This window comes from Nicotiana tomentosiformis, chromosome 8 (assembly GCF_000390325.3).
Source record: "Nicotiana tomentosiformis chromosome 8, ASM39032v3, whole genome shotgun sequence".
NCBI classification, from domain to species: domain Eukaryota; kingdom Viridiplantae; phylum Streptophyta; class Magnoliopsida; order Solanales; family Solanaceae; genus Nicotiana; species Nicotiana tomentosiformis.
This window is the reverse complement of record NC_090819.1, coordinates 1,638,743-1,699,690: the sequence shown is the minus strand read 5'-3', so window position 1 is coordinate 1,699,690 and position 60,948 is coordinate 1,638,743. Positions and strand designations below refer to the sequence as shown.

Genomic DNA, 60,948 nt, shown 5'->3' with positions numbered 1-60,948 from the left:
TGTCAACCAGGTTAGTATCGCAATACCGATGAATATCCGTAAGTCAAAACACAATGCGCCTTCTGAAATGTGCACCATTCTCAGGGATTATCGAGCAGTTATAACATTCCTCTAAATATCTAAAACTAACCATTCTGTCCAAATTCGTGGCCTTCCCTTCAAGACTGAACTGCCACCTTGTACATGTAAATCTTAATCCCACACAACACAACACATCTATCATGCCATCATATGACAAGCACAGGAATCTCATTATGAACTCTAAGTCACCAGCAAATTACATACCCAGTTAGTTAGAAACCTTTCTCTTGCTTCCTTCCAGGAGAAAATCACAATACACAACACGTTCTCCACATCGGTAAAAAATATACGGTTATAACCATGGTAGAAACCATCAAGAACACTTTGAAATCCATTTCCACATAACCAAGCTATAAGAGCTGAATCTCCCTAACTCTACCAAGCCACACAGGTCACCAAACCCAAGAATATTATCACCAAAACATCTTTAAGGTCTTACCACGTCATAATTACCCCCCCTCCCCATAAATACCACAACCGAAACACCCACTCTAAAAATACCTTATTTGAGTCTAAAGCCATTTCCTTCACCTTCCTAATACAGAAATATAAAATCCATAATGATATAAAAAGAAAATGTCACAAGTCTCGACACCATCCAACTTAAATCTCAGATTCTAGCCATATACAAATCCGCCAAAACAAAATTCTCAGTTGCTACATATATATAACTTATAAGTTGTGATTGAACTTAATCTCTTATTTGATGAATAAGGGAATTTTGAGACCAAAGACAGTCTAATATTTTAATTGCATTGAAAAAAATTTAATTACTACCATTCTTCTGTATCTATCATGATTGAATTTTGGTTACTTATTGCTTGTTGGTTCAATTTATTTTGTAGGCACAGGATAAAGAAAGTAGCCTCCATCACCTAACAGCCCAAGAAAATTACTAGATGGGAATAACTATGTATGCGAGTGTTTGGTGAACATTATCTCTAGTTAGGATTTATTACAGTTATTTTCGTTATTGTGTTGAATTGATGTAAAGTATTACTCCTTAAATTATAATACATTTGATGTAGTTTTGAATTACTTGTGGTTTTTATATACGAAAAGTCATTTCTGTAATCAATCGTTCTATTATATGTGTCAAAACTATTACTACAAAGTAATAGAGTGTTGAAAATGTAAAAATGGAGTAAAACATTATAGAAGTTATGGTGGCTTTAGAATTACCAGTTTCAATCTGCCAGTAAAATAGATGGTGCCACATAAAAAAAGCGGCGGTTCCAAAACGCCAGTATATACAAACAGAACCGTTGGTTTATGCAATGCATATTTGCAGCGGTTTTCCAAAAACTGTCGTTATAACTTTGTGGCGCATGTGATTACGGCGCTTACGTAAACCACCATTTTGTGTTTAGAGGCGGTTATAAACTGCCATAAAACGCATAAAAAACCATCACAAATTCACAATTTTTTTGTAGTGATTACTGCTGACATTAGCTTTGCTTGGAATATTCTGCCATTTCTTTCTTGCCAAATATAGTACAAGCTGCCAGCAAGCGTCAACCTGTATACTTCAGCTTTTGTACTCCTTCCGTTATAGTGTCTCTCAGCCCATGCTACCTCACTTGCCCATGGCATCACATGTCTGAGTATCCCTTACCATTCCAACATTGATGTCCACGCTTGTGCCGAATATGAACAACCGAAGAAGAGATGGTCTATGGTTTCTTCTTTTGTATTGCATAGTGGGCAAGTTTTGTCATCCAAACATCCTCATCCTCTCAATCAATCTTTAGTTAGTAGTCTTCGATGAGCAGCCAGGTATAAAGTAAAAATCCACTTATGTAACCCAGCATTATTGCAGACCAGTCTTTTTCATGAAACTTTAACAAAGTCTCCTCTAAGTTGCAGATATATGGCCTTTATGGAGAACTTGTCCATTCCTATTACATCCTCTTCTGCATATCCAGCTTCCTCAAAGTAGTTCTTAGCTTTCAGTATCTTTTGAACAATCTAAGAGGCTTACTTTGGCTCAGCACCCCACAAAGAGTTATGTTTCTTGTAGTAAATGTGAATCCATTGCACCCACATCTATACATTTTCCTTGCATAGGTTCCATAGGAGTTTGCAAACAACTGCTTTATTCCATGTTCCTACATTAAGCAAGTTAAGTCCACCTGTTGCTCTAGGTTGGCACAGTTTGTCCCAAGCCAGTAGTGCTTTCTTTGATACCTCCACCCCTCTAGTCTATAGGAATCTTTGACACATATTCTCAATTAGTTGAATCAGCTTCTTTGGTAACAGAAAAATCTGGGACCAGAATACTTGAATAGAGAAGAGAACATTTTTAATGAGTTGTATTCTTCTTGCATAAGATAGAAACCTTGAAGTCCAAGACTGGATTCTCCCTAACATCTTCTCAATGAGAGGCTGGCACTAAACAAGTAATAGTCATTTGGTACCTAGGGGCACCCCCAGATATCTAAGTGGTAATGTCCCTTTTGAGAAGCCTAAGACTTGCAATATCTTCTGTTGAATATTCTTACTTACTCCTCCAAAGAAAATAAAACTTTTGTTAGCATTAGCAACTAGTCCTGAGGCCTTTGAGAATTTCTGAAAGCATTTATATATCACCTCTACAGAAGAGCAGTAAATCATTAGCAAAACTGAGCTGGACAATATTCATTTTGGCACACTTAGGATGGTAGTTGAAATTAGGGTCCCTCCTGAGTGTCTTTAGAAACATGGTCAAGTACTCCATATCCAACACAAATAGATAAGAAGATAAGAGGTCTCCCTGTCTCAAACCTTTTATTAGCCCGGAATGGTGTTATAGGCTGCCCATTAATGATGATAGAATATGAGACAGTTGTCACATACCTCATAATCCATTACACAAACTTCTCTGGGAGCTGTAGATTTGTCAACACTTGTTCCAAATAACCTCATTCCACAGAATCATAAGCCTTCTTCATGTCCACTTTCATCATGCATCTAAGGGATACACTTTCCCCGCCATACCCTTTTATTAGTTCATGGCTGAGAATTATATTATCATTTATCAATCTACCATACATAAAGGCTGACTGATTCCTATTCACCAGACCATCCATTACTCCTTGAAGTTTATTTGTTAGCACTTTAGATATAATTTTGTATATTAATGTACAACATGATATTGACCTATATTCAGTGACTCTAGAAGGGTTGCTCACCTAAGGTGCAAGGGTGGGTGATTGTTGTGCTGTTTATAGGCTGATACATATTTGTACTTGAGAAAAACTCCAACACAATATTTGTAATTATATTTCCTATCACAGACCAAGCTCTTTTTAAAATAATACATTGAAACCATCAAAACCATAAGCTTTGGTGTCACTAATGCATGTCAAAGCATGGTAGATTTCATCTCTAGAGATATCAGCCACCAGATGTAATTGTTGTTCTCTATTCACCAATGGGCCATCTCTCATCACTATTCGGTTAATAACAGGCAGTTCTGTAGCTGAGGAGCCTAGCAACTATCTATAGAACCTTGTTACTTCCTCTTCAATTCCTTGCTTTATTTTGTACCAGATCCTCATTGGCCCTAACTAGTTTTATAATCTTGTTTTGGCTGTATCTGCTCTTCATGCTTGCAAAGAGGTATGTTGTATTAGCATCTCCAATGTTCAGCCATTGTACTCTTGATTTCTGCTGCATAATACTTTCCTCCCACCCCTAGCGAGTTCTCTAATTGTGCCTTTATGTCTTTCTTTGCTGAAACCATAGCCTCTGGTTGCCCGGGGACCCTTATTTGTTCATGCATATCACATAGATGTTGCCTACATTATTTTATTCGATTGTCAACTGCATTATACTCTACATTATTTAGAGCCTTCATAGTTTGCTTTACTCTTTTCAATTTCTGTCATGTATCCTTCATAGTTATCTGTTCATTTGACCCCTCTCATGTTTTACTGACTGGTGTCATAAAGTCTTTGTGCTCTGCTAGGTGATTTAGGAATTTGAATGGTTTAGGAGCTTTGTCTTCAACATCTTCCAAGGTTATTCTTAGTGGGGAATGATCAAAGCATGATGGATTCATTACCCATACTTCTAGGTGTGGCATAGTCAGCATCCACTCAGCATTAACTAAAACTCGATCAATCTTGCTATAGGTGTGCCCATTAGTCCATGTAAAGCTTCTTCCACTAGTCTTCATTTCTACCAGCCCAGTATCTGCAATAAAATTATTAAAGTCTCTAATCTCCATTTCTTGCACAAGGTTACCAATTGGTCTATCCTCTCCTGATCTAATAGTATTATAGTCACCCATTATCAATCATAGACCTTGATGTACAGCCAGTAGGCTTGTCACGTCACTCCATAAACTTCTCTTGTCATCCAAAGTGTGCAGCCCATAAACACATGTAAAGGTAAACCTCATATTCAATCTCTTAATGCTTACCGAAACATGTATGAACTGGGATGATCTCCCTAAATCCATATAGTCTACCTCATTTGTATCCCACAGTAGCCTGATTCTTCCTCTACTACTATACTCATAATTAGCTAACCAGGCCCATCCAGGAGTTATTTTTCTGATTACTTGCATGGACTTCTGCTCTTTTATTTTATGCTCTAATACTGCAATCATATTAACTTTATTACTTCTAATGAACAACTTTATCTCTTTTTGTCTAGGGGTCTTGTTTAGTCCCCTTATATTTCATGTAACCAGCTTCATACAGGTATAAAGAGGGATTGTGAAGGCCTATCCTGCCCTGTATTACTTCTCTGTCTACTTGGTCCTTCCTCCATTTGCCTTGGTACTGTTAGTTGTAGTCTAGATTCTGTTAGGATATTAAAGCCATTGATCATGTTGACTGTATCAGCTACTAGTCTCTCTCTGCTCCTAGATGTTGATTTCCCTATAACTTTGTGCCATGCTTAGTCCTCACCTCTTTTGGTTGGTTCTGCATTTGGATCCAAAAGACTGGTGCTGGCATTTTCTCCAGCACTAGGAATTACCATCTCTTGTTGACCATTGTTAGTTGTAGGTACTTCCTGCACTTTTAGCACAGTTTTAGGCTGCCATTCCTGCTTCTGCTTCTCCCGGTTTATTTTTTTCAGTTTGTAACTTAGAAAAAATTCTTAATGTCAATATTAACAAAGGCGGTAACTGAGAATTCGGAGAAGATATAAAATATTAATTCATTCTCTATTTCATATAATTGAGGGTCGAAAGAGGCAAATCGTATCTTTAATGACTTTAATGGGATTTTTCTTAAGGTACAAATTGGAGGGAATTAACGAAGAAGTTCGTCATGGTGGGTTCTTCGGTTTAAAACGGCTCGTGACATCCTTCTCTAGTCAATTCCGTCAAAGATAATATTGCCATGTAATTTAATAATAAAATAGACCAATAGCACTCAAATTTACCAAAACTGCTCATGTACATATTTAAAGAATCATTTAAATCAACTACTAAAGATCAAGGACTATTTTTGTCATTTTCTCGACCGTTCAAATACAAATGTTACTTTAGACAACACTTATATGAAAAACATTAGAAACTGAAATTACATCAGAAAAAGGGAAAATGGCCAAATATGCCCCTCTACTTTCGGATAATGTTTACATTTAACATCTGTTATACTATCCGGTCAAATTTATCCCTACTGTTATACTATCCGGCCAAATTTATCCCTACCAACAATAATTTTTTTAAAATTACCCCTTTATCTATTAGGCAATCCAAAATCTCTCAATTTTCTTTTATTTAAATCACTTGTTGTTCTTCTTGCTCCACTACAATGCTAAAGATACTAGACTATACAAACTATTCATGGATATTTTTAATAACTAACTTTCACCCACTTCATCTTGTGATAATGGGTTTGGAATTGGTTTATTTTATTTATTTTTTAACTATATACACATTGTAGAATTCAATGAGTCTATTTATTGTGTATTATATGCAGTTGCTCATCATGTATGTACATGTATATTCGAATATATTTTGTTATTGTATGGTTAGTATAGAGTTTGATCAACTAACTTAAGAGCGCATAATGGATAGGCATTTGGTTAAAGCAAAGTTGAATTCGACAATATAAAGTCTCCAAAAAACTTTAACTTCTGTCACTAAGACTTGCAAAGTCTTCGTACCTTTGGTGCAACGAATTCATTAGAGTTGGGGTGCTGTAAATACTTTTGAAATTTAGACAAGCGACCTAATTTAGATTTTTCAATTTACTATACTTTGTTTACTAGCCGTTGTATTATTTTAATATTTTTTTCTCTTATTTTTTTTCAATTAAGAAAGTAGGTACATGCCAACTGTTTTTATAATAGTAGATCAAGAAAAAGAATAAGTGACTTAATTAAAATGATTTAGAAGGTTCTGGGTCATCTGACGGACTGAGGGGTAATTTTTAAAAGTTTGCTGATGGTAAGAGTAAATTTGGCCGGATAGTATAACGGTAGAAATAAATTTAGCTGATTAATATAACGGAGGTTAGGTGTAGACAATATTCAAATATAGAGAGCTAAATTTGGACCTTTTCCCTTAGAAGAAAGGTTAAAGATAAGAATAAAAGAAGAGGGGTGTGTTTAGTTAGAAGGAAAATGACTTAAAGGAAATATTTTTCAAAAAAAGTAATTTTTTTATGTTTATGATGACAAAAAAAAATTCGATAAAGAATATTTTTCATCAAAGAATGATTTTATTCATCTATGGTCCTTATAACTCTCTTTTAACTTTTAATTTCTTATTGCCTATTTCAACTTACACCTAGATAATATTATTAATCTTTAATAGATAAATATTCCATCGAAATACTCTCCAATTTATTAATATTATTTATTAATTTTTGTTATATATTTTTTCTGAAAAATTATTTTCCAAGAAAACATTTACTTCAGTCGTATCAAAGTAACACACAAGCTTGCAATCTCAAAATTTATTTCACAAATAGCCAATCTCTCTTTCCGAATCAACAATTCCACCAAAAGGTGAACAAAGAGAAATTAGCAGTAGAAAGAGATGGAAGTATGAGCTGCAGTTGAAAATGAAATCCACATTTCTGTTTTTTTTCCTTCTCTTTTCTACTTACTTTTGCAATGGGATCGCATCAACTTCCTCTGCGATGCATACTAACAATTGGGCTGTTTTGGTCTGCACTTCTCGTTTCAGGTAATTTTTGCTTTTCGAGCTGCCTTTTAGCAATTTATTAACAGATTTGTGCTGGGGTTAGGTTGGGAGGGAAATTAGGGTACGGGAACTTGGAAAACCTCCATGAAATAGCTTACGACCAATCTAACTTAGTACACTACTAAACAAAATTGAATTGACGCATAGTTGATTGATTGATTGGTCGGTTTTATTCTAATTCAGTGTAATGAGCTTTTAAGTCAACTTTGTGTATATATGATCTTACATTAAATTTGGATGTATACCATGTTATGATCCTTCTTGAGCCGAGGGTCTATCGAAACAACCTCTCTATCTTCACAAGGTAGGGGTCTGTGTACACACTAAGCTCGCCAGAACTCACTTGTGGGACTGTACAGAGTATGCTGTTGTTGTTATTGTATATCGTGTTATGATCCATTGCAAGGTATGAGACTCGAGCCCTACATCAGTATTGCAATATGCTGATGTGGGGTTTATATAGCCTTGGGCTCTCCCACCTCGCACTTTGTGAGATTCTACTGGGTCGTTGTTGTTGTTGTCGCTCTCCCACCTCAAGAGCTAGCTTTGGGGTGTAGTTCTCCCTTTGTTGTATCATGCCCATAAAAATGATGTGTCTATAGCATCTAAGAGTGTGGCTTAGTGGTCAATAAAGTAGATGCAAAACCATGAGGTCTCAGGTTTCAAATCCTTACGTGGAGGCAAGAAAAAGAAAATACTATGTAGGTGATTTCTTCCCATTTGACTTAGCCTTGGTGGGTAGAGTTACCTGGTACTTGTGCTGGTGGGACATCACATGTATCTCATCAGATAGTCGAAATGCATCAAGCTCTGGCCCCGACACCACCGTCATCGAAAGAAAATTTGTCTATAATGGAGTCATGTCAGCTCTTATTAGGCGCGGTAATTTTCACCATGAATGGGGGACTAAAAGAGGTGTTTATTGAAGAACTAATGGTGGTAGAATGATAAGTTTTTAACTGTGATTAGCCTTAATTCGAGAAATTACGAGTTTCCAAAACCTGCTGTTGTTAATTAAAGGCTCTCTGTGTGCAATACTTACTTTTTAGCTGGTACACTTCAAGTTTAACTATAGACACTGGATTTAGCTTTGATACAGGATAATCAAAGAGTTCCTGAAACCATTTATCATTACTTAGAAAGCGTTATGTTTGCAAGAGTCTTGGCTTATTTGTTTTTACTCTTCAGGTTTAATTACAGACACATGGCTAATACTTTGTCTCTGTACAGGTGAGAATCTGGTTGTTTAAGCACCCATTGTGATCATCATTGATTATCTTTGTCTTCCTTTCCATTTCTGAGCTTCATTAGCTGCGCTCTAATTTCTTTTCTCTTTGTTCTTTGAAATCAGAACTGTAAAACGATTAGGCATACCTGATGAAAGAATTATTCTGATGTTGGCTGATGATATGGCTTGTAATTCTCGGAATAAATACCCTGCACAGGTCTTTAACAATGAAAACCACAGGCTAAACCTATATGGAGATAACGTTGAGGTGTGTAAAGTTTCTTCCTCTGTCTTGCCTTTCAATATTGCTCCCGAATTTAATGTTAATTCTATAAGATATTCTATGTGGTTGACATTTACCTTAGCATTATCAATTTAGTTATTCTTATCATGGTCGAGATACGTAGTAATGGATACTCATGGTCAACAACTTAAATTTGAGGATAGACAATGAAAGGAAGGCGACACGGAAGACCACACCGTCATGCTTTTCTGGAGTATATGGAATAATTAGAATAGGTGATTGTTTCATAATAATGAGGAAGATGTAGAAACATCACGAGTTCTTTTTTATTTCAATTGTATTTTTGGTGTAAGACTATAAGGAGGAAATACTATGATGTATGCATACTTGGACAAACTTGGTGGAAGACAATGAGTGACACAAAAAGAGCTAGATACACATCTTCCACATATTTGTTGACAACAACTTGGTGTTTATTAATGAAATCCTTTGACTTTATCAAAGAAAAAATTCCAGCATTTTAAACAATTTTAGCCGGGTGAGGTCAATATTTTTCTCCTCGCACTGTTGTAAATTATATGTTTGCACTAAATATTCTCTTCAATTCACTTCTATATATATCTTCGGACTGGCTTTATGAGTATATGAATTTCACAGAATTCAGGTTGTTTTTGTTATCTATTTACTGTAGTGGTCTAATTTAACAAGCTTCTAAACATCAGGTAGATTATCGAGGTTATGAAGTAACGGTTGAAAATTTTTTGAGGGTATTGACTGGTCGTCACGAAACAGCTGTCCCAAGATCAAAACGTCTTCTTAGTGATGAAGGAAGCCACATACTTCTGTACATGACAGGGCATGGTGGAGACGAGTTTTTAAAATTTCAGGATTCAGAGGAGCTTCAAAGTCATGATTTAGCTGATGCAGTGAAACAAATGAAAGAAAAGCGTAGGTAAAGTAATCAGCCTTGTTTTTCGTTGTTTGTTAATGTTTTGTTGAAAAATAAAATTGATTGTAATGCAAAATTTGCTTAGGAATCATATGGACTTTGTTGTCTCCCATTTTAAACTGATAAGGGCCTGTTGGATATCTGCTTTGAATCTACTCTGTTTGGTGCTATGGCATTTATGTGCATGACTCCTTGTCGGTTGTAGCTTATTGATGCTGAATTGATCAGATAGTTTCTTTGCTGGTCCTATGAATGATGTTTTGTCATGTCTCCATTGTTGAATTTCAGATTCAAGGAGCTGCTAATAATGGTTGACACTTGCCAAGCTGCTACTCTTTTCTCTCAGGTGACTTTTGCCTTTTTGTCATTAATGCAATGCTGTTCTTGCAAAACGTTCAATGTCACATTGCTACCCTCTATTCTTGCATCATCTAATCGTAGTTAGTCCATAACTACCAATGTTCGTCCATTCTCCTATTGTTGTACTTGAAGCATCTAAAGAAACTAATTTTGGTTTTATGTGGCTGGTCTTTTAATGGATTTTTGTTTTCTGTTAATTAACTTTTTTGTAAGTACCTCTAGGTATATTTTGAATGACTCGCCACCTCCTAACCTTTCAGCATGCCAAGTAGTTTGACCTTCCCAAGTTTAGTGATTGGGGATGCTAATCTTCACCTGCAAAATTTTTGTATGACATGACTTAAGGATGACAAAGGTAGAACTATTTGAAGACTGGCATTGATGCAATAAAACTCTGTTGAAGACGTGATTCATTTCATTCATCATTTTTTGCAAGTTAATACTCTACTCAGGAGTTAACTGTAATGATACTAGTAAAAAAGGATCACTGGTTGATGATTGGGGTTGAAACTTATTCTTGTTCCAGATTGTGCCTATAGTTTCTTGCTTATAAATTGATGAAAAGCATACTCTGAGCAAATTGAATTTCTAACTCCGAATTCAGTAGATATCAGACATATGTGGAAATTTCTGAGGAAAGCCCATATTCCAATGCTTTTGAGATTAGAGTCCCATGGTTGGACTATTCGCAGACATCTGTAGTAATTAAGTATGATGACATCTGGCTATCCGAACTTGATATTTAATCAGAAAGACTTTGAGTTATGATTGTAGATTGAGAAGTTTCAGATTCAGTGTATTTTTTTAATTTTTCTCAGTACCTTAATAACTATCTTAAATCTCATTTTCTCTTTGATTTACATTCTCTTAATGGTAAGGATGCCTTTATCAACCACCCCCCCCCCCCCCCCCCCCCCCGGTCCCAAAAAAAATTTAAAAATAAAATGGGTTAGGTTACTTTTCAAATCAGGTCCACTCAATGCATAAAACATTGTTGCTTGGTCCTTCTCACACATTCAGTAACAGGCTCTCTAACTAGGTTGGTAGAACTGAAATATATTTTCCCTTGTAGCTTCAATCACCTGGCGTTTTGGCAATTGGGAGCAGCATGAAAGGGGAAAATTCATACTCACATCACTTGGATGCTGATGTAAGTCTTAACTTAATGAAAGACTTGTTTAAAATGCCTATTATATCGACAAGGCAAAAGAATATGTTCTCCTTGTACTCGCAAAATTCTGTGAGTTTTCATCCTCCTTTCCTTCTCTGATACAGGTTGGCGTTTCAGTTATAGATCGATTCACATTTTATACCCTTGCATTTTTTGAGAGGGTGAACATATATGCTAATGCCTCATTGGGCAGGTAATTACATTTCACAACTGGAGGCAATACTGGTCGCTTTTCTTGATATCTATAGATTTTAAGCTGTTTTTCTTGAAATATATGGATTGTATCAACTACTGACATCAACTTAACTATCCATTGCTAGTTTGTTTTACATTTTTTCACTGTATTTAAGGCTACACAAGGGCACTAGTCTGTATATATGCTTATGATAAATGGACCTTGGGCCTAACTCAACCCCAAAAGCTAGCTCATGAGGTGAGGATTGCCCAAGACCATATAAAGAGGCCACAAAAACCTCATCACTCACAAACCCCCTCATGCCCAGGCCTGAAACTGGAGTGTGGACAACATATATAGGGGTCCAACATTGGTAAATAGGCCTGGCTCTAACACCATGACAAATGAACCTTGGGCGTAACTCAGCCCCAAAAGCTAGCTCGTGAAGTGAGGATTGCCCAAGACCAATAAAGAGTCCACGAAACCCTCATCCCACCGATGTGGTACTCAACAATTTAAAATGGGTATAAATTATTCCTTAATGGAGATTAGGCTTGCATCATTATCAAAAGGAGAGCCATCCACTAGCTGAGTAGGGTAAGAGAGAAAGGAGATATCTTTTTTGAAGCTGCAATGGCCATCAGTTATGGGTTTTACTTGATAATAAAAATGCTGAAGTATACTCCTTTAATTGATTATTGGGGATAATTCAGAAATTTTGAAGGATAACGATTGGCTGTCAAGGGTCTGATTGTGGCCTGGCCCACAAGGATTTTCTTTAATCAAATGGAAAGAGTCTTATCCAAGGATTTTCGATTTGGACTTTACCTTATATTTAGAAGGGCAAAGGTCCAAATATGCCCTTGTACTATACGAAATTGAGCATATTTGCCCTTCATTAATACTTTAGCTCAAATATGCCCTTACCGTCACATAGTTGGTCCATATATGCCCTTAGAGTTACACAGTTGGCCCATATATGCCCTTTTCGAAACGGAATTCACCCAAACTAATTAGCTCTTTCTTTAATTGTATTAAAGTATATTACAAACACTATTTCCTTTTTATTAGTACTTTTTTTTCTTTATCTTTCTCTTTTCTTTCTTCTTTTTTCTTTTCTTCTCTTTTTTTTTCCTTTTTCTTTCTCCCTTATCCGATTTCCTCCATTAATGATGTCTTCTCCATTTTCATCACCAATTTCATTTGACAAAACTCATGAATTCCAATTACTAAGAAAATTCTCCCATAAGGTAATAAAGTTCCAATTTCACTGGCCCTCTAAATAAACGAAATTAAATTGTTCCAAAAATTATGGTTTAAACTTTAAAATAATAAAAACATCTCAACCTTTAACAATACTCAAAAGACCAAAATATTTAAATTGTTTCCAGAAAGATAATTTAATGATTAAAAGCCTAGAGTTCAAGTTGTAGTATTATAAATTTGAGTTATGGGAGATAATTTAATAAATTTAATGATTATCAAATTGGAACTTGATTACCTTATGGGAGAAATTTCTTAGTAATTGGAATTCATGAGGTGAAATTGGTGATGAAAAGGAGAAGACATCATTAATGGAAGAAATCAGATAAGGGAGAAAGAAAAAGGAAAAAAAAAAGAGAAGAAAAGAAAAAAGAAGAAAGAAAAGAGAAGAAAAGAAAAAAGAAGAAAGGTAAAGAAAAAAAAGTACTAATAAAAAAGAAATAGTGTTTGTAATACACTTTAATACAATTAACGAAAGAGCTAATTAGTTTGGATGGATTCCGTTTCGAAAAGGGCATATATGGGCAAACTGTGTAACTCTAAGGGCATATATGGACCAACTATGTGACGGTAAGGGCATATTTGAGCTAAAGTATTAACGAAGGGCAAATGTGCTCAATTTCGTATAGTATAAGGGCATATTTGGACCTTTTCCGTATTTAGAAATGCTGCATGGGTTATTGAAATCTTTTAAGCAATGCTTGGAACTTTAGAACGGGGACTGTTGTAGAGGGTAAACGGGAGTGCTTATTTGGTAACATGGGTGCTAATTGCCTTGCCTGGGTTGGCATCTTGGATAACCTACATGTCATGGACTCAAGCAGCAAATTGGACCAAAAGTAGATCCAGAATACTTGGTGTAGTTTGAAAAGGTTAACTGCACTGGGTGCTTGACTGCTGGTAATTCCTTCTGTTAGGTTGACTATGCTCTCATGGATCCTAGAAATTCTATGTGCCTCTCTTCCTGTTTTTTTTTTCAATCTCCTTTTTCCTGTCTTAATCAGAAGATGATGTGTTTTGGACATTGATCTCAATGTTAACTCTTTCTGATAGACTTTCTTTAAATTTTTTTTCCTCTTTGCAGCCTTTTCAGTTCATATAATCCAAATATGCTGATGTCAACTGCATATTATGCTGATCTATACCCTCGTCGACTAGAAGAGGTACAACTTTATGCTAGTTTCTGTACCATGCAACCCTGCCCTCCCCCCTACCCCGACTCCCCCAAAAGAAAAAGGAAATACATGGAAAGAAAAAAACTTGTTGAAAACGAAAAAAAAAGAAAGAGAAAGTAAAGGATCTTAGTGGGGATAGGATAAAGTAAAGGAAAAGTTGCACTTCTTCGGTCCCACTTTATGTACGGTTGATTGGTTAAGAAGCTGAAGATGTTATTTTGACTTGCATGATACATTAGTAGTAGTGGAAGAAATTATCAAAATTGTTGTAAAAGAGTTAGTTAATTTAATAGGACCCCAGTTTCATCTAAATACAGTGCACTTCATTTCTTTTAGTTACTTACCATGTGGGCTTTTAACTGCTTACGATGAGCACAAACAAGTGTCAATAAACTTGCTTCAGTATGTAGAAGTAAAGTAAAAATAATAAAAGTTCTAAAAGAGGTCCATCATAGCACAAAATTTTATGAATATTTTTCCCCTTTTTATATTCAAGTTGAAACAACAAAATGAGACAGTCAAGTGTCCGTTAAGCTGTCCTAAATTAGATGATTAACTGAAATGGTACTTCTGAATACCTGATTTGTTTTTGTCACCCAACAAACTAATTAGACTGTGGTGGGGCAATCTCTGACTTTGATAGGTATCTGTGACAAATTTTTTCGGTTCAGTCATGGAGACGATACACACTGATTCTGCTTATAAAGCATTCACTGGCAAAGATTCCACATTAGAGATGCCTCGGGAAATCCAGCCAAGACATACGGCGAACCCTAGCAAGTTCAGATGTTCAATGTCCAACCAGTGACTCAAATATTGAGGCAAGTGTTAATTACCACACCCTTTCTAAGCTTTTCTGTTGATAATTTATCGGGTAATTGCCAACCCCATTTAGAAAAACAAAGTTTGATTAGGAATGAATGCTACAGGATCCACAAGATTCTTGTCCTTTCACACATTTTTGGAATTCAATGAATGACAAAATGAGAAAGGTTGAGGGTCTGGATAGCTTGGTGAACTTTAGCTTGTTGTTGATGTTTCCGTTGGTGGCATTTTCCTCTTGGCTCTCATGTTGAAGGTAAAACAATTGTCCTTTCTGCTCCATATTCTTTTTTTAATATAATTAATATCGTTGGTAGCAAAAAGTGGACAAATTCTCCTATACAAGGTGTAAATTAAATGTCATCGATTTTAGTTTTTTTTCTCCGTTAAAAAAAAAGAATATCATTGACATCTTGATTGTAGCAAAATTTTGGTAGTTATAATGTTTTGAACTGTTTTCTAATATGAAATGGAAAAATTATGATGTATCACGTTCCGAACATCTTTATTCGAGACTTTTCGGGCTTCAAGTGAATTATTACTGTAGGCCTCTCCCCTCTCGTAGGCTAACAGAGATTGGAGCCTGGTAATTGCTACATTACACCCTTCACATTCTGTTTCTTGTTCTTATTTTCTCAGCCTGACCCACTCCTACTCCCATTTCGTGACTACCTCATTTCCTTCATCTCTAATTTAAGAATATCTTCCTTTTGACTTGTTTCCGAATGCCAGGTGGGCCCGTCTTCACATCTCAATTATCTGTATCATACGTTTTTGGCCCACCCGTTCCCCTTCTTCCTCCTTTCTTCCTTGTGCACCATATGCCCATCAACTCTGTTGACTTTGCACCATAACTGAAGATAGGTCTACTTCCATACTTGGCATATTATATAATCGAGATCCGACTTTAATCTTTACTGAATGAGGTAAAGTTCTTCTAGCGGCCCTAACCCATATTCTCCTTCATCTTCCATGCATAAATGTCCTTTATCTAACCATTCCTTGTATGTCTTGCTTTCTCAAGTTTCATTTTGTTCACATTAGGAAATGTCAACTATATTTACATGGGGAAACCCAGACAATCCGGCAGCCGTCTTTAGTTGATAAGTTTGAGTTTCTTGCCTCCTAGACTGGTAAGTGTCCTTTCAAGTTTACATTATAAACTGGCCTTTCAGATTAATTATACCTCTCTTTATAATGCCTTCTGCCCTTGAATCATCTGATCGAGTTTCCTTTCATGTGAAACTTCATCTGTATAGCTATCCCACTATGGAAGGTTAAATTATCCTATCAAACACCGTCATGTAACTGTTAGTGTCTACAGTCGTGCTAGGGTAAACCATTTCCCTACCGATTTGGGCTGGTATCTAATCTGCATTTGTCTTCTGCTGTTCGTCCAGTCTGATGTTGTCTCTTTTGGTTTTTAACATTTGAGCCTTCTTTTTCAGTCTCAGAAGCGGAGGCAAGATATCAATTTTTTTGAAACAGCGGAGGCAATATTAATTGATACTTAAAAGGAGCGCTATTGGTCCTGCACTATTTCACTTCCATGTTTGTTGAAAACATTGGTTCGATGCAAGCTGTTCATCTAATGAAAAGTGTCCCAGCAGCCAATTGAGGCGCCATTGTACTGCAAAATAGAAATTATAGTACCTTTCACAAGTAGAGCAATATAGAAATTACTAACCATAAGGTTTGCGAATTCTTAAGTTTGGTTGAATGGTAGATAAGGGTGGCAAGTGGGCCGGGCCTGGTCCTAAGTGGGCCGGTTCTATGCGGTCCGGTCCCGGGCTTCGCGGGCTTATTGCTGGAACCGGCTCGGGACCGGGACCACGAACTAACGGTCCCGTGTTAAGTGGGCCGGTCCCGGGCCTAAACGGGCCCAACAGAAACTTTGTATTTTTAATTTTTTTTTATTTATAGAAGTTAGAGAAAAAAAATAGTAATAAAGATATATAAGCTATATTCGATTTATGTATTATATATACATCTTAAAATATATATATACTATATTATATACATAGTATACATCTTAAAATATAATATATATACATCTTAAGATATACTATATATATATAGTATAGTATATCTTAAGATATATATACATCTTAAGATATATAAGCTATATATATATATAGTAAGATGTATATATAGTATATCTTAAGATGTATACTATCGAATATGACTTATAAACTATGTATATATATACATCTTAATATATATATATATATATACATATATATATAAGCTTATATATATATACACTATACTATACTATATATACATCTTAAGATATATAAGCTATATTCGATTTATATACTATATAAACATCTTAAGATATATATATATTTATACACACACTATACTATATATACATAGTATATAAGTCATATTCGATAGTATATATATATTAACATCTTAAGATATATTATATATACATCTTAAGATATATATATATATATATATATATATATATATATATATATATATATATATATATATATATATAGTATATAAGTCATATTCGATAGTATACATCTTAAGATATATATAGTAAGATGTATATATATTGTAGTATAGTATATACTATATATACAACTTAAGATATATAAGCTATATTCGATATACATATATATATATATATAAGCTTATATATATACTATACTATACTATAATATATATACATCTTAAGATATACTATATATACATGTATATCTGCTATATATATATATCTAGTATACTATGTATATATAGTATATCTTAAGATGTATATATAGTAAAGTATAGTATATATAGTATATCTTAAGATGTATATATAGTATAGTATATATAGTATATCTTAAGATGTATATATAGTATATCGAATATAGTTTATATATCTTAAGTTGTATATATAGTATATAAGCCGTATTCGATAGTATATATATAGGCTTATATATATATATGTATATAGTAAGATGTATATATATTATAGTATAGTATAGTATATACTATATATACAACTTAAGATATATAAGCTATATTTGATATACATACATATATATATATATATATATATATATATATATATATATATATATATATATATATATATATATATATATATATATATATATATATATATATATATAGCTTATATATATACTATAATATATATACATCTTACTATATATAAGCTATATTCGATTTATATACTATATATACATCTTAAGATATACTATATATACATGTATATCTGCTATATATATATATCTAGTATATCTAGTATACTATGTATATATAGTATATCTTAAGATGTATATATAGTATAGTATAGTATATATAGTATATCTTAAGATGTATATATAGTATAGTATAGTATATATAGTATATCTTAAGATGTATATATAGTATATATATATATACTATACTATAGTATATAAGCCGTATTCGATAGTATATATATATATATATATTTATTTATTTATATAGTAAGATGTATATATATTATAGTATAGTATATACTATATATACAACTTAAGATATATAAGCTATATTCGATATATTCGATATACATATATTTATATATAAGCGTATATATATACTATACTATACTATAATATATATACATCTTACTATATATAAGCTATATTCGATTTATATACTATATATACATCTTAAGATATACTATATATGCATGTATATCTACTATATATATATCTAGTATACTATGTATATATAGTATATCTTAAGATGTATATATAGTAAAGTATAGTATATATAGTATATCTTAAGATGTATATATAGTATATAAGCCGCATTCGATAGTATATATATAGGTTTATATATATATGTATATCGAATATAGCTTATATATCTTATGAGATGTATACATAGTATAGTATATATATATATATATATATATACTATATTATACTATATGTATAGCTTAAGATATATAAAAAGACAAAAATATTGTCAAGAGATATTCAAATCAATGCGTTATATTTTTATTATAGTATTAAAAATCATGGCAATATCTTTCTTAGTTTTCCTCCCCCCTATGGAATGAGCACAACAAGGTGCTAATACCACCATTGAGAAAAAAAAAGAAACTAATCAAGATGTGCCAAAATACAAGTTACATATTAATTTACATGGTATCTCTTACAAATTTCATAAATCCTTCAAGGTCCGGAGGAATTTCCGTTGGTGGTGGCGGAAATGAAGCTTGCTCATCACCGCTTCCAGGCGAAGCATCATCCTCCGCAAGTTCAGCTAGCATTTCTTCGTAAGCTTCGTCTACCTCTGGCTGTGATTCAGCAAGTCCAAAATTTTTTCTTTCCGAACGGATCCAATCTCTGAAAAGTACTGATTTTTCCAAGCTCTCCCTCATAGACGCTCTATAATCATCGAGTTGAAGTCTTGCTTGACTGAAAGCGCTCTCTGATGCCACTGTTGAAGCTTGAATAGTTAAAATATATCGGGTCATCCTTGAAAGAATCGGAAAGTATTTTTCTTTGTCCTTCCACCATTCCAAAATATTAAAGGAGCCATCGGGATTCACTTCCTCAATTCCCTGTGACAAATAAACTTCAAGCTCATTTAGTTGTGAAAAATCACTAGTACTAGAACCTTGAGAACCCCTGAACCCTGCCCAAGTACTAAGTGCTCTTACTCCCGCAGTTCTTTTAGATGATTGAGAACTAGAAGAAGAAGGAGTTGGAACATTTGGTCTAGCATGATCTAATGCAACTTGATAAGCATTATAAATAGTTTAAACATTTATTTTAATTGAGGCTATTGCGATAAGAGTTTAATTTTGTTTCGTCTACTATATGATGGTTTGTTCGAGGACGAACAAAGGTTTAAGTGTGGGGTAGTGATGTTTGGCATATTTCGATATGTGTTAATGTTACTTTACCCATGCTTTAACCACTTTTTGATGTTATTTAATCTTTAAAACACCCAACATGGTGTAATTATTGGTTTGATGACTAATTAAGTTATGTGTGACGATTTAAGGTGTTCGGAGTGCAAAATATGAAGAAAAGGTGGTTTAGCTAGAGGAAGAAGGGTTGGATGCGTCGCATCCAACCTAGGAAAACATCATCCTGCATGCAACCTTAGCAGTGAAGTTGTGCCATCGCGTCCGCCATCGCGTGCGAAACTGGGAAGTAGAAGTGAAGCTGGATGCGTCGCGTCCACCATCGCATGCGAAGCTGAGAAATAGAGGACAAGGTGGATGCGTCGCATCCGCCTTCGCAGGCAAAAATTGAAATGGAGGACAAGGTGGATGCGTCGCATCCACCTTAGCATCAATCCCTGAAGCCGAATTGGACTAGGAATGGGAGAGCTTTGGCCCACGACTTTTGTACGCAATATATAAGCTAAAAACGCCTCTTTTAGGTTATCTAACATATTGGGAAGGGGGAAAAAACCAGGAAAAAGCTGTGAAGGCCGGAATTCATCAAGTTTCATCTTTCTCCCACCAAACTTAGTAATTTTTATGTTTCTTTGTATGATTTGTTGTTTGGCTACCATGTCTATGTGGAGCTAAACTTCACGTTCTAGGGTTATGGTTCTTTCATGACTATTGTTATTCGGATATTGATTTTGACTTCTTGATTTATCATATTAGTTTATTTATTCAATCTTGCGCTTAATTATTTAATTGCTTGATCACCAATTGAATATTATCTACGAATCTAGAATTGAACTCGAAAGTGGGAATTCTATATTGCATATAGGATTGAGTAGGGCAAGTTCTTGAACTCGGGCATCGGGGAACGGATTCGTGGTTAGGATAGACATATACCTAATTACCTTGCTTGGTTGATTTACAGGAATTATAAATGCGTTCTTGTTGATTCTAACTCCATAGACATATAGGCGTTAGGTTAGCTTGAATAGGCGAGTAAGAACTCGACAGACTCTTATGAGCAATATTAACCCTGTCAACCAATAAGCTAGATAAATTAGTCGGTCAATTCAATTGAAGAATACAATAGGATTGTTAGATAGACCATAACCCTAGATCGTTTTCATTACATTGATATCATTAAAATCTGCTCTTCCTCTGTTCAAAGTTTATTATTTATATTTTTCTTATTTAATTAGTTAGAATAAAATATTTTTAGATTTAATTCTTGTTTAGATAATTAAGATAGGCTAATTTAGTTAATAGTTAATCATAAGTCCTCGTGGGTTCGACATCCGACTTTGAGTCACTTTATTACTTGACGACCGCGTATACTTGCGTGAGTGTGTTTGGTCGCAACAAGTTTTTGGCGCCGTTGCCGGGGACTTAGAAATTAGCTACGTGACTAAGTTAAGCTTTTATTAGATATTTGTTTTCAAGTTTTAATTTTCAGTTTGCCTGGTTTGTGTCAACGCAGGGTTTACTCTCGAATGCAGAGGAGTAGAAGTGCAAACAACCTCATTCCTCTTGATCCAGAAATCGAACGAACATTACATAGAGTGAGAAGGGAACACGAAGCTAGAACGAGAATAGAAAGAGATTTGGACATCGCAATCCAACCACAGCCAATAGATATGGCAGGCAATGAAGAGCGTCCGGTAATCGAAGCCGCAAGGCCCAATCTTGCGAATATGACTCAGGCTATTGTGAAGCCTGATATCACTGGGCATTTTGAACTCAAACAGTACATGGTACAGCTGATTCAGTCCACAGGACAATATGTGGGTCTATCTCATGAGGACCCGCAGAGGCATATTCAGAACTTCTTGGAAATCACGGACACTTACAATTATCCGAACGTCTCCAAGGACTATGTCAGGCTGACACTATTCCCTTTTTCACTGTTGGGGGAAGCTAAAGAATGGTTGCAAAAGGAGCCCGCGAACTCTATCCACACTTGGGATGATCTAGCAAGGAAATTCCTGATCAAGTTTTTCCCAACTAAGAAGACAAAGTCGTTGAGGAGCCAAATTCTTGGGTTCCAACAACGGGATGGCGAGACACTTCGTCAAGCTTGGGAAAGATACAAGAAACTACTCAGAGACTGCCCGCATCATTGTCAAACTGATGAGGTATTGGGTCACACTTTTGTTGATGGGTTAGATGAAGCATCAAAGATGAATCTTGACTCAGCTTGTGGGGGTAGTTGCATGGCAAGACCGTATAGTGAAATACAACTCCTGCTAAATAATTTCACTGCTAATGACCATAATTGGCAAGGAGAGGGGGATTCACGAAGGGTAATTAAACAGAAGGCCGCCGGTTTGATTGAGCTTGATGACTTTTCCGCCATGAGAGCCGATATAGCAAAATTGGCAAATCAGATGAATAGAATGACAACACAACAAATGCAACATGTACAGCAGATGTCTATTTGTTGCGAACTATGCGGAGACAGTCATATGATTGACATGTGCCCCACGAATCCTGAATCTATATACTATGTGGGACAACAAAACAGAGGTCCTATGAATCAACATGCGCAATATGGGAACACTTACAACCCAAACTGGAGGAATCATCCTAACTTCTCATGGGGCGGGAGTCAACAGAATCAGTATAGGCCTCAAGGGAATTTTACTCAACCTCAGAAGCCACCCCAACAAATGGAAGAAAGTACGAATGACTTGCTGAAAAAGTTGTTACTAGACAATCAACAGCTCAGGACCGATTTCAGAAATCTTGAGAGGCAAATGGGGCAGTTAGCAGCAAACCAAAATACTAGACCTACAGGCTCACTTCCCAGTGATACAGAGAAGAACCCTCAAATTAATGCAGTTACACTTAGAAACGGGAGGGAACTAGAGGAAGCGCCAAGGAAGATAAAAGAAAAACCTATACCTGGGGGGAGTTGACACCTAAGGCAACACAAGAGTCAAAGGAAGATGATGCAAGTTCAGAGCGAATGGAGGTTACAAGGCCACCACCACCTTTCCCCCAAAGATTGCAGAAAAGGAATGACGATCGCATGTTCAACAAATTTCTCTCCATGTTGAGTCAGGTTCAATTAAATATTCCATTAGTGGATGTACTTCGTGAAATTCCAAAGTACGCTAAGTACATAAAAGACATAGTGGCTCATAAGAGGAAATTGACTGAGTTCGAGACGGTTGCACTTACTGAGGAGTGCACATCAAGGGTCCAAAACAAGCTTCCCCAAAAGCTTAAGGACCCTGGCAGCTTCACTATTCCAGTACAAATCGGTAATATTAACGTGGGACGTGCTCTGTGTGATTTGGGTGCAAGCATAAATCTGATGCCGTTATCCTTGTTTAAGCAATTAGGTCTGGGAGCTCCGAGACCAACCACCGTGATGTTGCAATTAGCTGATAGGTCCATAGCCTACCCTGAAGGAGTGATTGAAGATGTGCTGCTGCAAATTGGAAAATTCATCTTCCCAGCTGACTTCATTATTCTAGACTTCGAGGCTGATGAACAAGTTCCAATCATATTGGGACGACCTCTCTTGGCTACTGGCGATGCAATAATTAAAGTGAGAGAAGGGAAAATGATTATGAGAGTGGACAACGAGGAGGCAGTCTTCAATGTCTACAAAGCAATCCAACTCCCCCGCCACTATGAGGAGCTCTCTATGATATCTGTGGTGGAGGTGGATGAGAAACTTCTTAACACGAGTGTATATCTAGGCGACTGTTTAGAAAAAGCAATCATGCTATTTGATAGCTTGGAGATGGATGATGAGGTTGAGGAGATAAAGGGAATCCTAGATACATCATGTGGTTACATGCAAGGAATAATCCCGTTTGAGCCCCTGAATAGGCCAAGTGGCCCCCCACCAAAGCCGTCAATTGAAAAAGCTCCAAATTTGGAACTTAAACCCCTACCCCCTCACCTTCAATATGCTTATTTGGGAAGTTCTGACACTTTACCTGTTATTATTTCTGCTCACTTGTCTAAATTACAGGAAGAAAAGCTATTAAGGGTGCTACGTGAGCACAAGCGAGCAATTGGGTGGACAATGTCTGACATTAAAGGCATTAGTCCAGCTTTCTGCATGCACAAAATCCTCATGGAGGACGGACACAAGCCGAGTGTAGAACACCAACGCCGACTAAATCCAATCATGAAAGAAGTGGTAAGGAAAGAAGTGATTAAGTGGCTTGATGCAGGTATTGTATTTCCAATCTCTGATAGTAAATGGGTAAGCCCCGTTCAATGTGTGCCGAAGAAAGGGGGGATAACCGTAGTAGTTAATGAAAATAATGACTTAATTCCGACAAGAACTGTAACTGGATGGAGAATTTGCATAGATTACAGAAAACTAAACAATGCCACCCGGAAAGACCACTTTCCCCTGCCTTTTATTGACCAAATGCTTGATAGATTAGCTGGCCAGGAATACTACTGTTTCCTGGACGGTTATTCGGGGTATAATCAGATTGCTATAGCCCCAGAAGACCAAGAGAAAACTACATTTACATGTCCTTATGGCACGTATGCGTTCAAGAGAATGCCCTTCGGTCTTTGTAATGCACCTGCGACTTTTCAAAGGTGTATGATGGCTATTTTCACTGACATGGTTGAAAGATATGTAGAAGTATTCATGGACGATTTTTCTGTGTTTGGATGTTCTTTTGATAGTTGTTTGATGAACCTTGATAAAGTGCTAGCTAGGTGTGAAGAGACGAACTTGGTGCTAAACTGGGAAAAGTGCCATTTCATGGTACGTGAAGGTATAGTTTTGGGGCACAAGGTTTCAAAAGATGGTCTACAGGTGGATAAAGCAAAGGTGGAGACGATCGAAAAATTGCCCCCGCCGACATCCATAAAAGGCATTCGCAGTTTCTTGGGTCATGCAGGTTTTTATCGTCGTTTCATTAAAGATTTTTCGAAAATTTCTTCCCCTTTGTGCAGGCTTCTAGAGAAAGACGTTACCTTCAAGTTTGATAATGCATGTCTGAAAGCATTTGAGGAGCTGAAGGGAAGATTGGTGACTGCACCAATTATCATTGGCCCCGATTGGGCACAACCATTTGAGTTGATGTGCGATGCAAGTGACATAGCAATTGGAGCGGTGTTGGGGCAAAGGAGGGATAAAATCTTTCACTCCATTTATTATGCAAGCAAAACTATGAATCCAGCTCAGATGAATTATACAGTGACTGAAAAGGAGTTGCTTGCAGTGGTGTGGGCGTTTGACAAGTTCAGATCCTATCTAGTGGGAACCAAAGTCATCGTCTACACAGATCATTCAGCTATCAGATACCTATTTGAAAAGAAAGACGCCAAGCCGAGGCTGATTCGTTGGGTCCTCCTCTTGCAAGAATTTGACTTAGAGATCCGAGATCGAAAAGGGACAGAAAATCAAGTGGCCGATCATTTATCCAGATTAGAGAGCCGGAACCATGTAGCTGAAGGAGGGTCAATTAAAGAAACATTTCCGGATGAGCAAATATTGGCAATCACCTCAGGTGAAGCCCCATGGTATGCAGATTATGTGAATTTTATCGCAAGTGGGGTAACGCCACTAGAGTGGACAGCTGACAATAGAAGAAGATTCCTACATGATGTAAGGTTCTACGTGTGGGATGAGCCATTCCTATATAGGCAGTGTGCAGATCAGTTGGTGAGAAGGTGTGTTCCTGAGGAAGAGATGAAGGCTATACTACATGACTGCCATGCGTCACCATATGGAGGTCATCACAGCGGGGATAGAACCGCCCAAAAAGTGCTACAATCAGGTTTTTATTGGCCAAAATTGTTTAAGGATGCACATGCCTTCGTTAAAAATTGTGATAGATGCCAAAGAACTGGAACTATCACGAGGAAGCACGAGATGCCCTTGCAAAATATACTGGCGGTAGAACTTTTTGATGTTTGGGGGATTGATTTTATGGGACCATTCCCATATTCTAACGGACACAGATACATCTTGGTGGCGGTCGACTATGTTTCTAAGTGGGTAGAGGCCATAGCTCTTCCTACTAACGACGCAAAAGTTGTGGTAGACTTTGTAAAGAAGCACATCTTCACACGTTTTGGGACCCCAAGAGTGTTGATAAGCGACGGGGGAACTCACTTTTGTAACAAACTGCTGAATAATATTCTTGCAAAATACGGAGTCAAGCACAAAGTTTCTACTGCCTATCATCCCCAAACGAGTGGTCAAGTAGAAGTTTCCAACAGAGAGGTCAAGCAGATTTTGGAAAAGACAGTAAGTATGAATAGAAAGGACTGGGCCGGGAAGCTGGATGACGCATTATGGGCATATCGCACTGCGTACAAGACCCCAATAGGCACTTCTCCGTACAGGTTGGTTTATGGGAAGGCCTGCCATCTGCCCGTCGAGCTTGAACACAAAGCTTATTGGGCGATTAAAAAGCTAAATATGGAGATGGACTTGGCCGGTGAAAAGAGATTGCTACAACTCGACGAGCTTGATGAGTTTCGATTGCATGCGTATGAAAATGCCAAATTGTATAAAGAGAAGACAAAAAGATGGCATGATAAGCATATCCAACATCGTGAGTTTGAACCAGGTCAACAAATTCTACTGTTTAATTCAAGGCTAAAGCTTTTTCCAGGAAAGCTTAAATCTCGATGGTCGGGTCCGTTTGAAGTGGTTAGTGTGAAACCTCATGGTGCGATAGAATTGTGTGAAAAGGGGTCCAATACGACATTCTTGGTAAATGGCCAAAGAGTAAAACACTATTGGGGTGGTGACATTGCACGTCACAAGACCACAATGGACTTAGTGGAGGCATGAAGAACATGTTGCGTCGTGCCGCGACGTTAAATCAGGCGCTTCTTGGGAGGCCACCCAAGTTAGTTAGTTTTTTTTTTTTTTTAATTTTTTTTTCTCCCTTCTTTTCGTAGGACATAGATTTTATTCAAGAAAACGAGGCGGATGCGTCGCGTCCCCCTCAGCAAAAAAATTGACGGGCCAATTGCTCAAGGCAGTGAAGTCTGCCTATCGCGCCCGTATCGCGTCCGAAAATTTTTTGAAGGAAAACGAGGCGGATGCGTCGCGTCCCCCTCAGCAAACAAATTGACGGGCCAATTGCTCAAGGCAGTGAAGTCTGCCTATCGCGCCCGTATCGCGTCCGAAAATTTTTGAAGGAAGACAGGGGGATGCGTCGCGTCAAAGCTCGCACGCACAGGTAAGTAATATATATTTTAACACATCTTAAGATAACCTATTCGAACAAAAACGTTTCTTGCGACGCATCCACTCGTCTCGTTTTGGCGACGCCTACGAACGCAGAACAGAATTCTCTCATCGAAATTGTATCGCAATAAGATCAAACGCGACAGGTACGCATCATCCTCTTCGTTCTTCCGTTGGCTTCTCTCCAAATTCGTCTCTCCTCCCTCCTTCAATGGTAGCAACAAGTAGGTTTTGCAATTTCAAGATTTTTAGGGCTGTCGTTCTTGGTAGTTGTAATGGTTGAGAGATGATAAACTATAATTCCCTTCATCTCGTCCAACTTTGGGAGGGTAGTTGCACTGCTCAACTGATAGAATGAACTAGGCACACTTGTTGCATACCACATGTTCGACGAATTGTCCCTGAGAAAAATTTAGGCGTCGGTGAAGTCTGAGTAACCGAGCAACATTGGTGTATGCTTGAGAATAAGTGTGGGGTCGAGTGAGGGGCTATGTGAAATTGAGTTTTTGAAGAAAGTTATCACATACTTGCTGAAAGTCATGAGCTACAATTCCATGAAGAGTGAATGGCATGACTTTACAAATAAATTGAAGTCTGCAAGCTGTCGCAATTGCTTTCAGGCTGAACTTCGCTGTTTCATCTGCTAATTGTTGAATTCTTTGCATTGCAGGTACTTAGATTCGTAAAATGACAGCAGCAAGTAAACCATCCAAGCAACAAGACAAAGATGGTAATAAACAACCGCCCAAAAAGCCTACCGGAAGGGCAGCGGGCGGTCCAAATCCACAGAAAAAGAGGAAGCGGACGGAGAAGGAAATGGAACTGCTGCCTAGGCAGTTAAGTGATGATTCAGAGCAAGAGGAGGAGGAAACATTGGTCCGGAGGACAGTGAAGAAGGGTATTACACCAAGCAAAGGAATAGAGATACGAGAGCCTGTGACATACCAAAGAAAAGCTTCGAGAATGAGTGCTCCAACTGATAAAGGGAAGGAGAAGATTACTACAGAATCTGAATCCGATTCCGATTCGGACAATGACCACCTACAGATCAACATGAGTGATGAAGACGAAGGTGAACCCATAGACCGAGTTGATTGGGAGAAATACTTTGTTAATGAGAAGGCATTTCGAGCCTATAAGAAGATATTGGTTTCAAAGAAGTACATTCCGGAAAAGCCGATAAACATCGGACCACTTAAGACAAAGTACTCAGAGTTTCTCCAGTCAATTCGAGAGGTGCAAAAATGGGGACCCATTCTGAAAGGTCATGGCAAAGCCAACCTCACCATTGTTAGAGAGCTCTACGCCAATTGGCGTCACGCACGGGGAAACATTGTGCGAGTAAGAAGGGATAGATATTAATGTGTCAGCTGAAGCTCTGAATAACTTCTTAAGGGTGCCACACACACTCACTGACAGGTTTGACGCCATATGCAAAACACCAGATTATGCACACATTAAGTCTGTCCTATGCCCTACCAGGAAGGATGCAGAATGGAAGCATGGGAGTATGGAGTACCACTCTATAGCAAAGGAATTCATGAGTGCGTTAGCACGTGTGGCTCTAAATTTCATTTGTAACCGACTGCTGCCATGCCAACATAAAACTGATGTCCCTCGTTACCGCGCACTCGTATTATATGCTTTATTAGAGGGGATACCACTCAACTTCGGAGCCATCATGCATGATCAAATGCAGCGAACCAGGATGAATTACAAGTGGAGGCTGTTCTTTGCTAATACCCTAACGGCTTTTTTAACAGAGAGGGGAGTACTATGGGACAAGGAGAATGATGACATTGAGGCTAAAGCTCCAGGACCATATGATGTCACTCATGTTCTAGAGCCGAACAAGGGAAGGTCTTCTAAGCTCACCGTCCAACAATTATTTGAGCATATGCAAGCAGATATGCAAGAGAACAGGGCTGAGCTGATAGCGACTCGTGTCGAGTTGAGTGCCACCAGGGATGAGTTGAGACAGACTCGTGCGGATCTAAGCCGAGTTCAGACCGAGCAGGCCACGATGATGAAGGAGATATCATTACTCCTCAGAGCTCTGGTTCAATGTGCAGGTACAGACATCTCCCAGCTGATTGCATCATCCACTGCCGGACCATCCACTCCTGTTCCTCCCATAGTCACCGAGGCTCCACTCAACAGGCCTATTGAGGTCGCTGTAACACCTGATACAGAATCAGCACCAGTTGTTGATGATAGGAATGCTATGGATGCAGATGCTTCCTCCACCTTGACTTCAGGGAGTCCTTCTCACCCTACTTTACCTTGTTTGTGTGCGTTGGGGACAACGCACAATCCTAAGTGTGGGGTGGGGGTGATTTATGTTTGATGTATGGATGAATGTACTAATATATTCACTGGATTAATGGCATAAAATAGCAGTAAATTCATCTATATGGAGTAACTATCAGTTTATCTATTAGTTTATTTATTTAAAAAAAAAATATATATATATAGTATCTTTGTAGATAGTAATAATCCCCTGTGATTTTTCTTTGTGCCTCGGTTCTTTTCCATGGGATGTAGTTTGAACCGGGTAATTTTGTTTTCTTTTTAGAGTAGAGTAGGAATGTAGGGAATAAAAGGAGGAAGAATGATGAACCTAGGTGACCTTGACTTGGTTGATACTGGCATATTTAAGCTTTTACATATGTAATATCTTCCCTTCTCACTCTGAAATTATTGATGATGCCTTGTTAAAACGGATAGCATGTTTTGTTGCAGCCTATTTCTCATTTTCTTGACTTGTGTTCACTTTGCGCTTAATGCTTAATATCTCGTGGCTCCGTGAATACTTGCATTGTTTGAGAGTCGGAATGTAACCGTCCTTAATGAGTCATGTGCCATGTGTGGTGAGGTTTTTGTGTAGTCCATGTAGTGTACTTGTGTCTAGAACTTGCCCGGTATGTGAATTGAAGCGAAATTTTAGGTGATGCTCGGTTTGAAAAATGATTTTAGGCTTTCTTTGATCTTTTTGAGCTTATTGCTTATCACAAATAAAATCTATCCCTAGTTAACCCTTTTGAGCCTGTAGACCTTTTATTTGGTACCCACATTACAAGCCTATACCCTTTTTATTCTTAATTGACATTGTTTTGATCCTTTTACCTCTTAAAGCACTTTAATTGTTAGATGAGCGCTAAAAGAAGTAAGAAGGGACTAAGTGTGGGGTGACTTTTGAGTGGAACCAATGAAAGAAAGAAGGGTGCACTTGTTTTGTAAAATAATATACTACTAGCGAAAATTGAAAAAATAGTTGAAAAAAAAAAATTGGAAAAAATATAAATGAATAAATTGTTGTCTTATTCTTGCTAGTGGGTATGAATTAAAGTAGTGCTTAAAGAAAGAGGAAATATTGTTGGGGTGATATTATTTGTGAAATTGAAGTGGTGTTGAAGAATTTGCGCTTAAGTTATTTGATGATGTGTTAAAGTGCTTAGGAAGTTGAGTCACTATTCCTAAAATATATCCTACCCGTCCCTTAGCCCACATTACAACCATGAAAAAAGTCCTAATTGATTTTAGATCGAGCGAGCTTACATTAGTAGAGATTTACATTAAGGGCAAGCCTATGGTACCAACTGCATGCATGCGACTTCTTTTTGTGAGAGTGAGCGATTTTCTTTGTGAGCATGAGATTCGAATGTGTGGATTGATTCTACTCTCTTTGCTTTTGTTGTGAGGGCACATGGTTTCACGAGGGATAGGTAACGTTATTAGACTTCTCTATGATGTTGGTTGTTCAAGCCATGAGTGCATTGTGACATTGAGTCGGTTTTTGAGGTTAGGATTGTTGTGAGCATGTTGTCTTTGTTCGAATATGTTTAAAGAAGGGCATAAGAAAAGGGAAGTGTGTTGATGCATAGTCTAGAGCCTAATTGTAGCAAATAACCACGGTCATAGGTGCAGTGTGCTTTGAACGATAAGAGTTTAATTTTGTTTCGTCTACTATATGATGGTTTGTTCGAGGACGAACAAAGGTTTAAGTGTGGGGTAGTGATGTTTGGCATATTTCGATATGTGTTAATGTTACTTTACCCATGCTTTAACCACTTTTTGATGTTATTTAATCTTTAAAACACCCAACATGGTGTAATTATTGGTTTGATGACTAATTAAGTTATGTGTGACGATTTAAGGTGTTCGGAGTGCAAAATATGAAGAAAAGGTGGTTTAGCTAGAGGAAGAAGGGTTGGATGCGTCGCATCCAACCTAGGAAAACATCATCCTGCATGCAACCTTAGCAGTGAAGTTGTGCCATCGCGTCCGCCATCGCGTGCGAAACTGGGAAGTAGAAGTGAAGCTGGATGCGTCGCGTCCACCATCGCATGCGAAGCTGAGAAATAGAGGACAAGGTGGATGCGTCGCATCCGCCTTCGCAGGCAAAAATTGAAATGGAGGACAAGGTGGATGCGTCGCATCCACCTTAGCATCAATCCCTGAAGCCGAATTGGACTAGGAATGGGAGAGCTTTGGCCCACGACTTTTGTACGCAATATATAAGCTAAAAACGCCTCTTTTAGGTTATCTAACATATTGGGAAGGGGGAAAAAACCAGGAAAAAGCTGTGAAGGCCGGAATTCATCAAGTTTCATCTTTCTCCCACCAAACTTAGTAATTTTTATGTTTCTTTGTATGATTTGTTGTTTGGCTACCATGTCTATGTGGAGCTAAACTTCACGTTCTAGGGTTGTGGTTCTTTCATGACTATTGTTATTCGGATATTGATTTTGACTTCTTGATTTATCATATTAGTTTATTTATTCAATCTTGCGCTTAATTATTTAATTGCTTGATCACCAATTGAATATTATCTACGAATCTAGAATTGAACTCGAAAGTGGGAATTCTATATTGCATATAGGATTGAGTAGGGCAAGTTCTTGAACTCGGGCATCGGGGAACGGATTCGTGGTTAGGATAGACATATACCTAATTACCTTGCTTGGTTGATTTACAGGAATTATAAATGCGTTCTTGTTGATTCTAACTCCATAGACATATAGGCGTTAGGTTAGCTTGAATAGGCGAGTAAGAACTCGACAGACTCTTATGAGCAATATTAACCCTGTCAACCAATAAAGCTAGATAAATTAGTCGGTCAATTCAATTGAAGAATACAATAGGATTGTTAGATAGACCATAACCCTAGATCGTTTTCATTACATTGATATCATTAAAATCTGCTCTTCCTCTGTTCAAAGTTTATTATTTATATTTTTCTTATTTAATTAGTTAGAATAAAATATTTTTAGATTTAATTCTTGTTTAGATAATTAAGATAGGCTAATTTAGTTAATAGTTAATCATAAGTCCTCGTGGGTTCGACATCCGACTTTGAGTCACTTTATTACTTGACGACCGCGTATACTTGCGTGAGTGTGTTTGGTCGCAACAGCAATACCATAAATAGGGGGAATAGGGAAAAAATATTTTTTAAACTTTTTTCTCATGGAATCAATAACAAGTTGATAAATTTCCCCACCCTCTGAAAAATGATCAAACAAATTTGCAAATTCTGCAATATAAACTAAACAGTTAGAAATAGTAGGATAATATTGCCCAGAAAATTCATTTATAGCAATATGGAATTTTTCTAAAAAACCTACAAGCATTTTAACATTAGCCCAATCCGCATTTGTAAGGTGTTCATCATCATCACTTACATGAGCATTAAACGTTGAGTTTATGGGGTTTCTATATTCATATGCAACTACTAAACTTTCATACATGTAATTCCATCTAGTTGGATAAGGTTTAGGAACCTTTCTTTCTCTTAGGCCAAATTCATTGCATCTTTTAAAATATTCTCTAAGTCTACTTCTACGGTTTGAATAAAAAAGCTAATTAAGAGCCATTTTAACCTTTTCAATTTCAATATTTAAAATTCGCATACCATCACCCACAATTAAATGGTAAATATGACAAATACATCTAACGTGAAAAATGTTACTAAATACAAGACTTAGTATAGTGGTAAGCAAGGCTACAACATTTGTGTTACTAGTAGCATTATCCATTGAAACTGATATTATTTTATCACTAATGCAAAAATATCTACAAATATCCGCAATCGTGCTAAAAATAAACTGCCATGTGTGACGTGAATTAATTATTCTATAAGCAATAATGCGCTTTTGCATTATCCAATGCTCATCAATCCAATGACTGGTAACAGTAAGGTAATCACAATCATTACCACTTCTACCAATATCAGTTGTAATAGCAAGACGATAATTTATATGAGTAAATAAATAGCGCAAATATTGTTCATATTCATGTTTATATTTATAAATATCACTCTTTACGGTTGTGCGAGGAAAACCTTTATAAGTAGGATTATAAATTTTTCTAATATAATGCACAAAGTGGGGGTTAGAAGGAAAACTATAGGGTAAGCACATAACAATGACCATTTTTGCCAATTCTTCCCGATTTTTTTTGGATCATAATATAAAATACCACCGGTAACAGTGTTAATTCCCGGTTGAAATTGATTTGACCCGGTACTAAGGTCAGCCTGACTAGGTGCACTTGTCCCCTCAACCAAAGCTTTCATACGAAAATATCTAGCTTTATCTTGAGGGTGTAGCAATATGTGTCTAGTCAAACTCCCCCCCTCCCCCGACTTCCAACATATTGAAAAACTAACTCTTTGCCACAAGTTTTACACTTAGCCCTATTTTTTTCTCTTAGTTGAGTAAAAAATTGCCAAACAAAAGATATTTCTGCCCGTTTAGGAGGTTGTCTAGAAAAAGTAGGGACACTAATAGGAGGGTCAGACGAGGGATCATCTAGATTATTATTAGTTGGGTTAACTTCAGGAGCAGGACTAGTGGGTGTATCATCATCCGGTTGCGTTTCATCAAAATCTATTTCTTCATTATCATTTTCATCAATAGTTGGATTACCATAAAGAGCATTCATATATTCATGGTTTAATTGTTCACCGGGTGCAATATTATGGCAAAATTGACTCTCGGTAAATTGTAATAAACTATTATCGCTATCAAGAATAGGAGGTGTAGGACGGGTAACATGTTTGGGTCGGGGAGCCGGGGAAAGTGGAGGAGGAGCATATTGGCCACTAGATTCACCACTCTTCGATTTTCCCTTATTTTTACTAAACATATTTTTTAAGGAATAAGCCATCTTAATTAATCAAGCAAAGTAAATAAAACAAACAAAATTATAATATTAAAACTTAAGAGTTGGAACGAGTTTACCGAATTGACGAACAACTTGTTGGAAATTGATTATCGTTGAAGACTTCAATTCACCAACTTCACAATTGTTTCACAAATTGTAACAATAAAGTAAGCAATAGTAGCAATTATAGAAGTAAATTAGAGAGAGATTGTGATAGATTGATGATTTTGTAAGAAAAAATAAAATAATGATGGGGTATTTATAGTTGAAAATAGGAAAAAAGTGTAATTATAAAAAGTTTGGAATTAAAACAAAGTTGAGGGGTTAAATGGCTATTTCATAAATAGCCAATGGCTATTTTTGACAGCCCAACGACTATTTTTTTTTTTAAAACCCGCTACGGTCCCGGGCCTAGCGGGTCCAAATCATAGGACCGGCCCACAAGACCGGACCAGGCCCGCTAAAACCGGACCAAACGGTCCTGACCCGTTTAACCGTTTGGCCCGCGATCCTGGGCCGGTCCCGGGCCTGGACCGGCCCACTTGCCAGCCTTAATGGTAGATGTCATATAGCTGATGCCTATTACACTTAATTTAAGATTTATGAGATCTCTTTAGGTAATCTCACTTCCCTTTTTCTTTTCTCTATCCACAAATATCATGATATGTTTACACGGTTTACTCTTGCGATGGGAGCTTACATCACTTGTACTGTAAAATGAATCCTTTGCTCCACCATAGTAGGTGTCACTAGCGTGGTTTCTGTCCGTCGAAACCTGCCTGTGCGGCAGCCAAGTCGCTCACTTGACTTCAGCCATCTCACAACACTCGGCCAAAATTACAGCAACTTTGGACTTAGAATTATTTCGGACAGCTTCAACGTAGTAAGTCGTTTGAACTGATTTAGGCAACGGATTGAAAGTAAGGCAATGGTAAATTGACAAGAACACAAGGCACAATTTACAGGAATTTCTTCCCAAGTTTGTATTTAACTCGAGCATACAAAGAAACTCAAACTCAAGTACAACCATGTACAAAAATAAAGATCACTCTTGACCCTCAGATTTTCTCTCAAAGACTACTCTTAGCCTAGGTGTTTTCACTCTTGAAAACAGACTTAGGAACTCTTTCCTAAGATAAACATGCACTCTTACATGTTTTTAGGACTCTTTTTAAGACTACTCTTAGTCTTAGATCTCAAGACTCCTCTCTCTTGTCTCTTGGTCACGAAATGCCCCATATATATAGATATATGGGTTGTCACTGGCAGATTTGAAGGGGCAACTTACAAAGGGGCAGATCCATTCTAGTGCTTTTCTCAGTCAAGGCACTAAATAAGCACTTAACCATTTAATGGGGCACTCACCCACGAAATGGCCCTCTTCAGCACTTAGCTCTGTTTTGTGGAGCACTCAGCCCTTTGGTGGATCATTGGTCCCACCATCCACTGAAACAAGTCTGTCACACAGCATTGCTAAATCTGTCCTAACTTGTAGTTGACATCCCCCAACTACTTAGGCATTTTCCCACACGAAATAATAGATACAAGCACTACACAGACATGGGTACAAGTCATTACAAAAACATAAACGCCCACTACTTTGGCATATGCACTACATGTGCTCGTTTCACTTGGTCCACTGTTGCACGCCCTAGCATTGGCACCTTTTGACATTGCTCCGCACCAATGCCTTGTCCGCAACCTGCTGCCCATGATTTTGCCGCACACGCCCGACACTCTTGTCGCACGCACATTGCCTTTGTCGCGTTTCTGTCTTGTCTTTGTCAATACTTTTCTTACCTGTGTCATTGCTTGTCTTTTGCCTCACATAGCCTTGTCTTAGCTATTGAGACTTCTCGCCATCATTCCGCGCTACCATGATTTAGCTTAGCCTATACTTGGCGCTACCACAAACCGAATTGCCCGGACCTTTGTCTTTGGCGCGCATGCCGACCAATTTGCCCACACTGCCTTGTCAAGCCTTTGCCAAGCATGTCTTGCCTGCCTCAAGACCTTGGCCATTGCTTGCCCATTTCTCTTTTGCCTTGGTGCTAGCTCGCGCACCTTAGCTTAGCAACACTCTTGCTGCCTTGACAACGCTCTCGTTGCCAACTCAATCCCAAAGAGGCGGAGGGCTAACAGTAGGTCTCTTCCTTTCCATTATCCCACTTGAATGTCACTCAAATCTCTTGCTCGACGTTGCCACACAAATAGCTTTCTACCAGTGAGAGAAGCTTAAAGGTCTTTAAACTTCATCGCGACATAATAAATATGCTTGGTTTTCTAAAGACTCACTACTGTGGTGAATCTTCACTGGGCTGAAATCGTCGAACCGCTCTTACCTTCAGGCTCTCCTGAAGGTAAAGTCTATCACAGCAATAGACTATTCAGTTTACACCAAAAAACAAACTAAATTCAAACACTTATTTTGTCAGCCACAGTGGCATCTGCTTTTCTTCAAAAATACTGCTATTTCTTTCCTTTTATAATACCCACAGCATACATACTGGGACTAGGTTCTAGCATCCTTCCTAAGAGGTCTTTCATTGTCCATGTAATGAATCTAGAAATGGTATTCTCGCAAAATGATATTCAAACCTTACATTTTCATAATAAAAACATGAATAATAGAATAGAAATCACAACATTTAAAGAAAGCTTTCTTACATGATGATCAGATAATACACACTACTACTTAGACATGAAGAACTACTAACAACTCCTTGAATGCTGACAAGTAACCTTGTTTAACAGCTACAAACCAGTTTCAAAAATCAAACATAAAGTAACAGCTTTAATAAAAATAAAAATCTGTTAGGTATGTGGCAATTGATTCAAATGATAGGGGCCAAAGGTTATCAATAAGAACAGACAATTGAAGCGTGCAGAGAGGATCTTGGAAAGCTCAGGAACTCCTGTTCCATTTTAACATAATCCCGAGACGCATCACTCCCTTCTAATATGGCAGCAATGACAAACCTTTCTAGCACTGTTGCATTCTGGAGCAAATATTTTACCAATGGCAGTACAAACTTATTTTTACTTAGTGGTCCATAAAAGTTGATGAACTTGATGGTCTTGAGATGCAGCAATGAGCAGTTAAAATTATGTGTCTCAAACCTCCTCCTCTCTTCATCCTCATCCGTGTACAGTGACAGCAGTTTCTGCAGGAAAAAATTCGCTTATATTAGCGAGTTTTTCTCCTTAGATGGAACTAGAAAGCCAAGGAGTTAATTGTGGATAAAATAAAAAAGGTGATGAAACTTTTTATCTAGGGAACAAGTCAAGCGCTTAGCACATGTTACAAAGTGGTACACGCAAACAACAAAAAAATGTTTCAAAGCTTCATTGAAGCTGATCTAGAGGCGAAGCCAGGAATCTTCCCGAGCATGTTCAAACTTGAAAAAAGTGGGGAAAAAAAATCTCCGGCAAAGGGTATTCCATATATGTTATATACCTCTAAAACTTAATATTTTATCTACATACACAGTGTACATTTTCGACAAAAGGTGGTCAATTGACCACCCTTCTGACAATGTAGCTTCGCCCATGAGCTGATCTTTTATCTCCTCCCATGAAGGTGAGCAATATTCCTTGTTAAACATCTTTTTCCCACAACTACAACAACAAAATGACTGTAGAACTGGCTTACTCATATAATCAATTTTGATAATGGCAACATGAAATTTCTGTCAAAGCAACTCAAGCTGAACTATTTTCTAGAGGAAAATAAATTGAGAGAACAACCCTTGAAATATCTTACACAAAAACAGAATAATAAGCACGCCGCTGCAGCAGATTCAGCAAAGAGAAACCATCAACTTTCAAGATTAAAACAGATTCTAAAATACTTGGAAAGCAGCATTCAAATTAAATTTCCAGAATCTGAACTGTGGATTCCATGGAGTAATTTCTATGAACACATTGGGAAATGTTAACCTCGATGTACAAACACTATTGTAAAATGGTGCAAACCTGACCAGGATGGGTAGAACTACACGGATGGCAATTGCAGTCAAGAACAATGTGGACCACTAGGTGTCCAATCTACCTAAGCCTTGGTGGTAGAGTTATTGTGCTAGTGAGAGGTAGCAGGCACCTGGTGGAATAGTTGAGATGCGCGCTAGCTGGCTTGAATACCACCGTCATTAAAAAAAAACACTAAATCTCATCTCTGACACTTTAGTCAAAAATTGAACCCTTCTCAACCTTCTCTTTACTTGAGCATTGAATCAGAAGTCTTACCTTCCTTGAAGAGGTAAGGCAGTCAAGTCCCCTTCGTTGTAACCCTTTATCATTATCTTTGAAAAATTACCATTGAGGTGGTTTAAAATGACAGAAAAGTTTTATAATTTTTCCAAATGTACTTAAGATCAGAAATGTGTTGATCAGCGTTGTGAAGAGCGTGAAGCGAGGAAAAGCGACAAGCCCCTTTTCGCTTAAAGCGAGAAGCGAGAAGCGAAGCGCTCGCTTTTTTGAAGTGAAGCGGAATTTTTTTAAAAAAATATTAAAATAAATAATGCATAGACAATGAAGAAGAAGAAGAGGAAGAAGATGGAGGAGAATGACAATAAAATAAATATTGCATAGATAACTAAAAATAAATAATATGAAAAAAATGGCAGTAAGTATGCCAAAAAATGGCGGGTAGTATTTCGCTGCAATTTATCACTGAAACAGTGAAAGAAAATGAAGAAGAGGAGAATGAGAAAAAGAACTGAAGGGGAAAAAAAAATTTCGCCAGCATTTCGATGCTATTTGGACACTGAAACAGTGAAAGAAAAAGAAAAAGGAGGAAGAAGAAATCACATGCCTGGGACCAAACTTGATGATTTTGAAGTTAAAAAAGAGAGCATTTTTAATGAATTAATGTCGGCAACCCAGTCGCTTCTGTCGCTTTGTTCGCTTCCTCGCTTCTCGCTTTTTCAGGGGAAGCGATCGCTTTTGTGTACCTGATACGCTTCAGATCAGAGAAGTGCCAGATGCCTCGCTTCGCATAGCTTCTCGCTTTAAGCGAGGAAGCGGTCGCTTTTAACAACACTGGTGTTGATATACATCATCTTCTATTCCAACAGTTGTTTGATATAGATAACATGAAGTATAACAAAAAAGGTCTAAAGAAACTTACTCTCGATCCATAATTATACCAGTCAATGACTAATGTCTCAAGATTCAATGAACTCTGTAGAAAGCGGCAAATTCCAGGGAAGTCCGACAGTCCTAGGCTTGTGTTAAGTTTTAGGAATTTCCGGCTTGATGGTGGAGACTGCCACCCTTTCAAATCCAGTAAGGACAGGCACTGAAACCAAATAGATAAACCAGAATATGTCAAAACAAGGAAATGCAATATACTTAACAAATGACATGAAAATTGTTGAATAATTCGTAAAAACAGATTGAACTATAGGACTGCGTTTTGCTACATCTAAGTGTTCAAGGTTGGTTTGAAAATTCATGATGAACACTTAGAAAAATCCATTCACCTGTATGATCAATGTAAATTAATCCGAACTTTTAAATGTTGTTCTGTCCATTGAAAACTCTTTATTCTCACAATTCATCATCCTGAATTTGGTTCAAAAGGTCTTGCTTCAGTCACCCACCACTGACCAACCAAATTATACTAAACTGATGATACAATGGAGGTTAGCATCTGGAGTCCTGTGTGACAAGAAAGCGCCACCGATACTCAAAGGTAAGTTCTATAGAGCGGTGGTCAGACCGGCCATGTTGTATGGGGCAGAGTGTTGGCCAGACTCACATATCCAGAAGATGAAAGTAGCAGAGATGAGTATGTTGAGGTGGATGTGCGAGCACACTAGGATGGATAAGATTAAGAATGAAGATATCAAGGAGAAGGTGGGTTGGCCCCTGTGGATGACAAGATCGGGAAAGTGAGGCTTAAATGGTCCGGGCACGTACGAAGGAGAAGCCCAGATGACCCGGTCAGGAGGTGTGAGCGGTTGGCGTTGGCAGGTTCGAGAAGAGGGAGAGGGCGACCTAAGAAGTATTGAGGAGAGGTGATCAGGCAGGACATGGCGTGGCTTCAGATTTTCGAGGACATGGCCCTTGATAGGAAGGTGTGGAGATCGAGCATTAGGATGGTAGGTTAGGAGGTAGCTAAGCATTTTTCTACTTCGTTCCGGGTGGGAGGCTGATCTGATAAGGTTTTGTCCTAGGCTGCTAGATTGTTGTGTCCACACTATTCCTCAGTTTTTCATAGTACCGGGCCTTATTCACTGATTTTTGTTATTGTTTTTCATCTATTCTCTGATTCTTATGATGTTGCTATTATTTCTATGGTTCTGTTGATGGTACTGATATATTGTCTATTTTCGTCTTATTGAGCCGATGGTCTTTCGAAAACAGCTTCTCTACTCTCCGGGTTAGGGATAAGATTTGCGTACACTCTACCCTCTCTTGTGGGGGAACTCATTGGGTTGTTGTTGTTGATGATGACGATACAGTAACAAATAAAAAGTTCCAAAATGAAAAAAAATTGAATTTTGGAAAGAGTATGAACAAACCTGGATGCACCAGGGATCCAATTCAAGCTGCTCCACATGGGCAACACTGTGAAGAAGTTCCTCGAAATAGCTACACTCCTCCTCCAAGTCGCATTCTTCATCTACTAAATCATCAAATTCTAAAAATAGGTCTGCACTGACAAGGGAAGCCACATTTCTCTGCTTCAAGCATATCTTATCGCATAACCCCAAAAGTTCAAAATATTTAACATGGGGGGCTAATATTTCGAGACGAATGTCTTGATTCTCATTTTGGGCAACCAGATAATATCTTTTCCAACATATTATCCATCAAATTCAGGGACGCGATCGAAAGAAAAACAAGACTACTCCAGTTAACACTACCAGAAGGGTTCAGTTCAATGTTGACGTCCTCAACGACGTATTTTTATACGCAAATTGAGGAAATTCGTAGTTTGGGTGACCGTCCAAGTGAAATCCAAGTGTAAGATTTTCAACATTAGCAACTTTAATAGCAAAATGTACCCATAAATCAACATCTTTAACATAATTTTGGTCGTACCTAGAGAGAAAACACCTGAATCTTTGGATTTTCTCGCAAGATCTCCAATAATAAAGCTCTCTATTGGTTGAAGCCGGGAAATCAGCAATGTTCTTTTCGCTGGAACAATTGGGGAGGTTGAAATCGAGTGATAGTGGAACGGACTTCCAAATAAATTGCCATCGTGTAGATAATACGCTGGTTCTCACAACTGCTTTACTGTCCTCCAAATTAGAGAGGATGTGAAGTAGAATGGAGTCGGGCAAATCACTAAGTCGATCTCCCCCCGCCATGATTTTCCTCTGCATTTCTATGGAGTACAACTTTCAGTTTGGTAAAGCTAGAACACTCTTGTATTTTAGAACGTAACAGTTAACACTAGCAAGATAACAAAATGACTAAACCAACCCTAAAAAAGTGGCGGGAACAAGAACTGGGAGAAGTGAATAATCACTTGTTCAAAACCCTAGCCATGTATCGAAAACAATTTTTCTAACTCCACAATGTATCAATAAGGTTTGCGTACGTACTAACATTTCGAGATCTTACTTGTGGTAATATACTTGTATACGGTCAAAATAGAGTTTGCCTTTCGTATGACTGATCGAGATTGTAACATAATTGGACAAGGTTCGAACTCGTGTAACATCGAACCATGATGCGAGGTTAGATTGCCAGGCTCGTGAGCCATAGACCGATCGAGATCGGCCAAGATCAAGATTGGCCGAGATCAAGATCGAGATCGGCCAAGATCGAGACCAAGCTAAAAGGAGACCGATCGAGACCAAGATCGAGACTAGACAAAATAGAGATCGAGCGAGACCGAGGAAGGTTTATCGAGCCAAAAGACAGAAAGCCGGAATATCCGTAATGGAGCCCGAATCACGGCGGAAATTCCGACACATATCAAAGAAAGGCCAATTAATTAATCTATCATGGGATTCCCTACTATATTTAGAATCATATTAAGAGTAGGACTTCCCTACTATATAAAAAGGGTTTGATCATTTGTAAAGGGGACATTTGTTTTAACACAATACAAAGCAATACACTGCCTTCTTTCAGCTTTCAATATCTTGTTACTCTATTTATACATCAGTAGAATTTTCACTTGGTTCGAGGATGAACTTCCTCGAGGGTCAAGGCTAATTCATCAGTTTGGTTTGCATTCATTTCCTTTATAGTTAATTTCAATACCCATTTGTATATTTTCTCTATTTGTACCAATTTATACTACGTATCCTTAGAACCGCATATAAATTCAATTGTTATCCATTTTTCGGGTAAACAGTTTGGCGCCCACTGTGGAGCTAAGGATAATAGTGGTTATTTGATACAAATCTCTATAAAACACACTATTTTACGCTTGCTCTTGGAAGTATCTTTGATTTATGGCTAAAAATGACGAACTCTCAATTATTGCCCCTACATATCGACAATGAATCTTGCCATCAAGGAGAGAATAACAACGTGACGCCTGGGGATGAAAGGCCATCTGCTGACCCCATTGGGACTCGGGCCGTGGATCCGATTGATGTTAATTCACATGTCACAATCGAAGAAAACCAAAACTCCGGTCCCGAAAATAGCATCCATGGTGGGACCCGATCTGCAGTTCGAAATACCCAAAATATAGGAGAAGACAGGATCAACATGCGTATGATCTTCGAAATGCTTCAAGCTCAACACGTGGCAATAGCTCAGTTGCAGAGCAATACCTAGGCGCCGAGCAGGGCTGAGCCCAATCCACCACAAGAAGTCACTCACAGAACGGGGCCAGTCATGGTAAGGTCAAACGAGCAAGAATCGGGGACTAACTCCGAAATTATAAAAAGGCTCGAGGAACTGACAAGGTGGATAGAGTCAGGGGAAAAGAAGATCGAAGCAAACGATAAAAAGTCGAAACTTATAGTTTCAGGGTAGACCAAATCCCTGGGGCACCCCCGATACTAAAGGGACTGGATTAAAAGAAGTTCGTGCAGAAGTATTTTCCTCCGAGCACGGCCCCAAAGTCGATCCCTAAAAAATTTCGTATGCTCGAGATACCAAAGTACAACGGAAACGACTTGGAAGACGACGAGATCGAGTCTGTTTTACTGAAAAAATTTGGGGAAACCCTATCGAAAGGAGCGATGATATGGTACCATAGTTTACCACCTAACTCTATCGATTCTTTTTCCATGCTTGCAGATTTATTTGTAAAAGCACACGCTGGATCCATAAAGGTCGAGGCTAGGAAGCCAGACCTTTTCAAGGTAAAGCAGAAAGATAACGAAATGCTGAGAGAATTTGTATCTCGTTTCCGAATGAAATGAATGGACCTACCACCGGTCACCGACGATTGGGTCGTTCAATCTTTCACCCAAGGACTAAGTAAACGAAGCTCAGTGGCTTCACAACAGTTGAAGCAGAACTTGATTGAGTACCCAGCTGTTACCTAGGCCGATATACATAATTGATATCAATCGAAGATTAGAGTCGAAGACGACCAGCTGGGGCTCCTTCCAGATCCATTACCAAAAGGGACGTCGATCGAGAATCAAGGTTGAACATGGATTGATACCTGCCATATAATAGAGATCGTAGGAGCAACGAACCTGGGCACAACTCCGTACGAGGTGAAAGGAGAAATGATCGAGGCTAGGGATCTCGAAGGCTCATGAGCAAGAATAGTTTCGATAGGCATACCGAACCTAAGGAAGCACCGCAATTTTCGGAATATAACTTCAATATTGATGCATCCGCCATCGTATCGGCTATCGGACGCATCAAAGATACCAAGTGGCCTCTACCTATTGTTATACCTTGTGCGTCCCAAGGTGACGTATAATGAATATTAGACTTATTAATCATGATTTAAATGAGTTTAAAGTCATGATATGACTATATATGTTGTTTGGATAAAAAATATAAAGTTTGGGCAAAATCGGATTAAAGTTGCGGAAAAACCGACTAAGGTTTTACCATATAACAAAGCTTTTTGAGAAATAACTTTCGTATGATATATGAGGTCTTTTGGGACATATTATATACCAAATTTAAGGTCTTGGAATTTAGTTTCCAATGCTCTTAACCGTTCTTTTATACGACATCCGGATAAAAAAAAATATAAGCGTCGGAAGATGGACGAATGAGAGGGTGTCAAGCTAGCACCTCTTTGACTTTTCAAAAGTTGATATATATGTCTTAACTCATCTCTCTCTTCATTTTTACATAAAATCCAACCAGAGAACACCATAAAACATGTCCTTGAGCTCTCTAATAGTGTTTCAAAGAATACTAACATCTCGAGTACAAAACCGAGAAGCGATAACAACAGAACGATCCCTACGACATAAGTATCGCTATATCGCCTCTATTTTTCTTTGTAGATTGAGTTTTGGAATGTATTTAAGAGTTAATAAAATTTCTAATTTCTGTATTTAAGCTTAAAAATATCAAGAAAGTTTGATAAATTCGTTTCCTAATAGTTAGACCTCACGGGACGGTGATCGGAAGCCGTGACTTCGAGTTATTTGACTTGTAGTGGACTGTTTTGTGGGTTGTTTTGTGTTGTATTTGGGCTATCTATTGTGCTGCTGATTTATGGAGTTTGGAAGGATAAAAGGGCGTGGATAAATGCCACATGTGGTAGGGTAGTAGGTTGGTCGCTCGTCGTTGTAGTTACACGCTAATTGATAACTTGTTGATTGGGTGTATTATGATATATTTGGGGTTTTTGTTCTATTGAAGGTCCCGAATTGTAATTAGGTTGGTTTTGAGTTTATGATTGTATTATGTTTGTATCTCGCCTATAGTAGGCTTGAGGGAGCAGTAAAATCATAGGAAATACTGCCCGTTTTATTTTAGAATCGAGTTATTGTTTGAGATATGTAATATACTACTGCCATCTAAGTTGTACACATATTTCTTTGTTATATGGTTGGCACGCTAGTTGTCATAAGCTTGTTGTTGAGTTGCATTGACGACTTGAGGTATGCTAAGGCTATCCCTTCTTTTCTTTTGGCATGATCCATACAATACAAATGAAACGAGCTAATGCACAACTTTCATAAATGACTCTATTCATAGAAGTACTAGAAGTGCCTATATTCTTGATTCCACATGTGTCCTATTATTCTATCATTTGTTCATGGGTCTCAGAAAATACGTAAGTTGAAAAGGTTTATTTCATGATATTAATCGAAGGCATATTGATTTTATGACATACTGAAAGATCTTACGAACATACTTCTTATGCATTTCATTCAGTTATACATGTACATTGAACCATGACCAGATGGCGTTATATATGCGTATATTATATGTATATGGGATATGGGAAAAGGTTATGGCATTATATACGCACCACCACCTGATCTTCTGATATATGTTGATGATTTTGCCCACAGTGGCCGAGATGATATGATAGGATGCCCTCAGAGGCTTGATGATGTTATGTATACCTTTACCTATGCATGATACGACATTTACACGCACGTGCATGACATTATAAATGTTTCAAGATTCACAAATTTATTTAGACTCACATGTGGAATTCTTTGCTCCATGTTTCATCTATGTCTTTTATGTACTGATTTTCATGCCTTACACACTTAGTACATTATTCATACTGACGTCCCTTTTGCCTGGGGACGTTGCATTTCATGCCCACAAGTGCAGGTAGACAGACTGACGATCCCCCATCTTAGGATCCTTGCTCAACGAGAGTTGGTGTGCTCCATTTGATCCGGAGCTGCTATTGAGTTTTGGTACGATACTTTTGTATACATATGGGTATGCCGGGGCCCAGTCCTGTCCTTTATATAGTTGTACACTCTATTAGAGGTCTGTAGAAGGTCATGTATAGTTTTATATATATATATATATATATATTTATACATATATATATATATGTATGTATATATGTCTTTTGGGCATGTTTTCCCACGTATGTTGTTCATATGAACCAGTAATTTATTTCCAGACGTTATGCATGACCTACACTTATTTCATGTTTATATCTTAGACGAATGCTTAGGGGTGTTCAATATGTAGAACTCGGGCACTCGTCATGTCCCATCGGTTTGGGTCGTAAAAAAAGTGGTATCAAAGCAGTTCCATCCTAGGGTTGTCTACAGACCGTGTCTAGTAGAGTCTTGTTTATGAGTGTGTTGTGCACCACACTTAAAATAGGAGGTTGCAGGACATATATGATGTTACCTTCCCTTCTTATCTAGATCGTGTGATATAAGAATTCATTTTCCTAACGATATGTTATGTTTTCAGCGATGCCCAAGAAGGCTACAGCCACCCCAGAAAGGCAAATCCGTGGATGATGAGACTACAAATAGAGTGCCACGAGTTACCAGGTCTCGGGGAAAGTCGCATAGTGAGACTCCATCTCAGACTTCACATACCCTGCCCTCTCCAGAGGAGATCCGAGGGGCACTAGCTCCAGCACCCGCTCCAGTACCCCCATCTCCTCAGCCAGATGCACCGGGTCAGGAGATGAGAGATGTTATTCATCTATTGACTCGATTAGTAGCCACACAGGCTCGACGCTAGGAGGTAGGTATCAGTCATGCAGATAGGGCCATCAGTGCGAGGGTTCGCGATTTCATTAATTTGGACCCTCCTGTATTCACTGGAGCAGATCCAAACGAGGACCCTCAAGTATTTATTGATAGGATGCAGAGGACTTTGAGGGTAATGAAGGCCACTACGACTGAGTCAGTTGAGCTAGCTTCTTATAGACTTCGGGATGTTGCAATTAATTAGTACGAGTCTTGGGAGTTGTCTAGAGGTGAGGATGTTCTTCCAGCAGTATAACATGTGTTTACAGAGGCTTTTCTTTGTAATTATTTGCTACCAGAGCTTAGACGGGCTAGAGTTGATAGGTTCTTGACCCTTCGACAGGGTAATATGAGTGTTTGGGAGTACAGCCTTCAGTTTGATTCTTTGGCTAGGTATGCTCCCACTATTGTAGATGAGATGGAAGATCGGGTTCACCGGTTCGTAATGGGGTTAGAGCCGCACCTGCTCAATGGCTGTATGTTGGTATCACTTCATCCAGGCATTGATATTTCTCGTATTCAGGCATACACTCAGGGTGTAAAGAGCGTAAGCAGAAGAAGAAGAAGAAGGCCAATCGTGAGCATGATAGGGGCCAGAGTAAGAGAGCGAGATCTTCAGGTCCTTATGGTGAGTTTCGAGGTGGTTAGAGACAACAGTACCTGAGGTATCCAGCCCAGCCATTGGCTAGTGCACCCCCTTAGTTTGCCGGTAGGAGATTTGATCGTTCCACATATTCAGGGCCCAGTCAGAGTTTTAGGGGCCTCTAGTTCTCAGTATAGGGGTGAGTCAAGTCAGATGAGGCCACCCTTGCCACAATGTGCTCAGTGTGGTAAGCAGCATGTCGGGCAGTGCCTTGTAGGGTTGGGTGTTTGTTATACTTGTGGTTATCCAGGCCACATTATGAGAGATTGTCCGACGAGTGGTGATGTAGGTATAATTTAGCCAGCGAGATCTGTACCCAGTTCGTCATCATCAGTACGCCCCTCTGGGCAAGGTTCACAGGCACCAGCTGGTCGTGGTAGAGACATAAATGGATCATCTAGCTCGAGCGGTCCTCAAAACCGTATCTATGCCTTAGCGGGTCGACAGGATCATGAGTCATCACCTGATGTTGTTACAAGTATATTATCAGTCTCCTCATATGATGTATATGCATTGATTGATCCAGGTTCCACCTTATCGTACGTCACTCTGTTGGTTGCTAGTAAGTTTGGGATAGAACCTGAGTTGATTGAACCTTTTGAGGTGTCTACACCTATTAGGAATCCAGTGATAGCTAGACGGGTATATAAAGACCGTATAGTAGTAGTTCATAGTCGTTCTACAGTTGCAGACCTGATTGAGTTAGATATGGTGGACTTTGATATTATAATGGGTATGGATTGGTTGGCTTCTTGTTATGCTAACGTTGATTGTAGATCAAAGATGGTTCAGTCCCAATTTCCAGGGGAGCTAATTCTAGAGTGGAAAGGTAATACTGCATCACCGAGAGATAGGTTTATTTCCTATCTCAAGGCAAGTAAGATGATCAGAAAGGGCTATATTTATCACTTAGTTCGGGTACAGGATGTGAAAGCAAAGTCACCGACCCTTCAATCTATTCCGGTGGTTAATGAGTTTCCCGATATTTTTCCCGATGAGCTTCCAGGCCTTCCGCCAGAGCGGGAGATTGAGTTTGCTATTGACACATTACCAGATACTCAGTCGATATTTATTCCTCCTTATAAAATGACACCTGCAGAGCTGAGAGAGTTGAAAGAACAACTGAGGAATTTGCTTGAAAAAGGCTTTATCAGACCCAGTACATCACCGTGAGGAGAACCTATGTTATTTGTGAGAAAGAAAGATGGTTCCTTATGGATGTATATTAATTACAGACAGTTAAATAAGGCGACAATCAAGAATAAGTACCCCCTCCCGAGGATTGATGATTTATTTGATCAATTGCAGAGTGCCAGGTGTTTCTCGAAGTTAGACTTGAGGTAGGGATACCATCAGGTAAGGGTTAGAGATAAAGATATTCTGAAGACAACATTCAGGATCAGATACGGGCACTTTGAGTTTCGTGTTATGTCGTTCGGTTTCGCAGAAGCGAGTCCGCAGGAGCACCTCAGACCACAGAAGCGTGAAGGCCCTCTCATCTGCGAGACCGCAGATGTGGCTAAGTGCATCGCAAATGCGAAAAATGCCTGGGCAGAATATAAACGAAGGGTTTGAGAGTTTTTCTCATTTTTGGACTTTCAAGCACGGCTTTTGGGCGATTTTCAGAAGGAATTCACGGGAAACTTGAGGTAAGTCACTTGTGATCATTGTTAGTTAATAATATTGGATTATCATTGAGTATTTCGACTAGATTACATGTTTTTGAGGTGAAATTAGAAGATTTGGGCCTAGGGATTTCAAAATGAGAATTTGAGATTTGGAAGTCAAGTTGAGGTCAGAATTTGGTAAATTTGGTATGGTTGAACTCGTGGTTGAATGGGCGTTCATATTTTGTAACTTTTTCCGGGTTCCGATACGTGGGCCCCACATGCGATTTTTGAGTTAAATTTCAAATTTTATTGGAAAATTAGTATTTTTCACATGGAATTAATTCCTATAATTTGAATTGATTGAATCGAATTAATTGTGACTGGATTTGAGGCGTTCAGAGGCCGATTCGCGAGGCAAGGGCAAAGCAAAATAAAGAATTTCACGGTTTGAGGTAAGTAATTGTTCTAAATTTGGTCCTGAGGGTATGAAACCCCGGATTATGTGTTATATGATCAGTTTTGAGGTGACGAACATGCTAGGTGATGGGCGTGTGAGCGTGCACCGTAGAAATTGTGACTTGGTCAAATTTCATGGAATTGTGTAGTTGAATAATCTGTTGTTATCTGTACATTCTCCATGTAGTAGAGAAATTGAACCACAAATCATGTTTAGATTATGTGTTGGCATTGTAGGGACCCACATATGTCGTGTACATGTTGAATTATTTGCCAAATTATTGTTTTGTACTCAGTCACAGTTTACGTGTTTATTTTATCTCAGTCTCTATTGTTCATTATTGATGCATCATATCATTGTTGTTTTGGCTAATGTTTCATGATTATTGAGAGCCCGAGAGACTGAGAGATTTATGACTGAGTGTGGACGAGGGCCTGATTGTGAGATATGATACTATATCACGTGAGTTGTCCATGCAGCACATGAGTTGTCAGTGCAGATCCAGATATTATACTATAGCACATGAGTTGTCCGTGCAACACGTGAGTTGTCCGTGTTGATCCATATATTATATTATAGCACGTGAGTTATTCGTACAACACGTGAGTTGTCCATGTGAATCCAAATATTGATACTATAGCATGTGATTTGTCCATGCAACACGTGAGTTGTCCATACGGATTATAGCGCTTGGGCTGTAGGAGCCCCTCTAGAGTCTGTATACCACCCCAGTGAGCACATGTACCTACTGAGTGCGAGTGTTGAGTGCTGAGTGTTGAGTGCTAAGTGAATGAAATGGCTGAGTGACTGTGGTCCTGAGAGGATGCATATGATTTCATTCTTATTGCCCTACAGTTATCATATATCACTGTGTTGGAAATTTCTGAAAGATACTATCTTCTTTTTCAGTCGAACTTAATATGAAATTACTGTTGAATTTTAAATGTTGAACATGAAAGTATGCCTATCTTCTTATATTGGAAATTACTGTAATTGGACTCAGCTGTGAAGCTCGTCACTATCTTCAGCTCTTTATTTAGTATTGTTATTTGCTGAGTTGGTTGTACTCATACTACACCCTGCACCTCGTGTGCAGATCCAGGTACCTCCAGACACGACAGTTGCTAGTTTTCCAGAGCTTTATCTGTGGAGACTATCGAGGTAGCTGCTTGGCGTCCGCAGACCTTGACTCTCTTCTTTTCAGTTGTTGTACTGTTCTACATTTTTTAGACAATATTTTTATCAGTCAGACTTTGTTATCATTTATATGCTCATGTACTCAGTGACCCGGTGGTTTTGGGAAGGTATCTTATGTTAGTAATTTGTGAGATTTTCTATGGAAATTCAAATATTATGATTTCAAACTTAAGAGAAAATGTGGTTTATTGAGTTTGTCAGCTTGCCTAGTATTGAGATAGGCGCCATCACGACATGTTAGGATTTTGGGTCGTGACAACAATTCTGTCTTTATACATACATACATACTTATCCATGAATTAAAAACAATACATAAGAAAGGTATAACTAATAGTATGAGTCCGGAACCAAAGTATGGTTCATTTGGACTCAAGAGATAGAAATATGTTAAAAAAAGAACTGGGCACTATTTTATTTATAGCGCAGTTATTGACCGCGCTATACGTTAACATCAGTTTTCTCTGTTAAGGTATAGCGCGGTTATTCACCGCGCTATATATAAAATGTGGCCCCACCAATAAGTCATCTGCACCTAACTGACGCACCAATAAAATCTATGAGTATATCACATATTATGGATGCGCTATACATCAAATAATTGTACCCCCGGGCTTGGTTTTTCCTTATATAAAGAGTTTCAGAATTTGGTAATAATCCATTCAGCATCCTTCAAGTCGTTCGAAATATTTGTTCTATTTTGCATTTTGTCATAATGTATGAAGAGCAAAAAATTAGGGTTTCATTATATGGGGGGGGGGGGGAGGTGAGGTTGTGGAGGAGAATAACTCAGTACGATATAGTTCTTCTCCACAGTGTCAGGTTAAGTTGCCACTTACAATGGAGTACGATAGATTGGTATCGCTATTACGTAAAAAATGAGTGTGACCAAACGTTAAGTGAATATTAAAGTAACCGAGAAATATCCATATTCTGTTACTCCGCAAGGGGTTGCCTGTTATGCTGAGTTTAACATCGAAGACGATGAAACTCTGATAGATTTTTTGAGGACTCTGGATGAACACCAGAAACTTATTGTGATAAAAATGTTAGAAATGTACGTCAAGGCTGAAGACGTTCGAACTAATGAGGTTCCACAAAGCATGGATATCCCTCTATCATCGGGTGGTTATTTTGGAGCAGTAGCCGAACAAGTTCCGGGTGCAAGAGTTTGGCCCAATCTAACCTTATCTTCGAGCGAATGAGGAGCGAGTATATAATTTGTCCCCAAGTCTACATAATCCACAGGCGGAGTGGTAAACTTCAATTTTCCTTTGTGTTACGATGTTTATTTTTATATATTGAATTTGTATTAACACTTATATATTCCACATGAGGTACTGACCAGATATGAATTTTACATGTTATGAACCAACAGACAGTTGGAATATGCCTAATTTTGGTGTGTTGGATCATGGTGGTCCATCCGACAGTCATCACTAACAGAATAATGTGTATCATGGGATATCAACACATTATGATTTGTAAGTGAAGTGATAAAGTTTATATGTAAATATTTGGATGAATTTGAAAAACTCATTAGCTTATTGGTTGTGTAGTGAATACGAGCAACTTGAAGGTCCTGTCCTTACTCAATTCCCCGAAGTCGACATATTTAATCGGGATCTTACAGATGCGCAGAGTCAGGAAGATGATAGTGATTATGACAACAATGCAGACGAGTTTGGAGATGACACACCCTTCCCTGATGAGGGTAACAGTGATGAGGACGAGAATGATGAATCTGATTTGACGAGGGAGCATGCTCTACCTCCCGTCAGACCAAGAGTGTACGAGTCCCATGTGCCATTTCATTCAAGGGATGTTCCCTACCTTGATCAGTTGTCAAGTATGCCGGATGTCCATGCCCTCACAAGGGATCTTGATGAAATTCGGACAACAATGCAGGATGAATCTAGGGCAACGATGCTGTCAAAAGGCATGGTTTTTGCTGATAAAGAACGCTTATGTAGGGCGGTGTGAATGTACAACGTAAAAGAGTGTCATGAGATCGTGGTTCATGAGTCATCTTCGGAAGTATACAAGGTTATTTATCATAGATGGTTTTAAGGTTGTAATTGGAGGTTGCGTGCGAGAAAGTTGAAAACCAATATGTGGATTGTGGGGAAATACATAGGCACCCACAATTGTGAAATGGACACATTCAGTGGGAATCATTTTAACTTGAATGTTGACTCGATTTCTCTTGTCTTGATTCCACTCATTTAGGTGTCCATAAGGTACAAGATCAAAGAGTGTATAACATCTTTTCACCAGGTATATGGGTGTACCATTACCAAAAAAGGCATTTCTCGGGTGTAAACGTGCGTTTGAAATTATTTATGGTAACTGGGATAAGTCATTTGCCGCTCTACCCAGGTACACGGCTGCATTGCAACACTTTAACCCCGGGACTGTTGTTGAATGGAAGCTTGAGCAAAGTTCGAGAATACCAGAATACATATTCAGATATGTGTTCTCGGTATTTAAAAGAGCCATTGGTGGTTTTGTGCATTGTCGGCCGGTAATATCCATAGACGACACTCATGTCCATGGAAAGTATGATATTAAGTTGTTGATCGCCATTGTTGTAGATGCTAATGGAAGTATATTTACCCTAGCATTTGCTATTTGTGCCAATGAAAGCCAAGAGACGTGGACATTGTTTTTGAACCACTTGAAGGAGCACATTGTCAAACAACATTAAGGTATTTGTATAATATCTGATCGGCATGGCGGTATTTTAAGTTCTGTACAGAATTTGCGTGCATGAAAGGAACCGTATACCTACTACCATTACTATGTTAGTCACTTATAGGCCAACTTCCAGAGGGCTTATCTGATCAAGGACTTGAATGATTTAATGTGGATGGCTGTAACAGATCACCAAGAGTGTAAATTCAGGAGGCAAATGAAGACCCATAAGCCTATCATTGGTTGATGCGACATGAGCTTGACAAGTGGAATTTGCATGCGGATGGTGGTAGAAGATAGGGAATTCTGACTACAAATGTGTTAGAGTCGTTCAATGGGTTATTGAAGTCTGCACGTGGATTGCCAGTCACTGTCATGGTGCGGATGTCATTCAAGCAGATGGTAGAAAGGTTTGTTGAAAGATCTAGAGGTGCATCTTCATTGATGAAAATGGGTGTTGAATTTTTGCCGCAACTAATGAAACGATTTGAGAAATATAGGAAGAGAGCACAGTGGAATTCATTTTTGCAGTATTGTAGCGAGTGAAATATTTTTGAAGTTCGCACTGGTCTGCATTACAACCGTGGGAACAATACACACACCTTCAATGAAGCAAGAAGATTATGCTCCTGTGGAAAATGGTCAATCTATCACTGTCCATGCTCACATGCCATGAAGTGCTTTCAACATACAGGTTTTGCGGCAACGAGGTACGTTGATAAATAATATAGTGTTGCTGCATACTTAAACACCTATAGTGGACAATTGCAGCCAGTGGTTGCTGAGCATTGTTGGTCGCCAGAACCATTTAAAATGGTGTGTAACAATGATTATGTGCGTCAACAGTAAGTGTAAAAAAGAAAGCGTATACAAAACCAAATGGATGTTGGTGATACCGTTTATGCGCGTAAATGTGGCATATGTTCCCAAACAGGACACGACCGCCGTAAATGTCCTTCAGCTGGTTTGGGAAGTGGTGGTAATTCTGCAGCATGTGACAGTTTATCCAATGTGCCCAATTAGCAAGGATAAATGTAGTATTTTATTGGAGTAATTTTGTTGTACTAAATTTATGTAAATGTTCAAGTTGCAAAATGTATGATATTAAATTATTATTCCAGTGGGGTTAAATCTAGTTGTTATATAGAATTAAAGATTCAATACAACAGTTTAACATATAACTAAGGAATAAAAAAAATTCATTCGCCACTATCGTCGCTGTCTGGCACTATTTCGTTGTCACCGTCCTCATCTTCTTTGTCAACATCTTGTATGCACCCTTCGAGACCGAGGGCATCGTAATCTAGGCCCTAGTTGACACACATTTCTCGTATTTAATCGCTATCATCAATAAGACCACTTGCTTGATTTCTACAATAATATGGGACTCCTACATCCAACGTCTATGGTAGAACTTAGGTAGTCCCTCCCACTCGACAACTGTTGGGAAAATAGGATACTCATTGTCTCTATGCAATTTTTCCTTTTCTAATAAATCCCAGTACTGATCCTCCGTTCCTTCTAGGTAGTTAAGATCATCGATATCATGATGAACAGAAAGTGCCTTTTCCATCTCTGGAATCTCCTTCATCAAGTGCCGAATCACTTCATGTTCATCTATGTGTGTGTTTGTTTGGAAGGTTGCAGACAGTGCGTGTGGTACAACAAGCCCATGCTAGTGACATAGTACTTCATAATCACACCATTTTGAGTAAAAGGGGAACCCATTGTAGTTTTTCGCCCCAAATTCGCATACCTTCATCCTTTGTAAATGTGCTTCGCCCTCAATAATGTGCCCTGAAACTTTTAGATCTGTGTATATATTGATAGGCTTATTTTTCAAGGGACGCCGAACACCATACCACTTGTCATCAACCAAATCAGTATAGCAACCTAGCTTAGTTTTTTCAAGGTAGGGATCAATTTTGTTTTGACGTGTTCCATTTGGATCTTTTGAACTACCTTCACCTTTTTGCCTCTTTGTAAACCACTTATTAAATGTTAGTGGCATTTCTGAATTAGATGTTGTTCTGGTTCTTCAAATGGTATTTGATTATTGATCTCTTGGTTCAACTTAATAAGAACTAAGCTGCATGTCGACCTGTATGAACGCGAAAAAGATGGACCCACTTATACCCGAAAGAATTATTATCACGCGAAACATAGCGCCTCACCAATATGTGCTATGTGTCTTGTCATGTCGAGCTAAAAAGCTGTCGGAGTAAAAAAGCTGTTGACTTGAAAAGCTGTCGTACTGAAAAAGCTGGACCCTTGTACCTGAAAGAATCATTATCACGCGAAACATAGCGCCTCACCAATATGCGCTATGTGTCTTGTTATGTCGAGCTGAAAAGCTGTAGGACTGAAAAAGCTATCATACTGAAAAAGCTGGAACCACTTGTACCCGAAAGAATCATTATCACGTGAAACATAGCGCCTCACCAATATGCGCTATGTGTCTTGTCATGTCGAGCTGAAAAGTTGTCGGACTGAAAAAGCTGTTGACTTTAAAAGCTATCGTACTGAAAAAGCTGGAACCACCCTTATACCCGAAAGAATCATTATTACGTGAAACATAGCGCCTCACCAATATGCGCTATGTAACCTAAAATCACTCTTAGCAGCCTATAGAAACCTCGCGCATTGTAGTTATTATTTGCGTCGCAACAAAAGGAAAACAAAAACTTTCCAATAATTTTCCAATTTCGAGCATTACAACATGTTTGGACGCAATTATGTACCAAGGTGTTGCTGTGGCAAACATGTGATTTTGAAGCTATGTCGGTCAAATTGCAATATGGGGCACAAATGTTGGATGTGTAAACAAGTTGTAAGTTATTAATAGTCTTGTGTTATTCTCTTATTGGTAGGACGAAAAGAAATGTAGTTTTGATGAATGGTATGGTGAACCAATTAATCAAGAATACTACAAATCATGTTTGCTAAACATTTGGAATCTGACCGGTGAATATGAACTCCAGACCGTGAAGCTACAAGAACAACTTGCGGCATTGCAGGAGAAACTAATAGAGGCAGAAGAAGAAAAAAATAGGTTGGAGGAGAAATTTAAGTGGTTGAAGCAGAGAATAATGGGTGATAGTGACTAAACAAACACATTGATGCGTTGAGTGTATTATTTTATTTTTATGTTGTACGTGCCATGTATCATCTTTAATTGGTAACGAATTTAAATTTTATGTTAATCTGTCATTTTTTTGTGTTGTACTGTTAAACTAATAAATATCTCGAGAAATACAAACACATGTGCAAATTATGTAAAACATAAATGTTGTTGTTATTATATATTTAATTTCATATATACAAATAATAATAAATGTCAATATGTCCCACAACCTGTATGCTTTAAAGCATTGGCTAGCCTGAGGCGCATCCAATCATGCCCGGCTACGCTATCAAGATCATCCTCATCACGTCTCCTCTTTATCGGAGGATGCGTTGCAACATGATCATCGGTAAGGCTGGCAGATTCAGTAGAATCGGCCATCGGGCCAGCACTAACCTACAGAATAATAAGATATTTTACTAAATAAAATAATAATTACTAACGTACGTGTTAGGAAAAAAACTTTTAATGGTCATACCATGGTCTCAGCGGGCTCCTGAATTAAATCATCTGTCTTCGGCATCTCAGTATCGCACAATCCGGTCTCCGTGAGGGGCGATGCCAATGTCTTTAAAAAATAAATAACGCTTTAGATATTACTGACTAATCAAAGAGATAAAAACAAATAGAAATAATAGTAATACAAATAAACGTGCTCCTGAGTAGCGCCGCAACGCTCTGTCAGAACATCGAGGTACACTGGAGTAGATGAAGTTTGTGCTACATCCTTAGCATCCTTCGATGATGAGACATAACTCAGTCGTCACCCACTATGCACGTCTCGTGTCAGACGATCATCAACAACCGTCGATGGTTCTGGGGGATCAGGAAAATACTGATCCCAATCCTGTCGCATAATGGACGTGCCCACGATCAACAATGGAGCTGACATGGTCAACTGCAAAGTCCCTGGCGATAGTTGAAGGCTGAATGACAACATATCCTGAGGAGCATCATGTGTCTCAGGGTGGTCATCGGGCTGATCATCTCTAATATCCTCCACGGGTGTCTCAACGCCCCCTTGCTGGGGAACCCATCCTTGCCGACCACCATGACCTCGTGGGGCACCCCTTCCTCGCTGGCCACGCTTGCCACGTCTACCACGTTCAGGATCCACTGGTGGACTATGATGGTACTCATCTGGCGGCACATATGAAGCCTCATATCCTAATCGCTCATCATCTCGGTCACACCTCAATGTCTGGGCAGCCAGATCTATAGCCTGTTGGCCATACTCGTGCAAAGCTGCCGCTCCCTCTCCGGTATGCTGTAGCATCTGCAGTCCCAACTGGTAGAACTGATGTAATCCAATAGCATACATAACATTACAAATATTAATTACGGAATGATAATTTAACATTATAAGTAAGTATAACAAATAACATACCAGTGCCTCATGCCTCCTGGCGTGTGGATTGTACCGACAACCAGCGCGATGAATGTGATTCTCGACGAGAATTCGGGTAACGCTGTGATACCAGCCCATATACGCATGCTCTCTATCCGTACGCTCAAGTGGAGGGGGTGGCGGAATTAGGTCATACATCTGGTCCCAAATCTCAATTTAGGCCTCTAGCCAGTCCAAGTATGTTTTTATACTTTAGCATATCTACTAGTAGGAGAGAGGCCTTTAGACTTGGATGTTCAGGCCTTGGCAAACCAGTTTGTCAGATTGGATATTTCTGAGCCGAGCCGAGTTTTGGCTTGTGTGGTTTCTTAGTCTTCTCTTTATTATTGTATTAGAGAGCATCAGTATGATAACCCCCATCTGCTTACCCTTAGTACACAGTTCAACACGGTGATGCCAACGAATTTACTATTGGAGATGACAGTGGATTACGGATGCCGGGTAGGCTATGTGTGCCCAATGCAGATGGTTTGCTTGAGTTGATTCTCAAGGAGGCTCACTGTTCGCGGTACTCCATTCATCCAGGTGCTGCAAATATGTATTAGGACTTGAGACAACACTATTGGTGGAGGCGGATGAAGAAATACATAGTGGAGTATGTCGCCCGGTGCCTAAATTGTTAGCACGTGAAGTATGAGCATCAACGACCTGGTGGATTGCTCTAGAAGTTAGAGATTCTAGAGTGGAAATGGGAGAAGATAACTATGGACTTCGTTTTTGGGCTCCCACGGATTCAGAGGAAGTTCGATGCAGTTTTGGTGATTGTGGATAGATTGACCAAGTTAACTCACTTCATTCCTGTGGTTACTACTTACTCTTCGGAGCAGCTAGCTCAGGTTTACATTTACGCGATTATCAGGCTTCATGGCGTACTGGTATCTATCATCTCTGATCGGGGTACATAGTTTACATCATGGTTCTGGAGAGCCGTACATCATGAGTTAGGTACTCGGGTTGAGTTGAGTACAATATTTCACCCTCAGACGGACAGTCCGAGCACACTATTAAGATATTAGAAGATATGCTTCGTGCGTATGTGATAGATTTTGGGGGTGCTTGGGATCCGTTCTTGCCACTTTCGGAGTATGCCTACAACAACAACTACCAGTCGAGTATTCAGATGGCTCCGTATGATGACTTATATGGGAGGCGGTGTCGGTCTCGGGTGGGTTGGTTCGAGCCGAGCGAGGCTAGGCTATTAGGTGCAGACTTCGTTCAGGATGCATTGGGAAAGGATAAATTGATTAAGGATCGACTTCGTATAGCCCAATCTAGATAGAAGAGTTATGCGGATCGGAAGTTTCATGATGTTGCATTCATGGTTGGTGAGAGGGTCTTCCTCCAAGTTTCTCCTATGAAGGGTGTTATGAGGTTTAGGAAGAAGGAAAAGTTGAGCCCTAGGTATATCAGACCTTTTGCAATTGTTGAGAGAATTGGAGAGGTGGCTTACAGACTTGCACTACCACCTAGTCTCACTGCAGTTCATCCAGTTTTTCATGTTTCCATGCTCCGAAAGTATCACGGTGATCCGTCTCATGTGTTAGACTTTAGCTCAGTCCAGTTGGACAAGGATCTATCTTATGTTGAGGAGCGAGTGGACATTTTAGATAGACAAGTTCGAAAGTTGAGGTCAAAGAACAATTCTTCAGTAAATGTTCAGTGGATAGGTCATCCGGTCGAGGAGGCGACTTGGGAGACCGAGCATGATATGCGCAACCGTTATCCTCATCTTTTCACCACTTCAGGTATGTCTCCATACTCGTTCGAGGACGAACGTTTGTTTAAGAGGGGGAGGATGTAACGACCCGACCGGTCATTTTGAGAGTTGTAGCCCCGTTCCCTCATTTACTACTCATTTTGTAATTTATAACTGTTATGTGACTTTACGGGGTAGTCGGTTCATGTCCGGAGAGATTTCGGAATGAATTGAGGCACTTAGTCTCAAGGTTGAAGGCTTAAGTTGAAATAGTTGACCGGATGTTGGCTTATGTGTGAACGACCTTGGAATAGAGTATTGATGATTCCAATAGCCCCGTATGGTGATTTTAGACTTAGGAGCGTGTGCGGAAAATTATTTGGAGGTCCGTAGTTCAATTATGATTGAAATGGCACTTAAGTTTGGAAGTTTGATCATGGAGTTGACTTTTTGATATTGGGGTCGAAATCCGATTCTGGAAATTTGAATAGGACCGTTATATCATTTATGACTTGTGTGCAAATTTGAGGTCAATTAAACTTGATTTGATAGGTTTCGTCATCGAATGTAGAAGTTGGAATTTCCTAGTTTTATTAAGCTTGAATTGGAGTATGATTCATGGTTTTAGCATTATTTGATATGATTTGAAGTTTCGACTAAGTTCGTATGATGTTTTAGAACTTGTTGGTGTAATTGGTTGAGGTCCCGGGAGCCTCGGGTGAGTTTTGGATGGTTAACGGATCAAATTTGGACTTAGAACAAATCTGGAGTTTACTGCCTTCTGGGGAAATCGCCCTGCAGAACTATTCACGTAGGTGCGCTGCCGCAGGTGAGGCTGGCAAGGTGCAGAAGCGGAAAGGGGCTTGGCCTGGGGCTAGGTTGCAGGTGCGTGAAGGTCTCCACAGAAGCGGCTTGTATGACCGTAGAAGTGAGACGCAGAAGCAGACCTCTTGTCCGCAGAAGCGAACAAAACCGCAGAAATGGGCGGGATCTCGAATCTGCGTGACCGTAGAAGCGGTTAAGTTTCCGCAGAAGCGGAACCTCTGGCAGTGTACAAATTCAGAGGGGTTCCGAGCTTGTGCCATTTTTGGACATTTACAACACGGTTTTGGTCAATTTTTCTGGGAGAATTCACAGGGAAACTTGAGGTAAGTTACTTATGATAATGGTTAGTCAATAATATTAAAGTATCATTGAGTATTACTACTAGATTACGTGTTTTTGAGGTTAAATTAGAGGATTTGGGCCTAGGAATTCGAAAATAAGATTTGATGATTTGAAGATCGAGTTGATGTCGGAATTTAGTAATTTTGGAATGGTTAGACTCGTTGTTGAATGGGCGTTTATATTTTGTAACTTTGGTCGAGTTACGAGATGTGGGCCTCGCTGACGATTTTTGAGTTAAATTTCAGATTTTTGTTGGAAAATTAGTATTTTTATATGGAATTAATTCCAATGATTTGTATTGATTGAATCGAAATATTTGTGACTAGATAGGAGGCTTTTGGAGGCCAATTCGCGAGGCAAAAGCATTGAGAAGTAAATAATTACACGGTTCGAGGTTAGTGACTTGTCTAACTTTGTGTGGGGAAAATTTCCCTTAGGATTGGTATTGCTATGATAATTATGATGTGTTGCAAGTTGTGTATGCGAGGTGACGA

General features: G+C 38.6%; 2 protein-coding genes across 3 annotated transcripts; one reads left to right on the top strand and one right to left on the bottom strand.

Annotated features, from left to right (window-relative positions):
• Window positions 1-3,985: 3,985 nt before the first annotated feature.
• On the bottom strand, window positions 3,986-4,354 carry LOC138896795 (uncharacterized). The gene has a single exon (XM_070182125.1). It carries the CDS (start codon window positions 4,352-4,354, stop codon window positions 3,986-3,988), a length of 369 nt encoding a protein of 122 aa, XP_070038226.1.
• A 2,594-nt stretch (window positions 4,355-6,948) lies between these two features.
• LOC104086114 (GPI-anchor transamidase-like) lies at window positions 6,949-16,313 on the top strand. 2 transcript variants are annotated; one of them, XM_070181949.1, is made up of 12 exons: window positions 6,949-7,216; window positions 8,423-8,464; window positions 8,586-8,730; window positions 9,429-9,658; window positions 9,944-10,001; window positions 11,088-11,165; window positions 11,291-11,379; window positions 13,709-13,787; window positions 14,443-14,620; window positions 14,729-14,877; window positions 15,666-15,754; window positions 16,070-16,313. In XM_070181949.1, the coding sequence occupies exons 1-9, from the start codon at window positions 7,092-7,094 to the stop codon at window positions 14,605-14,607; spliced, it is 1,011 nt and encodes a 336-aa protein (XP_070038050.1). In that variant the 5' UTR covers window positions 6,949-7,091; the 3' UTR covers window positions 14,608-14,620; window positions 14,729-14,877; window positions 15,666-15,754; window positions 16,070-16,313. The 2 variants fall into 2 exon arrangements, with proteins under 2 accessions (XP_070038050.1, XP_070038049.1); XM_070181948.1 differs by lacking the exon at window positions 15,666-15,754.
• The last annotated feature ends 44,635 nt before the right edge of the window (window positions 16,314-60,948 follow it).

Bases quoted from the DNA above. Each gene is read 5' to 3' on its own strand.
- LOC138896795 (XM_070182125.1), bottom strand. From the start codon at position 4,354: ATGGGTGACTATAATACTATTAGATCAGGAGAGGATAGACCAATTGGT.
- LOC104086114 (XM_070181948.1), top strand. From the start codon at position 7,092: ATGAAATCCACATTTCTGTTTTTTTTCCTTCTCTTTTCTACTTACTTT. The intron at 10,002-11,087 runs GTGACTTTTGCC...TTTCCCTTGTAG, and splicing joins CTGCTACTCTTTTCTCTCAG to CTTCAATCACCTGGCGTTTT. The intron at 11,166-11,290 runs GTAAGTCTTAAC...TCTCTGATACAG, and splicing joins CACATCACTTGGATGCTGAT to GTTGGCGTTTCAGTTATAGA.